This window comes from Rhinoderma darwinii, chromosome 4 (genome assembly GCF_050947455.1).
Source record: "Rhinoderma darwinii isolate aRhiDar2 chromosome 4, aRhiDar2.hap1, whole genome shotgun sequence".
NCBI lineage: Eukaryota > Metazoa > Chordata > Amphibia > Anura > Rhinodermatidae > Rhinoderma > Rhinoderma darwinii.
Genome location: NC_134690.1, coordinates 276,277,010 through 276,349,098, shown reverse-complemented (window position 1 = coordinate 276,349,098; position 72,089 = coordinate 276,277,010).

The window sequence follows — 72,089 nt, the reverse complement described above, 5'->3', positions numbered from 1 at the left end:
TCCTGGGTTCAGCGCCGGAGCCACAATGTCAGCGAGCTACGCTGTTTCCGTAACTTCAGGAGTTATAGGGGGCGTTAACACTAAAAGTACCTAGGGCAGCATCAACTCTAAATACGACCCAGCTTTCATCTTTAATCTCCCCCTGCCCCCCTACTTAACCTCTACATCCTTCTATGCCCCTCTCCCCCTCCTCCCACAGAGCATCTGCCACCATCTGTCCCCCCACCAAAAATAAAAGTTCAAAATTCTCTTCAGTGTCCCCTGCACCACATGAGACCCCCTGCCACTTTCTGTTCCCCATAGTTCCCCTACCACTTGCTGCCTGGAATTTTACCGGACACAATAGAGCAGCATGCTGCACTATTTTTGTCACAATTTTTTTACCTGCAGCGGAAGCTTCTAAAGCGTCTTTCGCACCACGGTATTTCTTTCAGTTTACTGTATGTGGCGGGAAAGCTCCTGACGCCTATGATAAATGGATTGATGGACCCCGATACACCCAACTGAGGGGAAAAAAGCTTTGTTTTGCTGTGTGGAATAGCTTTGAAGAATGCGCTATTCCATGCATACAAATGCCCTTTTTTTTAACATGGGCACCTATGGAGGACGTATAGCCAAGACATCCATTTTTTAAACTGTTTAATGCATCTCCTGGGAGTTTTATCAGCACATACATTATATAGTTAGAAATACTGTGGTGTGAAAGCCGCCTAAGGGTATGTGCACACACACTAATTACGTCCGTAATTGGCGGACGTATTTCGGCCGCAAGTACCGGACCGAACACAGTGCAGGGAGCCGGGCTCCTAGCATCATACTCATGTACGACGCTAGGAGTCCCTGCCTCGCTGCAGGACAACTGTCACGTACTAAAAACATGATTACAGTACGGGACAGTTGTCCTGCAGCGAGGCAGGGACTCCTAGCGTCGTACATGAGTATGATGCTAGGAGCCCGGCTCCTTGCACTGTGTTCGGTCCGGGACTTGCGGCCGAAATACGTCCGCCAATTACGGACGTAATTAGTGTGTGTGCACATACCCTAAGAGCGCCCTATGCAGATGTGAATACAGCCCAATGCTGACAATAATAATAAGGCTGCATTATTACATCTATCACCAATGTGGCTACAGCTAATGGTTTGCTGACTCTGCCTACTTGTGCTGGCCCCACCAACAACATGGGGCCACATTTAGATATTTTTTCAGGGCCACTTTAAGACCTCTCTATCCTTCCTCCAGTCTTCTCTATCCTCCCTCCAAACCACTCTGTCCTCCCTCCAGACCCCTCTGTCCTCCCTCCAGACTCCTTTTTCCCCATTCAGACCCCTCTTTTCTCCCTCCATACCCCCCTGTCCTCCCATTTAGACCCATCTGTCCTTCCTCCAGACTCCACTATCACCCCTCCAGACCCCTCTGACCTCTCTCCAGACTCCTCTGTCCTCCCTCCAGACTCCTCTGTCCTCCCTCCAGACTCCTCTGTCCTACTTCCAGACACCTCTGTCCTCCCTCAAGTCCCCTCTGTCCTGCCTCGAGACTCCTTTGATCTCCCTCCAGACCTCTCGGTACTCCTTCCAGACCCCTCTATCCTCCATCAAGACTTCTCTGTCCCCCTCCAGACTCCTCTGTCCCGCCTCCAGACACTTTGATCACCTTCCAGACTCCTCTGTCCTCCCTCCAGACCCTACTGTCCCCCCTCTAGACCCCCAGTCCTCCCTTCAGACACTTCTGTCCCCCATCCGGAACCCTCTGTCCTCACTTCAGACTTCTCTACCTCCTTCCCAAACCCTCTGTCCACCCTCCAGTCCCATCTGTCCTCCCACAAGACTCCTTTGTCCACCCTCCAGACCCCTCTGTCCTCCCTCCAGACCCCTCTGTCCTCCCTCCAGACTCCCCTGTCCTCCCTCAAGTCCCCTCTGTCCTGCCTCGAGACTCCTTTGATCTCCCTCCAGACCTCTCGGTACTCCTTCCTGACCCCTCTATCCTCCATCAAGACTTCTCTGTCCCCCTCCAGACTCCTCTGTCCCTCCTCCAGACTCCTCTGTCTCCCCTCCAGACACTTTGATCACCTTCCAGACTCCTCTGTCCTCCCTCCAGACCCTACTGTCCCACCTCTAGACCCCCAGTCCTCCCTTCAGACACTTCTGTCCCCCATCCGGAACCCTCTGTCCTCGCTTCAGACTCCTCTACCTCCTTCCCAAACCCTCTGTCCACCCTCCAGTCCCATCTGTCCTCCCACAAGACTCCTTTGTCCACCCTCCAGACCCCTCTGTCCACCCTCCAGACCCCTCTGTCCTCCCTCCAGACCCCTCTGTCCTCCCTCCAGACTCCCCTGTCCTCCCTCCAGACTCCCCTGTCCTCCCTCAAGTCCCCTCTGTCCTGCCTCGAGACTCCTTTGATCTCCCTCCAGACCCCTCTATCTATCTATATTATATAAAATAATTAGTGACATAAAGAAGCAAAACAATTATTAATCTTACCTTTCCTGGGTCCAGCGCTAGAGCCGCAATGTCAGCGAGCTGGGCCCTATATCTAATCCAATCATGTGTGATACTGTCTGCTGGGCCCTATATCTAATCCAATCATGTGTGATACTGTCTGTTGGGCCTTTTATCTAATCCTATCATGTGTGATACTGTCTGCTGGGCCCTGTATCTAATCCAATCATGTGTGATACTGCCTGCTGAGCTGTGTATCTAATTCCATCATGTGTGATACTGTCTGCTGATCCAATGTATCTAATCCTATCCATAGTTTATAGGGTCGTAGTGCTATAGATATGCTATGCTGTCTCCTATACATACACACATTTTTTTGGGGGGGACACATATGTATTGGGGCTATTTCCTCTGACATTTTAAGTCCTTAGTGACGCCCCCGGCTGCTAGTGCTGCATTGTTGGGTCACTTAGGAGACCCAGCGATGCAGCTGAAAGCTGCGGACCGTCGGCCATGAGAAGTTTGCGGGGGCCCAATAAGAACTTTTGCATCGGGGCCCATGAGCCTTTAGCTACGCCCCTGGGAGTGTGTACCAAAAGGGGGATAAGAAAGGACATTATGTATCAGAGCGACACTGGCCTGTGCAGAAAGGATTGCATCACAGCGTAACACACATCTATTGATTATTTTATTGCTTTTTTTTTTACACCATTACAGACGCACTTCGGGACTCTGTCTGTATTGTGGCCTCGGAGGCCATTTTGTGCATTTGTGTCCCCAAAAGCCCCAAAATCTCCAGCGCATAGGATTGGTTGGAGACAGGGCTGCCATCAGGAATTTCTGGGCCCCATACTGCCAATGAGTCTGGGCCCCCGCCCCCCTCGTTATTAGGAGGTGGGGTGAAATGTAAAGGGGCGGGAGGTAGGGCACATTAAAAAGAAAACTCTTTGGAGGAGCAGGGCAGAGACAGGAGGTGGGTGTCGGAGGGCAAAGGGGAGAGACTAAGTGCCAGGGCTGGGAGAACTGAAGGTAGCAGTGGTAGCCAGGGGGGAGACGCAACCTCACAGGTGCTCTGTGGAGTGACAGGGAAGAGACAAGAGACAGCGGCTCTGTGGGGGGCAAAAAGGGAAAGTGAGTGTGTGTGTGTGTGTGTGTGTGTGTGTAGGAGGGCAATATAAACAAAAATCATTGCACTGAAGCCCTATACACAGCAGAGTCACTCACCAAAATGTAGTCCCTAAGATCTCCCACCGCCACGGGCATGCCTGGATGATGCTTTTGCATTCTCTTCACACGCTGCACACGCGTTATCTGTGTAAAAACCACACAACAAAATTAATTCAGACACCAAACCAGAAAAAAATTCAGATCCTAGACCAGACCTGTTAGGTAATTCAGACACCTTTCCACCAGACCCCTACCTGTGGCCAAAGTTTAGCATTTAGACTTTTATCTACAGGGGAGTGTGTGTGGCGCTATCTACAGGGGGCAGTGTGTGTAGCTATTTACAGGGGGGCTGTGTGTGGAGCTATTTACAGGGGGGCTGTGTGTGGAGCTATTTACAGGGGGTTGTGTGTGGCACTATCTACAGGGGGGGGTGTGGCACTATCTACAGGGGGGGTGTGTGGCACTATATACAGAGGGGGGGGTGTGGCACTATCTACAGGGGGGTGTGTGTGGCACTATCTACAGGGGGGTGTGTGTGGCACTATCTATAGGGGGTGTGGGGCACTATCTACAGGGGGTGTGTGGCGCTATCTACAGGGGGGTGTGTGTGGCGCTATCTACAGGGGGAGTGTGGGGCAATATCTACAGGGGGTGTGTGTGGCGCTATCTACAGGGGTGTGTGTGTGGCGCTATCTACAGGGGGTGTGGAGCGCTATTTACAGGGGTTGTGTGTGGCGCTATCTACAGGGGGCTGTGTGTGGCGCTATCTACAGGGGAGGTGTGTGGCACTATCTACAGGGGGGTGTGTGGCACTATCTACAGGGGTGTGTGTGGCACTATGTACTGGGGTGTGTGTGGCGCTATGTACAGGCGGGTGTGTGTGGCGCTATGTACAGGGCTGTGTGTGGCGCTATCTGCAGGGGGCTGTGTGTGGCGCTATCTACAGGGGGCTGTGTGTGGTGCTATCTGCAGGGGTGGGCGTGGCGCTATCTACAGGGGGGGTGTGTGGTGCTATCTACAGGGTGGGTGTGGCGCTATCTACATGGGATTGTGTGCCACTATCTACATGGGATTGTGTGGTGCTATCTACAGGGGGCAGTGTGTTGCACTATCTACAGGGGAGTGTGTGTGTGGCGCTATCTACAGGGGGTATGTTCGGCACTAACTACAGGGGAGTGTGTGGCACTCTCTACAGGGGATTCCAGTCCAGGAGGAGACCCTGACCTCACTGTCCATATATGGACAGTGACCTCAGGGGCTACCTCTAGGAGAGGAATCCCCGGCCAGAGTGTCGGAAACTCTCTGGCTGGGGATTCCGCTCCTGGATGGGTGAATGGCAGAGCAGGAAGCTGATACTTTCCTGCTCTGCCATAGTATTCAATTGTATCCGCATCCTGTGGACGCAGATACAATTGAATATGGCAGTGGCTGAGACACGTCTGGGACAGTAATTTGCCGGGACTGCCTCTGTAGATACAGGACAGTAACAGAAAAAATGGGACATAGATATCATCAAAACCACAAAAAAGGCCATACTTACTAGGTAGGTGGGTGGGTGAAAACCCGTTCCCAACAGGACGCAGACGGGTCAAAGAATGCTGCAGAAGGAGTGTGCATTAAATAGTGATAGCCCCTCCCACTAGTCTTGAGGGGAGTGGCGAACTAAGTGCTCAAAGGTGTGCGATAAATGAGTGTCAGTGTAGTGCTAGAGTGTGAATGGATGGTAAAAAATAAATATGTATGTATGAAAGTGTCAGAACTGTGTAATGTAATAAAAATAAATAAATGTGATGAATAGGGGTCAGTGCTGTGAATAGTACATGGGGTGTCAGTACTATGTGTAATACGTGGAGGGATAATGTGCTGGTCGTCAGGCATGGCGTATCTTGCCGAATAACAGCCTATTTGTAACGCCGCTAGTGTTAGCTAAAGCGGGCTGCTCTGCATTCCAAACCAAACGCCAGCACATCATGCCCTCCCAGCATATAAGACCCGGCTGCGTCCTGAAAAAAAGTGTAGTATACGTAGTAAGAAATATCCATGAAACATGGGGTATTAGTTGTTATTTTGGCCAAAATACGCAAAGCTCGCAACCCAACGTCAAGGGTCCCCAGTGCCTTGCAAGTCCCTAACCAGAACTTTTCGTTCCTAATTTAAAAACACAAACAGAAAAAATGGGACATAGATATCATCAAAACCACAAAAAAGGCCATACTTACTAGGTAGGTGGGTGGGTGAAAACCCGTTCCCATCAGGACGCAGACGGGTCAAAGAATGCTGCAGAAGGAGTGTGCATTAAATAGTGATAGCCCCTCCCACTAGTCTTGAGGGGAGTGGCGAACTAAGTGCTCAAAGGTGCGCGATAAATGAGTGTCAGTGTAGTGCTAGGGTGTGAATGGATAGTAAAAAATAAATATGTATGTATGAAAGTGTCAGAACTGTGTAATGTAATAAAAATAAATAAATAAATGTGATGAATAGGGGTCAGTGCTGTGAATAGTACATGGGGTGTCAGTACTATGTGTAATACGTGGAGGGATAATGTGCTGGTCGTCAGGCATGGCGTATCTTGCCGAATAACAGCCTATTTGTAACGCCGCTAGTGTTAGCTAAAGCGGGCTGCTCTGCATTCCAAACCAAACGCCAGCACATCATGCCCTCCCAGCATATAAGACCCGGCTGCGTCCTGAAAAAAAGTTTAGTATACGTAGTAAGAAATATCCATGAAACATGGGGTATTAGTTGTTATTTTGGCCAAAATACGCAAAGCTCGCAACCCAACGTCAAGGGTCCCCAGTGCCTTGCAAGTCCCTAACCAGAACTTTTCGTTCCTAATTTAAAAACACAAACAGAAAAAATGGGACATAGATATCATCAAAACCACAAAAAAGGCCATACTTACTAGGTAGGTGGGTGGGTGAAAACCCGTTCCCATCAGGATACAGGACAGTCCCTGCAAATTCAGGACTGTTGCTAACTATGCCTCCGGTATAAGCTTTCTCCCCCTACCCAGGTATACTCTCTCCTTCCTCTACCCCTCCCCATGTATAATTTCTCCCCTCCCTTCAGATATCATCACTTTTCACCCAATTATTACCCCCCCCCCCCCCCATTGTATAATGCCTCCTCCTGTGGAGGGATGTCGCGATACCAGAATTTGGACTTCGGTACCGATGCTTTGTGTAGTATTGCAATTTCGATAACAAAGCGATACTTTGCCAACAGTAATAAAAAAACAAAACAGTTCTTCCATTTCTTATGTGAGGCGTGTGGTGTGATGGTAAATTTAACCTCCATGTGCCTCACATTAATAGTAATTAACCCCATCATGTTCCTCAATTATAATGGGTTAATGTGTAAGGTACATGATGGGGTTAATTACTATTAATGTGAGGCACATGGAGGTTAAATTCATCACACCTCGTGCCCCACATTATTAAGTGAAAGAAGTTTTTATTTTATTTTTTACAGCGTACACATCATAAATGACGCAAAAAAATTGTTGTGCAGGTTATTACGGCCGCGCCAATACTGAATGTGTATATTTTATGTATTGAGACTTATTTTAATGTGTTTTGTAAAAAAGGTGTATGTGTATTTTTATTTTATTTAACATTACTTTATGTTTTTACTTTATTTTTTAAACTTTAATGTACTGGTATATATCTATATACGGATAGTACACAGGCAGTTGTTAGGACAGACCTGAGTATGCCCTAACAGGAAATATGGTAAGACAGCCCTGGGGTCCTTCATTGGACCCTGGGCTGTCTGCCCATATATGGTATGTCCCTCAATCGCGTCACAGGGATTCCTGTGACGTGATCCAAGGGGCATCCCCCGTTCGTATTTTCCCCTGAATGCTGCAGTCAGCTTTGATCGCAGCATTCAGGGGAATAGCGGTGGAGATGAGAGGTTTCTTTGATCTCTGCCTTTATAGAGTGGGACTGCGGCTGTGTAATACAACCATTGCCCCGCCCCGTACGCGGTCAGCACGAGGTTATGCGGGCGGCGCTGCACTAATGAGCGGCGGTTAAGGCACTGAAGACAGAACATGTGGGGGTGTTTTGTAGTGCGCCCGCCATGTTCTGTTTTCAGTGCCGTCGCTCATTAGTGCAGCGCTGCCAGCATCGCATCATCCTGGCGGCGCGCACATGTGAGGACTCCGGAGCAGGGCCGTGACTGTATTACACAGCCGCAGCTCCGCTCTCATACATTCATGTATTACAATATTGAGCTGTGCGGCCGCACAGCTTAGTATCAAAATACATGAAATAACGGCATCGAACCGTTTGGGGGTGCACGGTATCGAAACAGTATCGAAGTTTTGATGCATCGTGCATCCCTACTCAAGTGCCATCCTCCCTCCATTATTATCTCCTTCCCACTCTAGCATCATTTCCCTCCTTACCCAATGCCATCTCCCTGCCCCATTATCATCTCCCTGCCCCATTATCATCTCCCTGCCCCCATTATCATCTCCCTGCCCCCATTATCATCTCCCTGCCCCCATTATCATCTCCCTGCCCCCATTATCCTCTCCCCTGCCCCCATTATCCTCTCCCTGCCCCCATTATCATCTCCCTGCCCCCATTATCATCTCCCTGCCCCCATTATCATCTCCCTGCCCCCATTATCTTCTCCCTGCCCCCATTATCATCTCCCTGCCCCCATTATTATCTCCCTGCCCCCATTATCATCTCCCTGCCCCCATTATCATCTAACTCTACCCCCTCCCCATAGAAAGCAAAAATCTTACCCACGTCTGTATTAGTTTACACTGCAGCATAGGATTGTATCACTCAGCTCCACGACGGCTCTTATCTCCTGTCCTGTGTAAACAGAGGGAGAAGACAGGTTTATTGTCACATGTTACACAGGACGGGAGATAAGAGCCGCAGAGCTGATACAATCCTATGCTGCAGTGTTAACATAATACAGACGTGGGTAAAATATTTACTTTCTATGGGGGCAGGAGGAGATTTTTTCAGGAGTCTCCGGGCAGCAGCAGCCGGACACAGATATTAGTACTCACTGAAGGCGACGACTGCTGCTGCTGCTGCTGCTGCTGCTGGACGTATCCTCCGAGGCTGAGCTCATAACTCCCGCTGCTGTGATGTCTCCTCCCCACACGCTGTCACGCTGTTGTGGAGGAGGAGGGGCGGGCACATCTCACTCTCCAGCGGGCCCTTACGGTTTTATTCTGATGTAATGAACGGGCCCCTGCTTCGTGATGGGACCTGTTCCTTTCACCGAAATGAAATCGTAAGAGCCACACTGCCGTGAGTATATTAATTCCAGCGGCAGAGTGCGGGCCCCTTTTTTTAAAATTTATGCCCGGGCCCCTCACTGCAGTACCCCCAGTACCCCCCTGATGGCGGCCCTGGTTGGAGAGACAACCCTAGGTAGAAAAGGAGAAAATAGTAAACTCTCTCCCAAATTGTCCATTCCCATGACCATAGTGTCCGGTGATAAGACGCACCGGGTCTCTGCCTACCTAGACTCCGGGTCCGCGGCAAACTTTATTCAATAGGACCTAGTGGATCAGCTCCAGTTGCTGACGGTTCCCTTGGAGACACCCCTGGCTATTGCCTCAGTGAATTGACTTCCTTTGCCTATTGTGTCTGAGACTATGCCACTGAGACTGTATGCATATAGCAAAAATGTAACCCCCTGGTAGTCTACTTAAATAAACTCAAATAAATTGAATGTGGGGTTGACCCAGGGGTCGGCCACAGCTTTATTAAACATTTAACAAAATATAAACTCTAAATGACCTTAACAAAGGTCAATAAACAACCCGTATGCCTGCCTATACTTAGGACATGTAGGTACCGCCAGCAGTGACAGAAAACAACAATATACCAATTACACAAAGCAAGACACCACCGTCTCACAAGAAAAGCATTATCATCAGCAATTTTTTTTGTGTGTGTGTTGTAAATCCCAGAACTTTTCCTTTGACATTGTTAGTTTGTGTTTGTTTTTGTTTTTTTTGTTTTTTTTACTTGTTTAGATAATTTATTTATTTATTTTTTAAATAATTCCAAAACGTTTTCGTATATATATATATATATATATATATATATATATATATATATATATATATATACACTACCGTTTAAAAGTTTAGGGTCACTTAGAAATTTCCTTATTTTTGAAAGAAAAGCACAGTTTTTTTCAATGAAGATAACATTAAATTAATCAGAAATACACTCTATACATTGTTAATGTGCTAAATGACTATTCTAGCTGCCAACGTCTGGTTTTTAATGCAATATCTACATAGGTGTATAGAGGCCCATTTCCAGCAACCATCACTCCAGTGTTCTAATGGTATATTGTGTTTGATAACTGTGTTAGAAGGCTAATGGATGATTAGAAAACACTTGAAAACCCTTGTACAATTATGATAGCACCGCTGTAAACAGTTTTTCTGTTTAGAGGAGCTATAAAACTGTCCTTCCTTTGAGCTAGTTGAGAATCTGGAGCATTACATTTGTGGGTTCGATTAAACTCTCAAAATGGCTAGAAAAAGAGAGCTTTCATGTGAAACTCGACAGTCTATTCTTGTTCTTAGAAATTAAGGCTATTCCATGCGAGAAATTGCCAAGAAACTGAAGACTTCCTACAACGCTGTGTACTACTCCCTTCAGAGGACAGCACAAACAGGCTCTAACCAGAGTAGAAAGAGAAGTGGGAGGCCCCGCTGCACAACTGAGCAACAAGACAAGTACATTAGAGTCTCTAGTTTGAGAAATAGACGCCTCACAGGTCCTCAACTGGCAGCTTCATTAAATAGTACCCGCAAAACGCCAGTGTCAACGTCTACAGTGAAGGGGCGACTCCGGGATGCTGGCCTTCAGGGCAGAGTGGCAAAGAAAAAGCCATATCTGAGACGGACTAAAAAAAGGAAAAGATTAATATGGGCAAAAGCGCACAGACATTGGACAGAGGAAGATTGGGAAAAAATGTTATGGACAGATGAATTGAAGTTTGAGGTGTTTGGATCACACAGAAGAACATTTGTGAGACGCAGAACAACTGAAAAGATGCTGGAAGAGTGCCTGACGCCATCTGTCAAGCATGGTGGAGGTAATGTGATGGTCTGGGGTTGCTTTGGTGCTGGTAAAGTGGGAGATTTGTACAAGGTAAAAGGGATTTTGAATAAGGAAGGCTATCACTCCATTTTGCAACGCCATGCCATACCCTGTGGACAGCGCTTGATTGGAGCCAATTTCATCCTACAACAGGACAATGACCCAAAGCATACCTCCAAATTATGCAAGAACTATTTAGGGAAGAAGCAGGCAGCTGGTATTCTATCTGTAATGGAGTGGCCAGCGTAGTCACCAGATCTCAACCACATAGAGCTGTTGTGGGAGCAGCTTGACCGTATGGTACGCAAGAAGTGCCCATCAAGCCAATCCAACTTGTGGGAGGGGCTTCTGGAAGCATGGGGTGAAATTTCTCCCGATTACCTCAGCAAATTAACAGCTAGAATGCCAAAGGTCTGCAATGCTGTAATTGCTGCAAATGGAGCATTCTTTGACGAAAGCAAAGTTTGAAGGAGAAAATTATTATTTCAAATAAAAATCATTATTTCTAACCTTGTCAATGTCTTGACTATATTTTCTAGTCATTTTGCAACTCATTTGATAAATATAAGTGTGAGTTTTCATGAAAAACACAAAATTGTCTGGGTGACCCCAAACTTTTGAACAGTAGTGTATATTTATGTGTTTTTTTTTTAAACAGCAAAGAAACCAGAAAACAAAATGATACACACGTAAACAGAAAATTACCACAGCAAAAAACTCCACCACCAGTATGCCACAAGGGAGGGAGGGAGGGAAATTCAGCCAAAAGAGGCCGACCACCGAGGTAAGTGACCCTATATACTCTACTCCATCAGCCTAAACACACGCCCTTCCCCACACTAACGCCCCTACACCTACATCCTGACTCACTCAAAAAGGGGAGGGGGGGAGACTACTTCGCACTGAGCCCTTCGCACTAAGCAAATTGTATTCCTCATCTTGCCCAAAGTCGTCAATCCTGTGTTGCTGGGTCTGCCTTGGCTCCGGCTTCATGCCCAGGTCCTAGACTGGAATTCGAGAGAAGTTCTTCAATGGGGCTTCAAATGTCTCGACCGCTGCCTGTTACAGATCCATCCTATCCTGCCTCCTATGTCTCAGTCGTTAACAGGATTACCCACTCATTTTGTACAGTTTGCAGACGTCTTCCAAAAGAAGGAGGCTGAGATGCTTCCCCCACACCGGACATACGATTGAACTGGTTCCTAATGCTTCACCTGCCCGTGGACGGGTATGCCCCCTCTCCTTGCCAGAGACTCAGTCCATGTTGGCCTATATCAAGGAGAATCTGGAGAGGGGTTTTATAAGTATATCTTCCTCCCCGGCTGGTGCCGGGTTCGTTTTTTGTAAAGAAAAAAGACGGATCTCTTCGACCCTGCATTGACTACTGTGGTCTCAACCAGATCCCGGTCAAAAACAAATACCCTTTGCCACTGATTTCGGAACTATTTGATCGCATACGAGGAGCCAAGATCTTCTGTAAACTAGACTTGTTTGGGTCCTACAACTTAATCGGAATCCATCAAGTTGATTGGCATTTAACACCAGGGAGGGGACACTACGAATACCTGGTGATGCCCTTCGGCCTGTGTTACGCTCCTGTGGTCTTCCAAGAATATGTGAATGATAAACAGATCACGGTCAAAAATAAATACCCTTTGCCACTGATGTTTGAATTATTTGATCGTATATGAGGAGCCGAGATCTTCTCTAAACTAGACTTGCGTGGGGCCTACAACTTAATCCGAATCCGTCAAGGTGACGAGTGAAAGATGGCATCTAACACTAGAGACTTTTTTCCTCCGCAGAGCGCAATTACTCTATTTGGGATCGGGAGTTACTGACCATCAAATTGGCTCTGGAGGAGTGGAGACATCTGCTTGAGGGCTCAGCTCACCCCATCCTGATATACACCGACCACAAGAACCTTACCTATCTCCAGTCGGCTACACGGCTAAACCCCCGTCAAGCTAGGTGGTCGCTGTTCTTCACCCGTTTCCAATTTGTGCTCCACTACCATCCCGCTGACAAAAATATGACGGCCCGTGCCCTGTCCAAGTCATTTAAAAAAAGAGGACACTGTGGAGACCCCTCGAACTGTCTGGACACGCAGGTGTTTGTAAGACTGGAGACCTGATAGCTCGTCGTTTCTGGTGGCCCACGCAAAGATATTGTGGACTTTGTCTCTTCCTATACTGTGTGTGCTTCTAACAAGGTTACTCACTCCAAGCCTGCTGGTCTGCTCCAACCTCTGCATGTACCCAATGCCCCCTGGCAGCACATTGCGATGGACTTTGTCACAGACCTTTCTCCCTCAGCAGGATGCAATACTGTCTAGGTGGTGGTGGAACGGTTCTTGAAGAAGGCACATTTTATCCCGCTGACGGGCCTACCTTCTGCTCCTTGACTGGCAATTCTCTTCATTCAGCACATCTTCCACTTGCATGGCTTGCCCCTTCATATCGTGTCTGATCGGGAGGTTCAGTTCACCTCAAAATTCTGGAGAGGTCTCTGTAAACTCCTGGATGTGAAATTGGACATTTCCTCAACCTACCACCCCCAGTCCAATAATCAAGTCGAGAGGATTAACCAGATCATAGAGAATTATCTTCGTCATTTCATTTCCATGCAGCATGATGACTGGGTACAGCTTCTTCCATGGGCCGAGTTCTCATATAACAATCACACAAGTGAGTCCACTACTTCCACACCATTCTGCATTGTCTACAGTCAACATCCACGAATCCCTCTTCCTGTTTCGGCTACATCTCAGGTACCCGCAGCTGACTCTGCATTTGGGGACTTTCTACAAATCTGGCAGCAGACTCGGTCCTATATTCTGCTGGCAGTCGATTGTATGAAGCAAAAAGTGGATAAAAGAAGAAGAGAGCCGCCTCAGTTTCTTCCGGGTACCAAAGTCTGGCTATCCTCAAGAAATATTCGCCTGAAGGTTCCTTCGTACAAATTTGCTCCCAGGTTCCTTGGTCCTTTTGAGATCCTACAACAGATTAATCCTGTCTCCTATTAGGTTCGGCTGCCACCTACTGTAAAGGATCTGCCAGGCACAACTTCTGTGTATACGCCCATGGGTAATCAGTCTGCACCTGGTTCTATGTCTCTGAGACTGACTCCATCTTCCACCACTCAGGATGGCAGGCTTAGGAGTGGGAGAGCCTATCGCAGCCTGGCCAGACGGAGCTAGCTCCCGCCCTCTGTCTATTTATACCTGCCTTTCCTGTTCCTCCTTTGCTTGTGATTCTTCTCGTGTGGTTTCCTGGCCTTGCTGCAGCTCCTAGCTATTTGACCTTGCTTCATACTAACCCCGGCTTACTGACTACTCTCCTGCTCTGCGTTTGGTACCTCGTACATTCCTGGTTTGACTCGGCTTGTTCACCTCTCTTGTTGCTCACGGTGTTGCCGTGGGCAACTGCCCCATTTCCCTTTGCTTGTGTCCCCTTGTCTGTCGTGCACCTACTGAGGGTAGGGACCGTCGCCCAGTTGTACCCCGTCGCCTAGGGCGGGTCGTTGCAAGTAGGCAGGGACTGAGTGGTGGGTAGATTAGGGCTCACTGTCTGTTTCCCTACCCCCCTGCCATTACATAGGGCTTGTGATTATGTAATTGCCGTGGGCAACTGCCCCATTTCCCTTAGCTTGTGTCCCCTTGTCTGTTTGTCTGTCGTGCACCTACTGACCGTAGGGACTGTCGCCCAGTTGTACCTCATCGCCTAGGGCGGGTCGTTGCAAGTAGGCAGGGACTGAGTGGTGGGTAGATTAGGGCTCACTGTCTGTTTCCCTACCCCCTGCCATTACATAATCACAAGCCCTATGTAATGGCAGGGGGGTAGGGAAACAGACAGTGAGCCCTAATCTACCCACCACTCAGTCCCTGCCTACTTGCAACGACCCGCCCTAGGCGACGGGGTACAACTGGGCGACGGTCCCTACCCTCAGTAGGTGCACGACAGACAAGGGGACACAAGCAAAGGGAAATGGGGCAGTTGCCCACGGCAACACCGTGAGCAACAAGAGAGGTGAACAAGCCGAGTCAAACCAGGAATGTACGAGGTACCAAACGCAGAGCAGGAGAGTAGTCAGTAAGCCAGGGTTAGTATGAAGCAAGGTCAAATAGCTAGGAGCTGCAGCAAGGCCAGGAAACCACACGAGAAGAATCACAAGCAAAGGAGGAACAGGAAAGGCAGGTATAAATAGACAGAGGGCGGGAGCTAGCTCCGTCTGGCCAGGCTGCGATAGGCTCTCCCACTCCTAAGCCTGCCATCCTGAGTGGTGGAAGATGGAGTCAGTCTCAGAGACATAGAACCAGGTGCAGACTGATTACCCATGGGCGTATACACAGAAGTTGTGCCTGGAAGATCCTTTACACCTACCCTCAAAAATCCCCAACTCCTTTCATGTGTCCCTCCTGAAACCTGTGGTGCTGAACCGCAACAGTAAGACTCCTAGTCCTGCGGTTGCTCCCAGCGGTTCTTCCGATGTGTTCAAGGTAAAGGAGATCCTGGACTGCAAGAGGGTAGGAGGAAGGACTTTCTATTTAGTGCATTGGAGAGGGAATGGTCATGAGGAGAGGTCCTGGGAGCCAAAAGAAAATCTTAATGCCCCTACCCTCATTAAGAAATTCCTCTCTCGCTCTGGACCCTAGAAGAGGGGGCGTAAGGGGGGGTACTGTAACGGCTGCAGTCGCGGACCACAGACCCCTCTCATCCTGTCGACGTCTACCTTCCCGGAGACGCCAGCACATGCCGCCGTCCTGCCCTGCAGTGATCACTAGGGTTTGCGAGAGCTCATTCCTGGCCTTAAAGGGCCAGGAAACTCTAGCACCTGGGTTTGATTGGAGAGATTAACATAGGTGAATCACTCTCTACCACTGAATTCTCTCCCAAATTGTGATTTCCTGTGCCTATTGTCACCAGTGACGGATCGCACTGTGTCACTGCATACTTGGATTTCGGAGCTGCTGCAAATTGAATCCAACAGGACATAGTTGATCATCTCTATTTGACCACAGTTCCTCTTGAGAAACCCTTGGCGGTCGCCTCTGTAGATGCACAACCTCTGCCTGACCCGATTTTGTCTATCATCAAACCACTGAGGCTGCAGATAGGAGTCCTTCATTCTGAGCTGATTGCTTTCTACGTCCTATCCAAAGCCATCAACCACATACTATTGGGATTATCATGGCTTCGTCAACATGCTCCAGTCCTAGATTGGAATTCCGGAGAGGTCCTCCAGTGGGGACCCCAATGTCTGCACCGCTGCCTGACTCAGGTTCGTCCTGTTCTGTCTACACTGCCTCTGTCTCTCTCTGGATTATCCCCACAATATGCCAGCTATGCGGATGTCTTTAGCAAGAAGGAGGCAGAGGTCATTCCTCCTCATCGTCCATATGACTGTCCTATAGATTTGCTTCCTGAAGCCTCTCTCCCTCGTGGACGAGTCTACCTGCTTTCCTTGCCTGAAACCCAGGCCATGTCACAGTATGTCAACGAGAACCTGGTCAAGGGGTTCATCAGAAAGTCTTCTGGATTCTTCTTTGTGGAGAAAAGGGATGGGTCACTCCGACCGCGCTTCGGCTACTGTGGATTGAACCAATTCACTGTAAAAAATAAGTACTCCCTGCCGCTTATCTCTGAGCTCTTCGACAGGATTTGTGGAGCTAATGTGTTCACGAAGCTGGATTTACGCGGGGCCTATAACTTGATTCATATATGCAAGGGTGACGAATGGAAAACCGCATTTAACACCCAGGACAGTCATTACGAGTATCTTCTCACGCCCTTCGGACTGTGTAATGCTCCTGCGGTGTTCCAGGAGTTTGTGAACTACATCTTTGTGATCTTCTGTATATCTTTGTGGTGGTATATCTGGACGACATCTTGATCTACTCACCTGATCTGACGACGCATTGTAAGCATGTACGCCAAGACTTTTTGTAGCTAAGGGGGAATAAATTGTATGCAAATCTGGAGAAGTGTATACTTGAAAAGAGCTCCTCGCCCTTCCAGGGCTATATTCTGTACAATCTTAGACGTCAAATGGACCCGGAGAAGGTGAAGGCCGTCTTGGAGTGGCCACGTCGTCAGGGTCTCCGAGCTATACAGAGATTTCTAGGACTCACTAATTTCTATCGCCAGGTCATTCCAAATTTTTCGTCCCTTACTGCTTCCATCTCAGCTCTCACCAAAAATGGAGTAAATGCTAAGGACTGGACTCCTGAGGCAGAGTCGGCATTCTCCAACCTCAAGAACGCCTTCACGTCTGCTTCTGTTCTTCATCATCCTGATGTTACTCAGCAGTTTTCCGTGGAGGTTGATGCCTCTTCCATTGGTGCTGGAGCTTACATATCTGCAGTCTGCACAGCCACTAAATCCTCGACAAGCAAGGTGGTCGCTGTTCTTTGCCAGGTTTCATTTTCTTCTTAATTTCCGCCCTGCAGACAAAAACATTAAGGCCGATGCCTTGACTCGATCATTTGAGACTGACGACTCAGAAGAGAAACCTCAACACATTATTGATCCTTCTAGGATTATTGCCGTAAACCCTCTGCAGATTAAGGACATTCCTCCTGGAAAGATCTTTGTCCGTCCTGCTGACAGGAAAATAATTATTTGCTGGGGACATAGTTCCAAACTGGCCGGACATTCTGGTGTTCGGAAGACTCGGGACTTTATTGCTCGTCATTATTGGTGACCCTTGCTACCTAGGGATGTCTTGGACTTTGTTTGCTCCTGTGCTAACTGTGCTCTAAAGAAGTCCCCTCATTCTAAACCTCTTGGACCCGCACCTATCTCTAGAACTGGGCCCCCTAAACCCCGTCATTCTGCTCTGTGTTGCGGCTGAAGCGTATGATCTCCGACCATGAAGGGGAAAACAGCGTAGCTCGCTGAGATACGTTGTCTCCGTAATTCCCATAGTAGTGAATGTCAGTTACGGAAGTAGCGTAGCATGCGAGCTACGCTGTTTCCATAACGACCATTCAATACCTCTTAAATCACAGTAAAATAATACCACAAGCAAATCAAAAACTCCCCTATTTGAGGGCAATTTTTCTAATTAAAATATTTCAGGTAAAATTATTGTAAGGCCGTATTTACACGAGCGTGTGCGTTTTGCGGGCGCAAAAAACGTGGCGTTTTGCGCACGCAAAAGCCACTTAACTGCTCCGCGTGTCAGCAGCGTATGATGCGTGGCTGTGTGATTTTCGCGCAGCCGCCATCATTATGACACTCTGTTTGTATGTTTGTAAACAGAAAAGCACGTGGTGCTTTTCTGTTTTCATTCATACTTTTTACTGCTGTTGCGCGAATCACGCGCGTTACACGGAAGTGCTTCCGTGTGCTGCGCGTGATTTTCACGCACCCATTGACTTCAATGGGTTCGTGATCCGCGAACAACGCACACATAACGGACATGTCGTGAGTTTTACGCAGCGGACACACACTGCGTGAAACTCACGGACAGTCTGTACGGCCCCACAGACTAACATAGGTCCGTGCGAGGCGCGTGAAAATAACGCGCGTTGCACGGACGTATTACACGTTTGTCTAAATAAGCCCTAAGGGTGGAGTTATTTACATTGAACACTTAGGGTATGTTCACACGCATAGGGTATGGTCAAAAAAAAACGGCTGTAAAATACGGAGCTGTTTTCAAGGGAAAACAGTCTCTGATTTTCAGACGTTTTTTAAGCATCAAGCGTTTTTTGATGCGTTTTTTTACAGGCGTTTTTGGAGCTGCCTTTCTATTAACCCAATGAAAAACGGCTCCAGATATTCTACGTGGGGCGTGGCTTAGGCATGGCGGTGTGAGGACGCGTGCAACTGCAGCTCCGGACTCACCCCGCCGAATATCGCCCGACAGGGCTTACTCACCAGCCACCTGAACCAGCATGACAAGGGGTAAACACCGTCGGCACCTCCCGGACACATCGGGCACTCCGACCATCGGCCGGTTACTCCGGTCCACACAAGAAAGCACCCCGCAGCGGTCCTCCTCGTCCCCTCCAGTAGGCCGCAACCAGCCTTCCCCGTCGCCGCGGAGATACACCCCTCCTTCCTCCCCTCCGGCCAGCTACAGCTCGGCGCCTGCACCAGAGGCCTTGGAGGAGAGATGCAGCTGGCAGAGGTCAGTGTGGGGCAGGAAGCACAGGGCCACCTCCACCGGCCCAGACAGAGGCGATCCCCCTCCTGCATATTCACCACCAGCCTGTTACCGGACATGGGGCCCCTAACATGGCACCGACAGGCAGGGCACTCGAGGCGCCACTACCACCACCGGCCCAGAGGCCGCTAACCGTGCCAAACAGCCAACAGAGCCAGGGGCTGCCGGTCATCTTCCGGGAGACCCCCTCCCTCACCCCGCCAATGCACACAGGGGACCACCACACAGGCCTGTCCTCGGGCCCCCCGCACTCCATGGAACGGACCCTGGCAGAACTTTGGGAGATGGTCAAGGTATTGCCCACTAAAACTGACTTGGACCTCCACCTCGCATGACTAGAGGTAAAACACGACAGGGCCATCGGTGAGGTCACCCAAGAAGTACGTGCACTGGCCGTGAGAGTTGACACCTTAGAGCGCCAGCACTCAGTCGACTCCCTGGACATATCGGTCCTTTCCCAGTCCTTGGCTACCCAAGCTACGCAACTCCGAGACCTCTCCCTACACTTGGATGATGTCGACAGTTCACAGACTGGCAGGTCCCCGGAATGGAGACAGCAACAGACCAAGGGATGTTATATGTAGAGTGCATTTCTACAAGCAGAAAGAGGAGATTGCCAGAAGAGCCTGGGAAAAAGGGGCTGTCCCATACAATGGTACCAATATCACCGTCCTGCCAGATGTATCCAGATTGACACTTTCCATGCGCAGAATTGTCCGCCCATTATTGGAAGCACCAAAGGCAGCAGGCGCAACATACAGGTGGGGACACTCTTTCCTCATCATCCTCCGCAAGCAGGAAATGTCATTTGCAGTCCGCTCCCCTGACGATCTGGAGGAAGCATTCCGGTTCTTGGAGACCTCACCGGTGCGGTTACCAGACTGGACCGAACCGCCGACACCATTCGCTCCCAGAGGAGGCCCGTATCCGGATTATGGGTCCCGTCAGCCAATCCGACCTGGAGCAGAGCCACCCGACCTCCGAACCTTGGAACGTCGACCTCCATGCAGCGACCGAGGGTCAGGGCCCATTGACCTCCATCCCCCTGGACGACACTCGCCGCGGAGGGATTGAATGTTCACGGACGCCTTTTATGTGGATGTTTTCATGTACTACACTTCGCCTTTTCCTTCTCTCTTTTTCCCATAGGGTTCCTGGAGGATTGTCAGGAACGCATTGCTGGAACTGCCTTATAGTTGGTTGAGTTACTGTGGGTCGGAGGGGCGGGCAGGTCCACACCTGTTGGGGGAGGTTTTAAATAGTTCACCTGCTCTAACTGTTTCTCTTGCCTAATCTGTGTCATCACGTAGGGGAAGGTGGATACTGGGAATGTTAACTGTTAATAGGGTGAGTCCGGGGCTCCAAAGCACTTTAGTTAATTGAATTTTCTAGTTGACACTTTGACTGTTGACACGCTGTTACTGCACTCCGGTCTTTCCTCGTTTCCCTTTTAGGGTTCCGTGTAGCTGTGTCGTGTTTGAAGGCTTCCTGCGGGCGACACAGCTCGCGTTGAGTAGTGGAGAGGTATTGTACTCCGACTTTAGAGAGCTTGCTCTGAATACATTCGTTCTTTTTCTTCTTTCTCTTTTTCTTCTCCTTTCCCTCCCCTTCCCCCCCTGTCCACTCCGGAAATCTCCGCTACCATGTCTGACATTACCATTGTCTCCCTAAATGCACAGGGTCTGAATGTTCCGGAAAAGAGGTCCTCCATTCTCCGTCTCCTGTGGAAAAGAAAAGCGCACGTGGCCTTTCTGCAGGAAACTCATTTCCGGGCAGACGGCATTCCGAAGCTTACAGACGCCAACTACCCCGATGGGTATCATAGTGCATCCCCTGACTCCAAGACCAAGGGAGTCTCCATCCTGGTCTCTCGTTCCCTTCACTGGGAACACGTGGATACCTGCGCAGATGAAGCGGGAGGGTACCTTTTCGTAAAGGGTAAGTTGGATAATGCACTGTACACACTGGCCTCATACTATCTCCCTAACTCTGGGCAGGTGGCCTACCTGGACAGAGTTTTGAGGGCTCTGGATGGCTTTCTGGAAGGCACCTTAGTCATGGGGGGGGATTTAAATGTCACCCTAGACCCCGTCTTAGACACATCACGAGGGCACTCCTCCCTACCCAGGGCAGCGCATCGTCGTATACGGCGATTGCTGCACGAACATCAACTTGTTGACGCGTGGCGGGTTATGCATCCTTCAGTCAAGGACTACACGTACTACTCGGCACCACACAACTCCTACTCCAGGTTGGATTACTTTTTCCTGCGTCATGCACATCTCCCTAGCCTTACATCATCCTCAATAAATGACATAACGATATCTGACCATGCCCTTATTACCCTCACCTTAGCTCGCCCATTGGCTCTTCCTCACTCCTGGCAGTGGCGACTGAACGAGTCGCTCCTGCAGGATACGACGGTGGTCTCTGAAGTACGCCGAGACCTGGTGGAATACTTCGATAAAAACGACACACCGGAGATGGACCCGTTTTGTATATGGGAGGCGCATAAATGGGAGCCAAACTCAAGAAGGAGCGGACGGCCCATCTCAGAGACCTACTGTCCCTCATACATAGACTGGAGCAGTCCCATAAGGTATCACAGGACCGGTTATTAGGGGCAGAATTAGGGCAATTGAGGGAGCAGGTGCGTTCACTCTGTCTTGCCAAGGCGAAGGCCACCCTAGTTAAATGTAGAAGACATTTTTATGAATTCAGTAATAAACCCAGTAGGACCTTGGCTCGTGCCCTCCGGAAAACCTGCTCGCGTACATACGTTCTGCACATCCTAGGCACTCATAATAAACGACTGCAACTCCCACATGACATCTCAGAGACCTTCCATGCCTATTACCACTCTCTCTATAACCTTCCAAAGGCACCCTCCTCACAGGACAGCGGTAGCCAACTGGAGAGGATCGAGGAGTACCTTCGATCCTCTGGGATGAAATCCATCCCACTGGACGATCTTGCGGCCTTAGAGGCCCCCATCTCTCCAGAGGAGTTGTCATGGGCACTGAAAGACTCACCCACGGGGAAGGCCCCGGGACCGGATGGCCTGTCTCTGCCGTACTATAAGACCTATTCAGATGTGCTCACACCTCACTTCATCCGGGCCTTTAATTCGCTTACCGAGGGGGGCTCCATTCCCAGGGATACGCTGAGGGCTCATATCACGGTTATAACCAAGGAAGGGAAGGACCCATCCCTATGCCAGAGTTATCATCCTATTTCTCTATTGGATTTAGATTTGAAACTCTTTGCAAAGATTCTGGCATATCGGTTGTCTCCGCTCCTTCAAACCGTGATACATAATGAGCAAGTGGGTTTTATGCCCTTACGGGAAGCGAGAGATAACACCACACGGGCAATTAATTTAATGTACCAGGCGGCAGTCTCGTCACTCCCCACTTGTTTTTTGTCAACGGACGCGGAAAAGGCTTTCGACAGGGTCAGTTGGGACTTTATGTTGGCCACTTTACGACATATAGGAATAGGGACTCATATGATGTCCTGGATCTCTGGTCTCTACTCCTCCCCGTCAGCTCAGGTCAAGGTCAATGGGCACCTCTCATCCTCCTTTACGATTACCAACGGTACACGACAAGGCTGCCCCCTATCACCACTGATTTTTATTCTATGCCTGGAGCCCTTGTTGTGTCATATCCGCTCCAACCCAGACATTACAGGCTTAGACCTGGGAGGCAGATCCCATAATGTTGCCGCATACGTGGATGATCTGCTGTTCTTCCTCACAGCCCCTAGAATTTCCTTGCCCAACCTGATGGTGGAGTTGAGTAGATACTCGAGATTATCCAACTTCAAAATAAACTACCAGAAGTCAGAGGCCCTTAACATCTCGTTACCACAGAATCTGGTCACTGACCTGTCGGAGTCTTTTTCTTTCAAGTGGGCAAGGGACTCGCTTAAATACCTGTGAGTCCGTCTTCCCAGTGATCTATCTCGCCTTTATGCGGTGAACTTTCCCTTGCTTCTTCAACGTATAAAGGCGGACCTGGACTCTTGGACGTCGGGCACTTTCACCTGGTTTGGTACCACGGATTCTGTATCTCCTACAGGCCCTACCAATACATATCCCACGCCCGTTCTTTCAGTCCCTGCTGTCCCTGGTGCACAAATTCATATGGGCAGGGAAACCAGCACATATCGCCCGATCTTTGCTTTTTCGTGTAAAAAGGGAGGGGGGCATTGGTCTCCCGGACTTTGTCTCCTATCATCACGCCTCCCACTTGGTACGAATTTTGGATTGGTTCCGGCACAGCGGGATGAAAGAATGGGCATCTATGGAACAGGCTTTTATGTCAATCCCTTTGCAGGCACTGCCGTGGTTGGGCAGACATGTTCCCCAAGTCGCGCGGTCACACCCGACAATAGGCCCAACCCTTGCAGTCGCAGCGCGGGTGTTTCCTCGGGCAGAGTTCTCGCCGCCCCCCTCCCCGCTATTTCCGATCTTAGGCAATCCTGCCTTTCCACCGGGACTGGATAGTGGCCCATTTCAAGTATGGTTGCGGGCGGGTAAGGGACAGGCTATACAATTTCAGCAGGAGGGGAGGTGGATGACGAGCGATCAAATACGATCTCTATCCGAGGTGTGGCGCATTTCCTCAAAATTTACGGATTTTCCCCTCCCGCGATCCCCTGGCCTCTTCCTGCTTCATTTGTGTGAGGTCCCCCTGTCCTCGTATAGACGCTCGGTAGTTCGACACCTGGTGAACGCAGCCAGGGCATGTGTTCCTGCACTGTGGAGACAGTCCTGTCCTCCAACGGTGGGCATGTGGTTTGGCAAGATCCAGGAGATTATGAGAAAGGAGGACCTCACGGCATCAATGAAGGGGACCCATGCCTCCTTCCTAAAAACATGGCGTGAATGGATCCGATTTCAAACAACCGAGGAATATAAGACCATCATGGCCTCGTGAATTCCCACCTAGATCCGGTATGTCAGGTCAGCTCTCCCCCCCCCCCTCCATTTCCCCCCCCCCGCCCTTTTTTATTTTCTTTCTTTCCTCACTATTTTTCCTCTCCTTCTTACTGTCTCTGCTTCTCTCTCCTCCTTTTAATGCTCTCATGCTCGCTTATGGCATACCATGCACGGCTGCGGGTTCAGGGTGCATATCGGAGATTCCCTAAACAATTGTTTTCAGCGACATGGTACTCTCTGGTGACCCCATGTACTTATGTGAGGCCGATAACTGACCTGTGATCCGTTGAATGTTTTGCACTGCCATTTTAGCATTATGTTGTGTATACTTTGAACGTTTTGTGATATAAAATAACAAAATGAAAATAAAAGAATTTATTAAAAAAAACAAACAAAAAAAAACAGCTCCAAAATCGGCTCAAGAAGTGACAACTCCTCACCGCACTTCTTTTTACGGGGTGTTTTTTTACGCATCGTTTTTTCGAACGGCCGCGTAAAAAATCGCCCCGTTGGAACGAAACGCCGTTTTGTCCATTGAAACCAATGTTTGGAGGCGTTCAGCTTCAGTTTTTTCAGCCGCTTTTCGGGGCGTTTACGGCCCGAAAAACAGCTGAAAATAAGCAGTGTGAACATACCCTTATCCTGACGAACATCTTCCAAGCATCACTTCTCCTATGTCTGACGTCACATAACATTGCATTGTCACTGACTGTAAGGAGGGCGCTGTGGATAAAAAATAAATCAGGTAAAAGTTACACATCACAGAAACGTCACTAAAAATGAAAGCATAGTATTTTTTGATGTTATCAAACAATAGATTGGTTGTGTTTTTCCCAATTGCGTCGATGGGGGAAGACCACAAAATTCCTGGAACAAATCAGAAGCTCTGATGGATAAGACAGGCTACCTTTTTCCATTTTAAATTTTCACAGATTTTTTTTCTGCAGCGTCAGAATGTGATTTTGACAAATCCTGTATACTTGAACTGAAGTCATGTTCAGTGAGGAGTAAATACTATTACAAGTTATTCATTAAATAAAAATATGACTTGTTAACGTGAAATTCAAAAAGTTCTATATTTGGTCATATGCCTATATTTTATCATGATCAATGATTCATACAAGCAGAACTAAGTAGATTTATAATAAAAATTCTATCAAACTTAGGGCTAGTTCAGTGTTTTGGCACTGATTTTGAAGTGAAAGACATGGAATCAGCACAAAAAAGGAGTTTTTTTACCTTTCGCGGAAGAAAAACAGTGTCATGCCGTATCTTGGTGTGTTTCCGCGTCTAAGTCTCCATTAAAAACAATGAGGAGCGTTTTTTACGTGTTTTTTGACCAAAAAAAGACCAAGGTTTTTGCATTTGACTAATTAAAATGTAAAAATAAAAACCGCCTGAAAGAAATGTGTCAAAAAAATAAAAAAAAGTCTCAAGATAAGGCCTCATGCACACGACTGTAGCCATGTGCACGGCCGTGATTTTCGGGTCGGCCGGCCGCGGAGTGTCACCCGCGAGCCGCCCGCAAATCACGGGCCGTGCACATGGCCGCGTCAATTATTTTCTATGAGCCTGGACCTCAGAACACGGCCATAATAAGACATGTCCGTTCTTTCTGCGGTGTAGGCTCCTGGGCCATGCACGGACCGTGAAAACCACGGTCGTGTGCATGGGCCCATAGAAATTAATGGGGCCGCAATTCTACCGTGGATTTTCGGGGGAATTGCGGCCGCAAAAACACGTTTGTGTGCATGGGGCATAAGAGTAAAAAAACGCCTAATAAAATACTCTGTGCAAAATAGGCCTTATTTATAGAATTTAATATATATATATATATATATATATATATATATATATATATATATATATATATATATATTACATTAAAAAAAATTAAACCAATTTTATTTAAAAGAAAAACCCTGCTACTATATATTTAGTCGTTTTTTTTCTGGGTCATTCGTACTAGGTCACGAATAAATTATTTGTATTTCAAAAGCAACTATCAAATATGTTTGGGTGAAAGACAATCACGCCACCTCGTGGCAGTACTGTATAACTATAAGAGACAAACATGTCTAGCTAGAAGGAGATTTGTTTTCCATTCCATCAGATAAAGTTCAGCCTGCAGTGTGCCATCAAAAAATATACTAGTGTAAAAACTGTTATGTTCAAATGCCATTTGACAAGTTTAGTTACATACTATACTTACCAACTTACAAGTATTATAAAAATGGATAACTCCTGTGGCACGCAGCAAATGTTTTTAATGTTAAACCACGCCTCTAACCCTGCCCAATCCCTGCCTATACACACCCATGTTCAGCCCACACAGTATAGTGCCTCCCCGCACCTAGTATAATGCACCCAGAGTACCTCCCCACACACATTATAATGCCACCAGAGTGCCCCCTCACACAGCATTATGCCCAATAGTGCTCCCCACACAGTATAATACCCAATAGTATAATCCCTCTATAGTGGCCCGTACACAGCATATTGTCCAAAAATGGCCCCCACACAGTATAATTTCCCCATAGTGACCCAGCACACAGTATCATGCCCCTATAGTGCTTACTTATACAGTGTAATGCCCCTATAGTGTCTCCCCATATACAGTATAATCAGTGCGGGCTTTGGGTGTGCGGCCTGTGCCATCGCACACGGCGCATCACTCCAGCAGGTGGAAGGGGGCGCTGAACTGGCTCCCTTCCCCTGCTTGTGAAGTGCCTGTGAAGTGACCCTGCAGCTGCCTTTCCGCCTGGGCGCTCCTTCTTTGCTCAGTGGCGTAACTACCACTGCTGCAGCAATAGCGGCTGCTAGCGGTGCCACCGGGCATGAGGGTGCCGTGCCACCCGCCAGGACGGGGGCTCCCCCATGCCCTGTTGCGCCGCTAGCAACCACTATGTCTGCTACAGTGGTAGCGATGCTACACTCAATAGTATCTGTGTCCTTAGGATGCAGATACCATTGAATCCTATCAGCTTATCAGGTGCAGGGACAGGATCCCTGTGCAGGCTGGCGTGACGACTCCACTGCATCACGCCGGCCTATGCAAGGATCCTGTCGGCGTTATGCAGCAGCTCCGTTCGTCTCAGGAACGGGGCCTAGGTGAGTACAATTTTTTTTTTTATTTGTTTGGGGGGCACTGTTTACAAGGAGGAGGTGGGGAGCTGTATGGCACTGTTTACAAGGGGAGGTGGGGAGCTGTATGGCACTGTTTACAAGGGGGAGGTGGGCAGCTGTATGGCACTGTTTACAAGGGGTGGTAGGGAGCTTTATGGCACTGTTTACAAGGGGGAGGTAGGGGCTGCATGGCACTGTTTAGAAGGGAGAGGTAGGGGGATGTATGGCACTATCTACAGTTGGGAGGTGGGGGGCTGTATGGCGGAGTCTACAGGGGGCTGCATGGCACAATCTACAGGGGGGCACTATCTACAAGGAGCGGTTGTGTGTGGCACGGAGGAGAGGGGGGACATTATACTGGGGCCACTAAGGGGACATTATACTGTGTAGGGGCACTTAGGGGACATTATACTGTGTGAGGGGCACTAAAGGGGGTTTTATACTGTGTGGGGGCACTATAAAGCGCATTATACTGTGGGGAGGGCATTATACTTTTTTATGGGGCATTTTTTTAATGATGGAGTGGGGCACTGAAAGAAAATTTTGCACGGGGTGCCGTCTATCCTAAGGCCGGCGCTGAGTATAATTCCCATAGTGACCCCTATACAGTATATAATGCCCTCATGGTGCCTAATACAAATAATAAAATAAATACTCACCAAGTCCCGTTCCCATAACGAGTGGAGGAATTCACTTCGTAGGTCTCCTCCAGTCTGTAGTCGTGTGGCTCGGTGCAGACAGGTGCGATGACGTAACTGCATTGCGCCTGTCTGTGCCAAGCAGCTCACAGCTGGCGTGCTATATTAAATGGTGTAGCAGAAAGATTTTTCTCATTTGCGATTTTTGCGGCGGAATCACAGCATTTCCACCCCAAAACATAGATCTTTGTTGCAGGTTTTACCTCCCCATGGGGAAAACCCGCAACAGAAGAAGAGCAATTCCGCAGCATAAATTGACATGCTGCAGCTTAAAAAATAATATGAATGGTTTTTTTCGGCTACCTTTTTCCGCTGTGTGTGGATGAGACTTGTTCAAATCCCACCCACACTGCTGCTACTGTATTACGCTGCAGATTTTCCGCAATGTGGGCTAGTTCACACAGAGATTTTTGGCACTGTTTTTGACGCTGAAACCGCATCAGAAACCGCAGCAAAAAATGGCCAAAATCGCCTCCCTTTGATTTTAATTGGAGGCGGAGGTGGTTTTTTTCCCGCGAGCAGAAAAAAAGGCTCGTGGGAAAAAAAAGCGACATGCTCTTTTTTCCCGCGGTTTAATCTCTGACCTCCCATTTAAATCAATGGAAGGCAGAGAAAGCAATTTTCGCTGTGGCTGAAAAACGCTGCAAACAACGCAGCATAGAAAGTACAGGCAGGAAAAATCTGCCTGCAGTGTCAGGGTATGTGCACACGTAGTGACCAAAAACGTCTGAAAATACAGAGCTGTTTTCAAGGGAAAACAGCCCCTGCATTTCAGACGTTTTTTGAGCAACCCGCGTTTTTCGCTGCATTTTTCGCGGCGTTTTCGCTGCGTTTTTTACGTCCGTTTTTGGAGCTGTTTTCATTGGAGTCTATGAGAAAACAGCTCCAAAAACGTCCAAAGAAGTGTCCTGCACTTCTTTTGACGAGGCTGTATTTTTACGCGTCGTCGTTTGACAGCTGTCAAACGACGACACGTAAATGACAGGTCATCTGCTCAGTATGTCGGCAAACCCATTCAAATGAATGGGCAGATGTTTGCCGACGTATTGTAGCCTTAGGCTGGGTTCACACAACCTATTTTCAGACGTAAACGATGCGTATTATGCCTCGTTTTACGTCTGAAAATAGGGCTGCAATACGTTGGCAAACATCTGCCCATTCATTTGAATGGGTTTGCCGACGTACTGTGCAGACAACCTGTAATTTACGTGTCGTCGTTTGACAGCTGTCAAACGACGACGCGTAAATGGACTGCTTCGGCAAAGAAGTGCAGGGCACTTCTTTGCCACGTAATTTGAGCTGTTCTTCATTGAACTCAATGAAGAGCAGCTCAAGATTTACGAGCGTCTCAGAGCGTCTCAGACGCCTCGTAAATTACGAGGAGGAGCATTTACGTGTGAAACGAGGCAGCTGCAAACAGTCTGTCTTTTCACACGTAAATGCCTCTCATCGTGTGAACATACCCTTATTTTCAGACATAAAACGAGGCATAATACGCCTCGTTTATGTCTGAAAATAGGTCGTGTGAACCCAGCCTCAGGGTATGTTCACACGAGGGCGTCCGTTACGGCTGAAATTACGGGGATGTTTCAGCCTGAAAACATCCCCGTAATTTCAGCCGTACCGGCATGTGCAGGCGCTTGAACGCCGCGTCCATTACGGCCGTATTTAGCACTGCTATTCATTGGAGTCAATGAATAACGGCTCCAATTACGGCCAAAGAAGTGACAGGTCACTTCTTTGACGCGGGCGTCTATTTACGCGCCGTCATTTGACAGCGGCGCGTAAATATACGCCTCGTGTGAACAGACAAACGTCTGCCCATTGCTTTCAATGGGCAGATGTTTGTCAGCGCTATTGAGGCGCTATTTTCGGACGTAATTCGGGGCAAAAACGCCCGAATTACGTCCGTAAATAGGCCGTGTGAACATACCCTCAATGGAAAATCAGCTCCTAAAATGCTCCTAGAATTCAGCAGTGTAAAAATACACCTCATGTGAACAGCACAGTGTAGATTGCATTGAATTCAATGAGAAGCTATTTGTAGGCGATTTCCTAGTGTTTTTCCAAGCGCATTTCAAAGCGTTTACCCTCAGAAATACACCTAAAAAACTGTGTGAACACACCGTAAGTGAGAAGTTTTAGTGTAGGACCACAGCATGTTGAGTGCGGATACGCTGCGTCAAGCTGCACAGCGTATCCGCCCTGAACACCGCAGGGAATGCCGTCCGAAAAACTGCACCACAGTATGGTGAGTTTTTTCAGGCGGAAGTTCCACTGCAGAAAGCAGCCGGAAAAAAACAACTTTCAGGCTTTATTCAGACGAACGGGAAAAACGTCCGTGCAACGCGCGTGATTTGCACGCGCGTTGCACGGACCTATATTAGTCTAGTGAGTCCGCTGAAAAAAGTCACGACATGTCCGTTCTTTGGGCGTTTTGAGTGAATCACGCACCCATTGAAGTTAATGGGTGCGTGAAAACCACGCATGTCGCACGGAAGCACTTCCGTGCGAACAGCGTGATTCGCGCATTAGCTGTCAAAAGGATGAATGAATGAATGAAGCACCACGTGCTTTTCTGTCTACAAACATCCAAATGGAGTGTCGTAATGATGGCGGCTGCGCGAAAAGCACGCTGCCGCGCATCATACGCTGCTGCCCAACGGAGCTGTTAAGTGTTTTTTGCGCACGCAAAACGCCCCGTTTTTGCGTGCGCAAAAACGCCACGATCGTGTGAGTGAGGCCTCATACCCGCTCCTTCTGTGCGTAGTCCGGCCTCCTGGCCTGACGTTGCTGGCCATGTGACCGCTGCAGCCTGTGATTGGCTGAAACAGTCACATGTGATGAAATGTCATCCCAGGAGGCCGAATTGGAAAAGAAGCAGGGAACTCTGGGTAAGTATAACTTTCTTTTTTCTTTTCTTACTTGCGCTTTTTGCTGTGATTCCGCCGCAAATGTTGCACCACTTTGTTGCGGGCTTAAGCGCACCATTGAATTCAATGGTGAAAACCGACAACACAAGAGCAGCGATTCCGCAGCATTAATTGACATGCTGCGGTTAAAATTACTGCACCGCAAGTCAATATATGTATTTTTTTTTCGGCTGATTTTTTTCTCCTGTGTGGGGATGAGATTTGTTGAACTCTAACCCACACAGCAGCTACTGTATAACATTGTGGATTTTCCGCAATGAAATCCGCAGTGTGTTCCTACTCTTAAGATGCAAGTAATTTACCTCTTAAGGGTATGTTCACAGACACTAATTACGGACGTCATTCGGGCGTTTTTGCCCCGAATTACGTCCGAAAAATACGGCTTGAAAGCGTTGACAAACATCTGCCCATTGAAAGCAATGGGCTGACGTTTGTCTGTTCACACGAGGCGTCTATTTACGCGCCGCTGTCAAATGACGGCGCGTAAATAGACGCCCGCGTCAAAGAAGTGACCTGTAACTTCTTGGGGCGTAATTGGAGCCGTTATTCATTGACTCCAATGAAAAGCAATGCCAATTACGTCCGTAATGGACGCGGCGTTCAAGCGCCTGCACATGCCGTTACGGCTGAAATTACGGGGATGTTTTCTCCTGAAAAATGCTGTCGTGTGAACATACCCTTAAGGCTCTATTCAAACGACAAGGCCTGAGTGTCGGCTGATAAAAACTGCCATTTTGGACCGTTTTTCCCGGCTGTTTTGCATCCGTTCCGATTTGGCCGTGTTGCCGTTTTTAACGGCCGATTTTGACCCGTTTTGCTTCTCTGTCCGTTTTAAAATCGGATGAATTTCATGTGTCAATTTTTTGCCACACTGTAAAGGATCTGCCAGGCACTACGTCTGTGGATACTCCCAGGATTAATCAGTCGACACCTGAGGCCAGACCTCTTAGACTGACACCGGCTCCCACCAATCAGGGTGGCAGGCTCAGGAGTGGGAGAGCCTATCGCGGCCTGGTCAGTCGGAGTTAGCTCCGTCCCCTGTGCATTTATACCTGCCGTTTTCTCTTCCTCATTGCTTGTTATTCTTCTTGGATTCCTGGCCCCACTGCTGCCTTGCTCCAGCCTGCTTCTGCCGTGCTTCTGCCTTGCTTCAGTTCCCGCTTATCCTGCTTCGCTCTGCCCCTGGCTTGCTTCCTGCTCCGTGCTCTGCGTTTGTATACTCCACTACATCCTGATCCTGACTGGCTCGTTCAACACTCCGTTTCCTCACGGTGTACCGTGGGCTACTGCCCCTTCCCTTGCTTGTTCCCTGTTTGTATCCCCTTGCACTTAGTCAGCGTAGGGACCGCCGCCAAGTTGTACCCCGTCGCCTAGGGCGGGTCATTGCAAGTAGGCAGGGACAGGGCGGTGGGTAGATTAGGGCTCACTTGTTCCCTTCACCTCCTTCCTGCCACAAACATAATAACAAGCCCATACCTAGTCTACCATTTCTCCTACGCTGACGCTATCATGGACCCCCTTGAGACCCTGACCCAGCAGATGCAGGGCCTCTCCCTACAGGTCCAGGCCCTGGCTCAGAGGGTCAACCAGTCTGACGCTGCCATAGTAGTACCCCTCACCTCACCTCTAGAACCCGACCTCAAGTTACCTGACCGGTTCTCAGGGGACCATAAGACTTTTCTCTCCTTCCGGGAGAGTTGCAGACTTTACTTCCGTTTAAAACCTCACTCCTCAGGTTCCGAGAACCAGCGGGTGGGTATCATTATATCCCGACTCCAGGAAGGGCCCCAAGAGTGGGCCTTCTCGTTGGCTCCTGACGCCCCTGAACTTTCCTCCGTCGATCGATTTTTCTCTGCCCTCGGACTCATTTACGACGAGACTGACAGGACTGCCTTAGCCGAGAGTCAGCTTGTGACCTTACGTCAGGGTAGGAGACCTGTTGAGGAATACTGTTCTGATTTTAGAAAGTGGTGCGTAGCTTCTCGGTGGAACGACCCGGCCCTAAGGTGCCAGTTTAGGTTAGGATTATCTGACGCCCTGAAGGATCTGCTTGTTAGCTACCCCTCTTCTGACTCCCTAGACCAGGTTATGGCCCTAGTAGTATGACTTGACCGACGTCTCAGGGAACGTCAGCTTGAACGTTTCAATGTTTTCCCCTCTGACTTCCCTGCGATTCCCCCCAAGGTCCCGTCTCCTCGCTCTTCCACGGAAGACTCGGAGGTACCTATGCAACTCGGGGCCTGCATGTCCCCTCGACAACGTAGAGAGTTCCGCAGGAAGAATGGTCTCTGCTTCTATTGTGGGGGTGACAAGCATCTACTGAACACCTGTCCCAGGCGCAAGAATAAGCAGCCGGAAAACTTCCGCGCCTAAGTGATCATCGGGGAGGTCACTTGGGCGCACAGGTATTTCCCGTTAATATGAAACGCAATAAAATTTTGCTTCCCTTTCAGGTCTCGTTTGCTGGCCGGTCTGCCACTGGCAGTGCCTTCATGGATTCTGGCTCATCTGCTAATATCATGTCTGTGGAATTTGCTATGTCTCTAAAAAGGCCTTTTATTGATTTGCCTTATCCTGTCCCGGTAGTGGGTATCGACTCCACTCCTCTTGCTAATGGTTATTTTACTCAGCATACTCCTGTTTTTGAACTCCTTGTTGGCTCCATGCATTTGGAGCAGTGCTCTGTACTGGTGATGCAGGGATTATCGTCCGATCTGGTATTAGGTCTTCCCTGGTTGCAGCTGCATAATCCCACGTTTGATTGGAATACTGGGGATCTCACCAAATGGGGTAGTGAATGCCTGACGTCATGTCTTTCTGTTAACTCTATTTCTCCCCGTGAGGAGGTAAACACGCTACCTGAGTTTGTTCAGGACTTCGCTGATGTGTTTTCTAAGGAGGCCTCCGAGGTGTTGCCCCCTCATAGAGATTACGATTGCGCCATCGATTTGGTACCTGGTGCTAAGCTTCCTAAGGGTAGGATATTTAATCTTTCATGTCCTGAATGTGAAGCTATGAGGGAGTATATCCAAGAATGCCTGGCCAAGGGTTTCATTCGCCCCTCGACTTCTCCTGTAGGTGCTGGCTTCTTCTTCGTGGGGAAGAAGGATGGTGGTCTTAGGACGTGCATTGACTATCGGAACTTGAATAAGGTCACCGTAAGGAACCAGTATCCCCTTCCTTTGATTCCGGATCTTTTTAATCAGGTTCAGGGGGCCCAATGGTTCTCTAAGTTCGATCTACGGGGGGCATATAACCTTATCCGCATCAAAGAGGGGGATGAGTGGAAGACTGCGTTCAACACGCCCGAAGGTCATTTCGAATACCTGGTCATGCCCTTTGGGTTGTGTAATGCCCCTGCCGTCTTCCAGAATTTTATTAATGAAATTCTGAGAGATTACCTGGGAAATTTTCTTGTAGTGTACCTTGATGACATACTGGTGTTTTCCAAGGACTGGTCCTCCCACGTGGAGCATGTCAGGAAGGTCCTCCAGGTCCTCCGGGAAAATAATCTGTTTGCGAAAACCGAAAAATGTGTGTTTGGGGTACAGGAGATACCATTTTTAGGTCAAATCCTCATGAATTCCGCATGGACCCTGCCAAGGTTCAGGCTGTGGCGGAATGGGTCCAACCTGCCTCCCTGAAGGCGCTACAGTGTTTTTTGGGGTTCGCTAACTATTACAGGAGATTTATTGCCAACTTCTCGGTCGTCGCTAAGCCTCTTACGGACCTCACTCGCAAGGGTGCTGATGTCCTCCACTGGCCTCCTGAGGCCGTCCAGGCTTTTGAGACCCTCAAGAAGTGCTTTATCTCGGCCCCCGTGCTGGTTCAGCCCAACCAAAGGGAGCCATTTATTGTGGAGGTTGACGCGTCCGAGGTGGGAGTGGGGGCTGTCTTGTCCCAGGGTACCAGCTCCCTCACCCATCTCCGCCCCTGTGCTTACTTCTCTAGGAAGTTTTCGCCCACGGAGAGTAACTATGATATTGGCAACCGCGAACTTTTAGCCATTAAATGGGCTTTTGAAGAGTGGCGTCACTTCCTGGAGGGGGCCAGACACCAGGTAACGGTCCTTACTGACCACAAGAATCTGGTTTTCCTAGAATCTGCCCGGAGGCTTAATCCTAGACAAGCTCGATGGGCGCTATTCTTTACCAGATTTAACTTCTTGGTTACCTATAGGGCTGGGTCCAAAAATATTAAGGCTGATGCACTGTCACGTAGTTTCATGGCCAATTCTCCTTCTGAGGAGGATCCTGCTTGTATTTTACCCCCTGGTATAATCGTTTCTGCCACTGATTCTGATTTAGCCTCTGACATTGCGGCTGATCATGGTTCAGCTCCCGGGAACCTCCCTGGGGACAAGCTGTTTGTCCCCCTGCAATACCGGCTAAGGGTACTCAGGGAAAACCATGACTCCGCACGTCTGAAACGCGTAGGCTTCTCATTCATCACTACCAAAACTTTTTTCCTTACACTACCAGGATGTCACGCTGTGCATCTCCTTGATTTTAATCAGCCAAAAGCATTGGCCCATTAAACTTGGAAATATTTTTTCCGTTTTATTCAATCTTCTGTGCTGGATCCAATCTTGCTTCTTCTAAGTCTCATGACTCCGCACTATCTGGTCATCCTGGCATCTTGGGTACCAAACACCTCATTACCAGAAACTATTGGTGGCCTGGGTTGCCTAAAGACGTTAGGGCTTACGTCGCCGCTTGTGAGGTTTGTGCTAGGTCCAAGACCCCTAGGTCCCGACCTGCGGGCTTACTACGTTCTTTGCCCATTCCCCAGAGACCTTGGACCCATATCTCCATGGATTTTATCACCGATTTGCCTCCATCTCAGGGCAAGTCGGTGGTGTGGGTGGTAGTAGAACGCTTCAGCAAGATGTGCCACTTTGTGCCCCTTAAGAAACTACCTAACGCCAAGACGTTAGCTTCTTTGTTTGTTAAACACATTTTGCGTCTCCATGGGGCCCCAGTCAATATCGTTTCTGACAGAGGGGTACAATTTGTTTCCTTATTTTGGAGAGCTTTATGTAAAAAGTTGGAGATTGATCTGTCCTTCTCCTCCGCCTTCCATCCCGAAACTAATGGCCAAACGGAAAGGACTAATCAATCCCTGGAACAATATTTAAGGTGTTTCATCTCTGACTGTCAATTTGATTGGGTCTCATTCCTTCCCCTCGCCGAATTTTCACTGAATAACCGGGTCAGTAACTCGTCAGGGGTCTCCCCGTTTTTCTGTAATTTCGGGTTTAACCCAAGGTTCTCCTCCGTTTCTCCTGGTTGTTCCAATAATCCCGAGGTAGAGGACGTTCATCGGGAACTGTGCACAGTCTGGGCCCAGGTTCAGAAGAACCTAGAGGCGTCCCAGAGCGTACAAAAGATTCAGGCTGATAGAAGACGTTCTGCTAACCCCCGGTTTGTCGTCGGGGATCTGGTGTGGTTGTCGTCTAGGAACTTGCGCCTTAAGGTCCCGTTCAGGAAGTTTGCTCCCCGATTTATTGGGCCTTATAAGGTCATTGAAGTCCTCAACCCTGTATCCTTCCATCTGGAGCTGCCCCCATCCTTTCGCATACACGTCTTTCATGCCTCCCTCCTTAAACGCTGCTCCCCGTCCTGGTCCCCCTCGAGGAAACCTCCTGTTCCCGTTCTCACCCCTGAGGGGGTGGAATTCGAGGTGGCCAAGATTGTGGACAGTAGGATGATCCAGGGCTCCCTCCAGTACCTGGTCCATTGGAGAGGATACGGGCCGGAGGAGAGGACTTGGGTACCTGCTCGAAATGTTCACGCTGGGGTATTGGTCAGGAGGTTCCACCTTCTCTTCCCCACTAAACCGGGTCCTCTTAGTAAGGGTCCGGTGGCCCCTCATAAAAGGGGGAGTACTGTAAAGGATCTGCCAGGCACTACGTCTGTGGATACTCCCAGGATTAATCAGTCGACACCTGAGGCCAGACCTCTTAGACTGACACCGGCTCCCACCAATCAGGGTGGCAGGCTCAGGAGTGGGAGAGCCTATCGCGGCCTGGTCAGTCGGAGTTAGCTCCGTCCCCTGTCCATTTATACCTGCCGTTTTCTCTTCCTCATTGCTTGTTATTCTTCTTGGATTCCTGGCCCCACTGCTGCCTTGCTCCAGCCTGCTTCTGCCGTGCTTCTGCCTTGCTTCAGTTCCCGCTTATCCTGCTTCGCTCTGCCCCTGGCTTGCTTCCTGCTCCGTGCTCTGCGTTTGTATACTCCACTACATCCTGATCCTGACTGGCTCGTTCAACACTCCGTTTCCTCACGGTGTTCCGTGGGCTACTGCCCCTTCCCTTGCTTGTTCCCTGTTTGTATCCCCTTGCACTTAGTCAGCGTAGGGACCGCCGCCAAGTTGTACCCCGTCGCCTAGGGCGGGTCGTTGCAAGTAGGCAGGGACAGGGCGGTGGGTAGATTAGGGCTCACTTGTTCCCTTCACCTCCTTCCTGCCACAACACACACACTTCCCTCTCTAGATAATGCCACACACTGCCCTCTGTAGATACTGCCACAGCCCCTCTGTAGGTAGTGCCACACAGCCCCCTGTATGTAGTGCCACACAGCCCCATGTAGGTAGTGGCACACTAACCCCTGTAGGTAATGCCACACAGCCCCCTGTAGGTAATGCCACACAGCCCCCTGTAGGTAATGCCACACAACCCCCCGTAGGTAATACCACACAGCCCCCCATAGGTAATGCCACACAGACCCCTGTAGGTAGTTTTACACAGCACCCCCCCCCCCCCCCCATAGATGGCACCTCCCCTACCTGTCTGTAGATAGCGCTGCCGTTCCAGGAGAAGTCCCTGACTTCTCCTGAAGCGCAGACACCGGGCACAGGGTCGGGGATTCCGCTTCAGAAGTGCTTGACGTCACTGTGTCCAAATATGGACGGAGTGAAATCGGGGACTTCTCCTGGAGCGGAAACACCAGCCACAGGGTCGGGGATTCCGCTTCAGAAGTGCTTGACGTCACTGTGTCCATATGGACACAGTAACGTCAGGCACTTCTGAAGCGGAATCCCCGACCCTGTGGCCGGTGTCTCCGCTCCAGGAGAAGTCCCTGACTTCACTGAGTCCATATATGGTAGATAGGTACAGAGTACACACACACGGGTATGTATATGGCAAAAAAGTCTATAGACACTGAAGATATGATAAAGCATCTAAATTTATTGACAAAAAGTACTCCACAAAAACATGATAAAAACACTTAAAAAAGCAGATGGCTGCTATGACTGGTTCAACTGGGGGATGCCACCCTGATAAACAGCCCTATACAAATACCCCCAGAAAAGAACCTACCTAGATACCCATTAAATAATGATGACAAAGGTATGGACACAAGTAAAGAGAATATTACATCAGACCATATAAATGACCTAAAGCGTAATTGAGTGTCCATAAGGAGGGGTAATAAAGGTATGAAGCGCCCCGCGCGTACCGCCACAACGTGGCTTCCTCAGGGGTACTGCTATAGTGAAAATGCAGAGTATAATATAGAATAGTGTTTTAATTTCAATAAAAGAAAGCTGTGTGGATGAACGGGCGACCGCCAGAGCGTCGTGCGCATACGCCGGAGACCGGCGCCATGTTGTATGACGCGGGACTCCGCACACGCCCAGAGCTGGACGAGATCTCCTCTCCGCCCGTGCACAGTGCGCACGCGCCAGGGCCGTGTAATCCCGGCCCCCCGCGCTTGTCCAATGCGACGGCCGGGGGCAGGACCAAGCACCGCAGCAACTGTGCTGGTGCCGACACCAGGTGAAATACAGCGCGGTTCCCTGCACATGCGCAGTAAGACGGGTGCAGGGTGAACCAAGTCCAGAGACTGAAGAATTATATGGCCCTAGGGAGAATGAATGTGTGTGGTGGTGTGTACGATAGCCACTGCATGTATACCACTAATAATAAGTAGTGATAATAAATAGTGCATGAAAAGTATGTATAATGTAATAAAATAAAATATAACAATATTGTTAATAAAGAAGATAATGATGGGTATCCATAACTATAATATTGTGTTTAAATATGTGGAAAAAAAAATGCAGTGAAATAAAATAAATATAAGTAAATGTGAATATGCAGATAGAAATAAATATAAAAATAAAATTAATAAGATAAATATTAATGAAAATATGAATAAATATAGTGTAAGAAAAATGAAGATACCCATAAATATACATATAAAGATATATGTATATACATAAAAAAGTGTAAAAATAAATATGGATAAATATATATATATATATATATATATATATATATAGTCATGAATATAGATATAAATATAAAAACTGCAATTAATGGTGTAAAAACGTGACATACCAAAATGTGTATGGCCAGAGGCCACGTGTTCTTTCATACTCAGGCATACCATGCATACAACATTCATGCAATAATACACTATTGTGAAAATATGAGAAAAATATTTCTATAAACTATTAGGGCATAGGTACATGTGCGCCAAGTTCTGTATAGGGACAAAACGTCTCGCATGAGAGAGAGTAAGAGGCAAGCATAATGACATGGCTTGTGAACAGGAGACAAGTAAACTATATACAGGGTGGGCCATTTATATGGATACACCTAAATAAAATGGGAATGGTTGGTGATATTAACTTCCTGTTTGTGGCACATTAGTATATGGGAGGGGGGAAACTTTTCAAGCTGGGTGTTGACCATGGCGGCCATTTTGAAGTCGGCCATTTTGTATCCAACTTTAGTTTTTTCAATGGGAAGAGGGTCATGTGACACATCAACACCCAGCTTGAAAAGTTTCCCCCCTCCCATATACTAATGTGCCACAAACAGGAAGTTAATATCACCAACGATTCCCATTTTATTTAGGTGTATCCATATAAATGGCCCACTCTGTGTATATATATATATATATATATATATATATATATATATGAAGGAATATATTTAATTAAATACAGGTATACATGCACAAGATGTGCTAACAGAGGAGAGACAAAAAATGAATACATTCGTATGGAAGCTGTCCTACTGTTTCTTCTATTTGCGCGTATCGTAGGTTCAGAGTTAAACCGAAGGTTTTCTTTGTGTGTATGTCGATATATAGGACCCAGAATTTGAGTAAAAAATGTATAATAAAGCTTGAAGGCATCTACGTACAATTGAATGAAAGAACGAACTCTGGATTTAGGATACAGGGGGATAATTAACTGGATTTTAAAGACAGATTTGTTTTATTAAGTGAGTAGATGAAAATATGTTAAAACAAAATATGTGACGACTAAATAATAAGTGAATAGAAGTGAGTGTAATAAAAAGGAAGATAGGGAAAAGACTAATATTTGCGTAAAGTGATACATGGTGTGTGTATGTATGCTAATTTAAGTTATAATATGGAAAATAGCATAATAGGACTAGTGTGTGGTGAAACTAAACAAAGGTGGAAGAAATATATATATGGGGGTGTGAATTTACGCAGAAAAAAGAAATAACTGTGAAAACCAATAATATTTTACTTTTTATAAAATCCTGTGTTTCCGCTCCAGGAGATGTCCCTGACTTCACTGTGTCCATATATGGACACAGTGACGTCAGGCACTTCTGAAGCAGAATCCCTGATCCCCGTCCACAGAGTTGCCGAAGCTGTGGCCGGGGATTGGGGATTCCGCTCCTACATGGAGCAAAACAATACCCCCCTACTCCTCCTCACATGCACTGTGAGGAGAAGGAGAGCGAGCGACGGAAGACACGGCCGTCACTCGGGACACATTCCAGTGATGGCCGTGTATTACCCGGTCCCATAGACTTCTATGGGAGCCGGGCAGCCGGGAGAACGGCCGAAAATAGGGCATGTCCCATTTTTTGACAGCCGGGTTTCCCGGGCCATCAAAAAATCAGTCGTGTGAATAGCCCCATTAGTGGTCTATTGTTCCTACTGCGGCCGTGTGACGGCCGTTTTATGAACGGACATCACACGGCCGGGAAAGCCTGTCATGTGAATAAGGTTACATAGTTACATAGTTTGTACGGTTGAAAAAAGACACATGTCCATCAAGTTCAACCAAGGGATGGGAAAGGGGAAGTAAAAAATTTCTACACATAGGAGCTAATATTTTTTTGTTCTAGGAAATTATCTAAGCCTTTTTTAAAGCTATCTACTGTCCCTGCTGTGACCAGCTCCTGCGGTAGACTATTCCATAAATTCACCGTTCTCACAGTAAAGAAGGCTTGTTGCCTCCGCAGGTTGAACCTTTCTTTTTCCAGACGGAGGGAGTGTCCCCTTGATTTTTGAGGGGGTTTTACATGGAACAGGATTTCACCATATTGTTTGTATGTGCCATTAATATATTTCTATAAGTTAATCATGTCCCTCCTTAGTCATCTTTTTTCAAGGCTAAATAGGTTTAGTTCTTTTAATCTTTCCTCATAACTTAGATTCTCCATGCCCCTTATTAGTTTTGTTGATCTTCTTTGTATTTTTTCTAACTCCAGGGCATCCTTTCTATGAACTGGAGCCCAGAACTGAACTGCATATTCTAGATGAGACCTCACTAATGCTTTGTAAAGTGGTAAAATTATATCCCTGTCCCGCGAGTCCATGCCTCTTTTAATACACGACAATATCCTGCTGGCCCTTGAAGCAGCTGATTGACATTGTATGCTGTTATTTAGTTTATGATTTACAAGTACACCCAGATCCTTCTCAACAAGTGACTCACCAGTGTAGCTCCCCCTAGGACATATGATGCATGCAGGTTGTTCATACCCAGGTGCATAACCTTACATTTATCTACATTAAACTTAATTTGCCAAGTGGACGCCCAAACACTCAGTTTGTTTAAACCCACTTGCAATTCACGAACATCTTCCATAGACTGAATATTACTACATAGCTTAGTGTCATCTGCAAAAATAGAAATAGTGCTATTAATCCCATCCTCTATATCATTAATAAATAAGTTGAATAATAGTGGTCCCAGCACTGAACCCTGGGGTACACCACTTATAATTGTGGACCATTCAGAGTAGAAATCATTTACCACAACTCCCTGGATACGGTCCTTGAGCCAATTCTCAATCCAATTACAAACTATACTTTCTAAACCTATAATCCTTAATTTACCCATTAGACGTCTATTAGGGACAGTGTCAAATGCCTGTGCAAAGTCCAAAAACACTATATCCACAGTGGCCCCTTTGTCTAGGCTTCTGCTCACCTCTTCATAAAAACAAATCAAGTTGGTTTCACAGCTTCTGTCCTTAATAAAATACTATTTATTGTCACATAATTCTGTATATAGTCCCTCAATAGCCCCTCAAATATTTTCCCCCCAATGGATGTTAAGCTTACCGGTCTATAATTACCCGGAGAAGACCTAGAGCCTTTTTTGAAAATAGGCACCACAGTCCCTTGGCACTAAACCAGTCACTAGAGAATCTCTAAATATTATGAAGAGGGGGACAGAAATAACTGAACTAAGCTCCTTAAGAACTCTAGGTCCCAGGGCCTTGTGTACATTTATTTTATTTAATTTAGCTTGCACCATATCTACATTCATCCAATTCAGTATATCAACTGATATATTAATAGCACTGGCACCAGCTACATCAGCTGCTCTTTCTTCTGTTGTATATACAGAGCTGAAGAACCAATTTAGTAACTCTGCCTTCTCTTGACCAACTCCCCATTACCACTATCTAGAGGTCCTACATGTTCAGACCTTGCCTTTTTTGCATTTATATACTTGAAGAATTTTTGGGGATTTGTTTTACTATCCTTGGCCACCTGCCTTTCATTTTGTATTTTTGCTGATTTTATTACCTTTTTACAGATTTTATTAAGCTCTACCCCCAGATTTGTGTTTTTCAAATGCCCTTTTCTTGTCATATATTGCCCTTTTTACAGAAGGTGTAAGCCATGTGGGGTTTGATTTTAGTCGTTTATACTTGTTACCTATAGGAATACATTTTACACTATAATTACCCAAAGTAGATTTGAAAATCTCCCATTTATCATTTGTACCATTATTTGACATTAGTTCTTCCCAGTCTATATTCGGAATTGCAGCCCTCATCCTGGGGAAATTGGACTTCTTAAAATTAAGTGTTTTTTCCCTCCCAGCTTGTGTTTGTTTTTTACAGTATATGTATATTATGATCACTGTTACCGAGGTTTTCACGAACATTGACGTTCCCAACAAGCTCTGCATTATTAGAAATGACCAGATCCAACAGAGCTTCACCCCTAGTCGGGTCTTCCACAAACTGGGCCATAAAATTTTCCTGCAACAGGTTGAGGAAATGTCTCCCCTTTGCAGTTGAAGCCGAACCATGACACCAATTAATAGCCCGTTAATTAAAATCTCCCATTATCACTACTGTACCCGCCTGTGCAGCCTGCTCCATCTGTTTATATAGCTGAACTTCCATCTACTCAGTTATATTGGGGGGTCTATAGATTACACCAAAAGTAATTTTTTCAGTGTTTACCTCCCTTTGTAATTCCACCCACAAGGTTTCAACCTCCTCACAGTCTTCACCCTCTGTCTCTTTCACACTCACCATCATATCACTTCTCACATACAGACATACACCACTGCCTTTCCTGTTCGCCCTGTCTTTCCGAAACAGTGTAAAACCCTGTAGATTTACAGCCCAGTCATGTGAAGAGTCCAGCCATGTTTCAGCAACACCAACTATATTTTTTTCCAGTACCAAGGCCTCCAGCTACCCCATTTTGCTTGCTAGACTTCTGCCATTTGTGAACATACACTTTAACTTGCCTTTAAATGTTTCACTTTCAGTATCAAAAATGTGATTATTTTACATTATTTGGGCATTTTTATTTTCATTTTCACTGCTGTCTTGTAATGAAAGGGTCTCCTTATCTTGTTGCCTAGTCCTCTCCCCACAGTCTGTTTCTCCCCCCACCAATTTAGTCTGACCCCTCTCTAACCTAACTACCCCTTTATTTTCTACATTGACCTCCCTCCTCAGCCCTAGTTTAAATACTCTGCCACCCCAGCTAGAATTCTCTCCCCCAGCACAGCGGACCCCCTTCCCTTTAGGTGCAAATCATCTGCAGAATACAGTTTGTACACCAATGAAAAGTCAGCCCAGTGTTCTAGGAACCCAAAGCCTTCTCCTCTACACCAAGACTTAACTCCCATGCATTTAACTCCCTGAGCTCCCGCTGTCTTTCTTGTGATGCGCATGGCACAGGCAGTATTCCTGAGAATACTTCTTTGGAGGTCCTTCCCTTCAGATTGTAGCCTAGTTCTTTAAAATTATTCTTAAGGCTCCTCCACCTACCATTTATTCTGTCGTTTGGTACCCACATGGACCACAACAGCTGGATCATCACCAGCCCCTCCAGCAATTTGTCCACCCGTTCCACCACATGCCAAACCCTGGCACCAGTGAGACAGCAAACCATTTGGTTGAGGCGGTCTTGGCGACAAATTATTCTATCCGTCTTCCTGATTATAGAATCCCCTACAACTATCAATTGTCTTGCCTTACCTGCATTACCATCCCGCCGACTACTAGCTGGGCTGTTCTCCCGGCTGTTAGGGAGATCAGTATCCACTAGGGCTGCCATTTCTGAGACCGACACCCTCGCATCATTACCCAACTTGGCAGTTTTGCTTGGAATATCAGAAACAGGTTTGGCCTTCCTTTTCTTGGACTCATTTCTACTGCCCCTAACTACATTAACCCAGCTACTTGCCTGATCCTGCTGACCCATGCCTTCACCCTCCAGATCTACCCCACTGTGTGATCCGTGAGCAGCAAGCTCCACTCAAGATTGTCTATCGTCCTCAGTGTTGCATTCTGCTCCTCCAGATCTCTAATGCAAGCTTCCAGGTGAACAACATGCTCACATCTGCCACAGAGGTATTCACCCTGGAACTCCGGCTCCAGTCATACATACATATGGCAGACTGTGCACTGAAGAAAACCTCCAATCTTGCTGTCCATTATCCCAGTTACAAAAAAAACTGTGAACTATTGTTAAAGTAAAAGACCAGTATCACACACACACTGTTTTGATGCAGTTTTTGTGGAAGGTTTTTGAGCCAAACACAGGAGTGGGACACAAAAGAAAGGAGATGCATCAGTCTTTTCTTCATTTTGGATCCACTTCTGGCTTTGGCTCAAAAAAACTGAACTAAAATCTTCCCCAAAAACTGCAGCAAAAATGTGTGTGTGATCCTGGCCTAACAGATCAGCCTCATCTTGTGCTGTTCGTGTGTTTGAAAGTGAAATTTATGGCAGCTCAAAGGTGCCCTAGATTTGCATTATAGTTTACGCCAGTTTCTGGCATAAATTATAATAAATCAGGCTGCAGTGGCACTACCCCCTTTTGCTAAGCCAAACCCCCTTTTTGAAACATGCACAACACATTGTAACACTGAAAAAAGTAGAAAATTTAAGTAAGGGTCATAGTGCCGGCTCAGGCAAAGGTGTCTACTCGACAGCTTCCACAAATATGGAGTTACCTGTGAATCAAGCTAAGATGGGGCAGGGAGAAGTCATAGGAAAACCTCCCATCGGACGCTTCTTCCAAAGCTCGGTACTCTGTTTAGGAGTCTGGTCTGAGGTATGATTAATTTAGGGGTCTGGTCCAAGGTCTGAATATATTTATTGGTTTGGTCTGGGGTCAGAATATATTTTGGGTCTGCACTCAGGTCTGAATTAATTTAGGGTTAAGGTCTGGGTTTGATTAATATAACGGTCTAAATTAATTTAGGGGTCTGGTCTGGGTTTGATTAATGTAGGGGTCTGGTCTGGAGTCTCATTTATTTAGGGGGTCAGATGAATTTAGGGGTCTGGTGTCAGTATATATTTTGGGGTCTGCGCTCGAGTCTGAATTAATTTAAAGAGGTTTTCCACTTTCTGAAAACTAATGACCTATGTACCGAATAGGTGATCAGTATATGATCGGTACATATCTGACACTGGGACCCCGCACCTATCCGGCACAACGGCTGCCTCTGGACGCCGGACGATTTTGCTGGAAGCAGATGGCTCCGGTCAAAGAATAACGGCTGAGCTGCAGTATTGCAGCTCTGCTCCTATTCAAGTGAATAGGAGCAGAGCTGCAGTTCTGCCGAACACCGCTATCCAGTGGTGGGAGCCACCTACTTCCGGCTCCAACTACTGCATCCCGTTCCAAACATCCAGTGCACGGAGGCAGCCGGAGTTGCGGATCGGTGCAGGGTCCAGCTGTCGGACACGCACCGATCATATACTGATGACCTATCCGGTGGATAGGTCATCAGTTTTCAGAAAGTGGACAACCCCTTTAAGATTCTGATCTGGAGTTTAAAGAAGATCTGTCACTAGTATAGTAATGCCCAATATCTTAGTTAATCCAATAGGCGCTGTCACACTGATAATGCTAGTGAAAATTGTGTCCCAAAAATCTTATTTTAAAAGTTATGAGTTATTTTCTAAATATGCAAATGAGGCTATAGTAGACAAGTGGGTGTCAACACCAGCGATTCTCCTGAGGTGGAGCTACCTCACAGTCTCTGATGCTGTCCTATCAGCATGAAGCTGCTTCACACAGTGTGAGAGACTGAGGCTGGAGGGAAGGGGGATCACTTCAAATAGCTATATCTTTGGCTGCGGACCACCTAGAACAGTTCTGGTGGCATATGAAAGAGGAGATTCAAATCTTTCATATGGCACCAGAATCACAGTCCTAGCTGAAAACACAGTCAGGAATGGAAGCTGTATACTAAATGATCAGGCTGTGTTGCTGGGCAGGGAAGGAGAAGGAGCTGTATGCTTATTGGACAGCATCATACAGAAAACATTACACCGCCAAGCGTGAAAAGAAAGAGTTACCTCCCATTTGGCAAGTATAGCCAAATTAGCATATTTAGAAAAATGGTCATAACTTTGCAAATAATAAACGTTTTTGAAAAAAAATTACCCTGTAGTTATCAGCATCACAGTGCCTATTAGATTAGTTAGGAGATAGGGAATTAATAAACTACTGACAGATCCTTGCCGCACCAGGACGCACCGGTATGTCCTGCATTGCAGTGCTTTAAGGCACCAGGACGTACCGGTGTGTCCTGGCTAACAACAGTAACCCTGCCAAAGGACAGGGAGACAGAACTGTGCCATCAACTGGTTATGACTGTTGATCGGCACAGTAATACGGCAGGGGACCAATCACTGCGGGCCCCTGCCGGCGATCGCTATGATTGGTCAGTTACAGCAGACTGACCAATCACAGCTACTTGAGAATGTGCATGTGATGGAGCTGGCTCAGAAGCTGAGCCAGCGCCATCACCGCCGGGTGTCGGCTGTATATTACAGCCGACACCTCGTTGTAACAGCCCGGACCGGAGCTAGGCTCAGATCCAGCCGATTAACCCTTTAGATGCAGTGATAAAAAGCGATCACTGCATCTAGGTGGCTTCTGGCCTGTCGGCACCCGTGATGGTTGCCATGGCCACGGGTGTCAGCTGAATGTCACAGCTGACATCCTGCTCTAACGGCCAGGACTGGAGCTAGGCTCTGATCTGGCCGATTAACCCCTTAGATGCAGTGATAAATAGCGATTGCTGCATCTAGGTGGTTAGATCGCAACCTATGGTTGATAATGGCAACCATCGGCACTCACGGGGGTGCTGATGGTTGCTATGGCAACCGGAGGCCTAACAATGACCTCCTACTATGGAAGTCTATTAGGCCCCGCCGGGAGACAAAGCCTAATAAGCTTGCTGTCAGTGAATAGCTGACAGCTTTAATACACTGCACTATGTAGGTAGTGCAGTGATTTAGAATAGCGATCAGGGCTTCATGTCTTCAAGTGCTCTAGTGGGACAAAAAAGAAGTTAATAAAAATGTTGTAAAAAAGTAAAAAAAATATGTTTCATGTTAAAAAAACAGTAACAGCCTTTTTTCCCATAATAAGTCTTTTAGTACAGGAAAAAACGGAAAACATAAAAAAACGACACATATGTGGTATCACCGCGTCTGTAACGACACGAACTATACAAATATCATGCTATTTTACCTGCATGGTGAACACCGTAAAAAAACAAATAAAAAACTATTACAGAGACTCTGATTTTTAGTCCCTACCCCTCCCAAAGCAGAATAAAAAAAGGGATCTAAAAGCTGCATGTACCCCAAAAGTATAGCATTAAAAACTACAGCCCGTCCCACAAAAAACAAGCCCTCCCACAGTAAAAAAGTTATGGCTTTTTAAACAAAAGTGATTTTATTGATTGTGCAGACGCTGCAAAGCATAAAAAACCTCTATACATTTGGTATCGGCATAATCGGATCGACCCGCAGAATAAAGCAAAATTGTCATTCATAGCGCATGGTGAACGCCGTAAAAAAAAATAATAAAAAACATCAGAACTGCTGTTTTTTGGTCACCTTGCTTGCCAATAAAATGAAATAAAAAGTGATCAAAAAAAATCGCATGTACCTCAAAATTGTACCAATGAATTCTACAGATTGTCCAGCAACAAATAAGCCCTCACACAGCTCCGGTGCAGAAAAAATAACAAAGTTCTGGCTCTCAGAATATGGCGATGCAAAATGTACAGAGCCATACCCGGGAGAACCCGCTTAACAGTTTGAGGTATTTGTCTTCAGTGGCACGAACTGGGCACAACATATTGTGCACTAAAATGACATATACCTGTGGAAAATTGCAATTTTCACTTTGCACCATCCACTGAGCGTTCATTTCTAATAAAAAAACAAACAAAGCTTTGGCGTCAAAATGATCACTACACCCCTTAAAGTTGAGTTTCCAAAATGGGGGTCAGTATTTGGAGGTTTGTTTTACTATTTGACCCCGGAGCCCTGCAATTGTGGGCAAATGCTGCGAAAATCACCTAAATAGGCCTCACGTGCGCATTTGCTCTTTCACTCCTAATCCCTGTCATATGTCCAGGCAAATGATAAATGCCTTGAGGGGTGAAGTTTACAAAATGGGGTAACTTCTCAGGAGTTTACACTCTACTCTGGTACCTAAGGGCTCTTTGCAAATGCGACATGGCACCCGTATACCAGCAAAATCTGCGCTCTAAAAGCCAAATGGCGCTCCTTCCATTTTGAGCTCTGCCATGTGCCCAAACAGCAGTTTAGGTCCAGTCATACTAGGGAAAAATTGGGTAACAAATGTGTGTTGTTTTTTTCTCCTATTACCCCTTGTGAAAATAAAACATTGGTGTGCAAAACTAAAAAAGATTTTTCATTTTCACTGCCTCATTCTAATACAATCTATGAAACACCTGTGGGGTCAAAATGCTCACTACATCCCTAGATGATTACCCTGAGGGGTATAGTGTCCAAAATAGAGTCACTTCTCAGGGGTTTCTACTGTACTGGTACCTCAGGGGCTCTGCAAATGCGGCATGGCGCCCAAAAAACAATCAAGCAAAATCTGCATGCCAAGTAACACTCCTGCCATCCTGAGCCCTGCCGTGTGTCGAAACAGCAGTTTATTACCACATATGGGGTATTGCCGTACTCAGAAGAAATTGCTTTACAATTGTTGGGATGCTTTTTCTCCTTTATTCCTTGTAAAAATTAACATTTTAGTGGAATGTAGAATTTCATTTTCACTGCCTAATTCCAATACATTCAGTAAAAAAACAGAGAGGTCAAAATGCTCACTATAACGCTAGATAAACTCCATGAGGGGTGCAGTTTCCCAAATGGGGTCACTTTTGCGGGGTTTGCACTGTTTTGCCCCCTCAGGGGCTTAGCAAATGTGACATGGCGCCCCAAACCATTCCAGCAAAACTTGAGCTCCAAAAGTCAAATGGTGTTCTGTCCATTCTAAGCCCTGCCATGTGTCCAAACAGCAGTTTATTACCACGTATGGGGTATTGCTATGCTCAGAAGAGTTTCCTTTACAAATGTTGAGGTGCTTCTCCTTTATCTACTGTGAAAATGAAAAAATATGAGCTAAAGCGACATTTTATTAGAAAAAAAATAAAATTCGATTTCACTGCATAATTCCAATAAATTCTGCAAAAACCGTGTGGGGTCAAAATGCTAGCTATACACCTAGAAATATTCCTTGAGGGGTGTATTTTCCAAAATGGGGTCACGTTTGGGGGGTTTCTAGTTTTTTGGTCCTTCCAGGGCATTGCAAACATAACATGGCACTGAAAACTATTCCAGCAAAATCTGCTCTCCAGAAAGCAAAATCCAAATGACACTACTTAAATTCTGAGCCCTGCCATGGGTCGAAACAGCAGTTTATTACCACAAATGGAGCATTGCAGTAATCGGGAGAAGATGCTTTACAACTGTTGGGGTGCTTTTTCTCATTCTCATTTTCTCATAAAGTGAAGAAGCACTCCACTTTATTTTTTATTGCACCCTCCATTTGTACATTGGTGTTTCAGTGGGGTGCTGTGTGTAAAAATACTTAACGATCCCTGAGTTTTTCGGGTCTAGTGCCGCTCACGTGATCTTCATTCTGACCAGAAAACCAGAAGTAAGGCTTTCAATGCATTCCTATGGAGCCCATAGGCATGCATTGAGAGCTTGAGTTCCGGTTTATTCAAAAGCACAGCGACTCCGGACAAGTCAGAGGGAAGATCACGTGAGCGGTGCTGGACCCAAAAAATACAAGATGCGGGGATTGGTAAGTATTTTTGCACAAAGCATCCCACTGAAACACCAATGTACAAATGGACATTACATAGTGACAAAACTAATTCAAACAAGAGGAGTAAGGACCCTGCTCGCAAGATCTTACAATCTATGAGGAAATAGGGGACACACAAAATTTAAAAAGTGCTTGTTAAGTACAATGGTCCAGCCATCTACAATGGTCCAGCCAGTCTACAGTGTGAAATGCAGCAGAAAGATCCAGAAGAATCAGTAGAGAGTATTTGCCATTAGATTTAGCCATCAGATCGTTTGAGACTTTAGTAAGGGCAGTTTCTGTGGAGTGTAGAGTGTGGAAACCAGATTGTAAGCGGTCATGAATGGAGCTAGCAGTGTGATAACGGATAAGGTGAGAGTAGACCAAGCGTTCCAGGAGTTTGGAGATGAAGGGCAGATAAGAGACCAGTGAGTAGTTAGCACTGCAGGACGGGTCAAGAGTTGTTTTTTTTCCTGTAATGGGGTTATAACAGCATGTTTAAAATAGGAGGGAAAGATCTAGGAAGAAAAAAAGAGTTTAATTATTTTAGCTAAGTGCCTAGTGGCAGCTGGGGAGAGAGACTGGGCGAGGTGTGATGAGGAGGAGAAGAGAGGAGCCTAGAGACTTCTTCTTCTGTTATTGGGTCAAATGCTGAAAGTGAAGAAGAGGGAGTGCGGGAGGAAAGGGGTTCGATGTTACTCGGGGACTGTGAGGTAATATCATGACGGATGTTGTCAATTTTAACTTTCAAATAAGTGGCCAGGTCTTCAGCACTGAGATCTGTGATTGGCGTCTGCACTTTAGGACTAAGGAGGGAGGGAAAAGTATCAAAGAGGCGTTTTGGATTATTAGAAAGTGTGGAGATGAGAGAAGTGAAATAGACTTGTTTGGCGCGGTGAAGGGCAGAGTTGTAAGTTTTGAGCATAAATTTGTAATGGAGGAAATCTGCTGACAAATGCAATTTCCTCTACAGACGTTCGGCGCATCTTGAGCACCGCTGAAGAAAGTAAGATTGAGGCGTGTGCCAAGGTTGTCATTGTCTGTGTCAGGAGGCTCAGAGTGTAGGTAGACTGTATCAGTTGCTGAGTGTTGATGACATGTACATTTCTAGGCATGTCTTGAGGAGGTAGAGAAATTTTGATAGAAAAGAAAAAAAGGTTGTGATAAGAGAAGAGAGCGGGAGAGGAGAATTAATAAAGTGAGATACTGAGCAGAGTCGGAAGAAGACCAGGTCAAGTAAATGTGTAGGAGAATTAGTAAGTTGTGAGAGGCCTTGGGTGGAGTTTAAAGATACAAACTAGGATGCAGATGAGGAGATTGGGTTATCAATGGGGAAGTTAAAGTCACCCATGAAATGAAGAGAATGAGTGTTTCAGAGGAGAGGAATTGTAGAAGCCAGGCAGCAAAATGATCCAGGAACTGACGAGGTAAGCCGGGGGGGGGGGGTTTAATTTAAAAAAACGCCACTCCAAGGGAGAATGGGCTAGTCTGATGGTGTGGACTTCAGAGAAGGGAAATATGAGTGAGGGTACCGGGGGAGTAACTAGAAAGTGCAGTGTGGGGAAAGTGGTTTGCCTACTCCTCCACTCTGCCTGTTCTCCGGTCTGTGGGCATGATGGAATTGGAGACCACCATAAGATAGAGCAGCAGGAGAAGCAGTGTCAGACAGGTGTAGCCATGTTTCTGTAAGAGCCAGGAGGTTGAGAAAGTAAGAAAGGAATAAGTCATGAAGAGAGGTGAGTTTGTTGCACACAGACCGAGAGTTCCAGAACAACTCACAGTTAAAAAAAAGAGACGGGGGGCGTGGCCAGCTATGGGAGAGTGAAGACGTGCTCTCTCCAGCTCCTCACCCAGCGTTTGCTAAAAATCGGCTGACATCCGCTCTCAGACATGGGGAAGACAACTAAAAAAAACAAGGCAGCAGCCCCTACCTGCCTCTCATCACCCCAGCGTGATATTGGGGAATACTTCGGGCGACAACCCCAGATGCAGCTCCGGGCCTCGATCCGGGCAGAGGCCGGGGGTCAAGATGGCCGCCCGACCTCTCCATCTCCACTGTCTCAGTGCCCTGGGCTGACAGAGACGGCAACAGACGTCGCTCACTTACCCTTCCGGGTCCAGAATCTGGAGGCCTCCGATTCCGCATCTCTTCTCCGGGCTGTGGAGGATCCTGCGGCCCGGCTGACCTCGCCTGCCTTCATCCAAGATGGCCGCCAGGACTCTGTGGTGCTCGGATATGGGCCTGCTCTGGGGAATACGGCCCCCTTCACAATCTCTCCGGATGGGAGAGCCCCGGTGCAGAAGGTATCGGACCCTCGGTCTAATTGTGAGGCATCTGGGGCTCCCTCCGCGGCAGGTGCCGCTTTTCTGCCATCAGGCCACGTGGCCTATCAAGATGGCCACCGGCGCTCTCCGGCTGGCCTGCAGACGTCGGGACTCCATCCACCTACGCCATTGCTTTCATGGCCTGCGGGCCAGCTACCTCCTGGACCTGACTGCGGCCTGCTACCACCTGATCCGGCCTCCAGGGGCGCGAGAGACGCCACAGCTGCCCCGACTACAGCTCCACAGCAGGACGATTCATATGAAAGGCGCAGTGAGTACCGAGGCTCTGAACCTCCTACCCCCAGTGTCACTTTACAGCCTGTAGGGCCATTAGTTCCAGACCTCCCCACCCCTCTCAGGGGCTCTGGGCTGGTGGGGGCCTCCCCATCTTGGTCCTCCAGCTCCTCGAGGAGCAGCGCCCCAAAAATCCCCTCAACCATCGCCCCGGCCGGGCCTGTGGGATTTCCCCTTCAATCCGGGACTTTGCCTGCATTACATACCAGTGGCCAGGGTCCTCAATTCCACCCACTTCCTTCTCCTGACCTGGAGTATGCCCGTGCTCCGACGGATATACCAGCAGACCTTGCATTAAGTCTCACAGACCCGTCGTCTGGATCTATGTGTGAAAACAGGCCGGCGACTCTTTCAGACATCCGCCAGCTTGTCCAACTGTTGCCCACCAGGGCTGATATGTCTTCCTTTGCCAGACAGATCGTGGAAGAATGTAAGCTGGAGTTTACTCAGTTTTGGGCTGAACTTTCCTCACTTTCTACAAGGGTGGACACTCTTACGCAGGAGCGGGCTGCTGATAATGCCACTATTGCAAATATCCAATCTACTATCCAGCAGCACTCAGCTCAGCTGTTCACTTTGCAACAACACCTCGATGATATCGAAAATCGTAACAGGAGGAACAACCTACGTGTGAGAGGATTGCCCGAATCTATTCCTGCGTCCGATCTGTTTTCGACTCTCTCCACCATCTTCAATACTTTACTAGGCCGTCCGCCAAATACCCATATAGAGATCGACCGGGCACATAGAGCTCTCCGCCCTGTAAGTGCTGATTATCCTTGGCCGAGGGATGTCATCTGCCGAATCCATTTTTACGCAATCAAGGACTCTATCCTGCAAAAAATCCGACGGCAGCCCATCATTCTCCACCAAGGCACGCAGTTACGTATTTTGCCGGATTTATCTCGACACACGCTGGCGCAAAGAGCTGCTCTCAAGCCCCTGCTGGAGGTGCTCCGAAACCGGGACATCATCTACAGGTGGGGCTTCCCATTTGCCCTGATGGTCAGACAGGATGGCCGTACCTATACCGTGCGATCCCCGACCGACATGCCTAGTTTCTTGCGGGACTTGAACCTTCCTCATGTTGCGTTACCAGAGTGGCCCTCGTTGTTATCCTCTGCTGGCGGAGGATCGAGGGGGAGACGCCCGCTCCCTGAGCCTCTATCTGTGGCAGAGGGTCGTCCTCCACGTGGACCCCGCAGAAGATCTAGACGCCGACAAGAACGTGACCCTACTCCCCCCATGGAGACCGCCCGTTCGGCGTGATGACCCGGATTTCACACCCCTGGAATCCTTCCTTTTACTTACTTGCTGTCGGATTTCAAGAATGCCTGTGGTTCTGAGTATTACCTTCAGATGCCTTCCAATGTCTTCCTCTCTCTCATTATTTACAGTGTGCAAATGATGTTAAGCTGTCAATTAATAATATGGTACGCTGGGGAGTGCGGATAACTCTTATGCGTAGTTGTCACCTTCCCCCTGTAGGTTTTGGACCGAATTTTTGGTCTACCGCAATTGTGCGCTTAGCTTGTGCGGCAGTTGTTTTCTTACTGCCTTTTTTGTTTGACTTTATGTCTGTGTTTTTCTCTAATGCTCTGTTTTTTACTCCTAGCTTGTTTCCCTCCTCTGCCTCCCTCCTGGCGATCCTGGACTCCGATCCCTCGTGCGTTAGCCGGTATACTTCAGCGAGCCGCTTAGTCTGCATCCATGGCTGACCTTACTATTGCCTCCTTCAATGTGAAGGGGCTGAATGTTCCTGAAAAGCGGGCGCAAATCCTACACCATCTACACAAGCGTAAGGTACACATTGCATGCTTCCAGGAAACACACTTTAAGGAGGGACATACCCCTACTATCAAGCACAAACACTACACTACGTGGCATTTCAGTAATAATCCCCTCTCCAGATCGTGTGGAGTTGCCATAGCCCTCCACAAGTCCCTCCCCCATCAGGTTGTCAATCTTGTTGTCGATCCCGACGCAAGATACATCATCTTAGTGCTTAATATTGGTGGGAGGGAATTCACGGTGATTAACGCTTATGCTCCTAATCAGGGTCAGGTGCCCTTCATTCTCCAACTTATAGAAACCGCCCTTCCGGTGGTCCGGGGGACTGTGGTGCCGTGTGGAGACTTTAACCTTACTTTGGATCCGACGGTGGATAATTCTACTGGTCGCTCTACTGTTGCATACGGTGCTATTAGGCGGGCGAGGCGTGCTCTCCTACAGCTTCAACTTTGTGATGCATGGCGCCTACAACATCCCACTGATAAGGATTATAGTTTTTACTCCCATCCGCATGGCACCTACAGTCGCTTGGATTACATTTTCATCCAGCAACATGCTCTCCCCTGGGTAGCCTCTACGTCCATTGGCAGTATCCTGTGGTCTGACCATGCCCCGGTATATTGTACCTTACATCTCCCCTTCATCACTAAAGGCTCCTGGACTTGGAGACTGAATGAGTCCCTGCTGCTGGATGGTGTGTGCCCATGCTGATTTGCTTCAAACGGTGGAATATTTCACACTTGATCACGCTCAGGATAACACGTCCCCCTTGGTTCGTTGGGAAGCCCTTAAATGTGTTCTCAGGGGGGTCCTCATAAAACACGGGGCGCGCCTTAAAAGAGAAAGGGCCCACTCCCTTAAAATTGCTCTCCAAAAAATTAGCGCTCTTGAACTGGCCCACAAGCGTGCGTTGTCTCTTCCGATTTTACAGGAGTTACAGGTTGCCCGACAGGACGCCAGGCGGATGTTGGACTCTGCCCAGCAGCGCGCTCTCCAAGTCTGTCGCAGTAAATTCTACGAGTTTGGCAATAAGAGCGGACGCATGTTGGCCAGAGCTTTAAAAACTAAGATTGCCCAATCACACATCCCAAATACTAAAGCTCCTTCTGGCCAGGTGGTTCACACGACCCCAGAGATAGCGGATTGCTTCCATACCTTTTTCTCTGATCTTTACAACCTTGACTCTCCCACCCCTACCCCCTCTCATCCGCCGGACGGGGATTCTTTCTCTTCTCCCTTCACACCGTTGTCTAGGGAGATAGCTGAGGAACTTGATACGGACTTCACCTCCCCGGAGCTCCTTGCGGTTATAACCGATCTTCCTGGGGAAAAGAGTCCTGGCCCGGATGGCTACACTGCCAAGTTTTACAAGGTGTTGGCTGACCGGTTGTTACCGTTTTTACTGCCAGCTTTTTTATCTCCCCGGAGGTCCTGTTTCCTCCTAGCTCCACCTTGGCTCATGTCACGGTTATCCCTAAGCCGGGTAAGGATCCTCAACTCTGCTCCAGTTACCGTCCCATCTCCTTGCTCAATGTAGACCTGAAAATTTACGCCAAATTGCTCTCCAATAGACTGAATAACTACCTGCCTGATCTAATCCACCCGGACCAGGTGGGGTTTGTGCCTGGTCGGGAGGCCCGTGACAACACCCTTAAAACTTTAGATATTATTCACCACGCCCAGACTAACCACATCCCGCTCATGATCCTGTCCCTAGATGCTGAAAAGGCGTTTGACAGAATATCATGGCCTGCCCTTTACCAAACCCTTCGGCATGTGGGAATAGGACCCTCTCTCCTGGCAAAAATCATGGCATTGTATCGTACGCCTTCGGCCCAAATAAAAATAAATGGCTCCCTCTCGGCACCTTTCCCTATTTACAATGGCACGAGACAGGGCTGTCCCCTATCCCCCCTGTTGTATGTACTGGTTATGGAACACCTCATGGCCTCCATTCGGAGCAACACGGATATTAAGGGTATTAATATTGGAGGGATGGAATACAAGTGCTCGGCATTTGCTGATGACCTATTGGTCTATCTCACAGATCCTCATGTCTCTCTTCCTTCATTGATGTCCGAGTTGTCCCGTTTTGGAACATGGTCTAATTTCAAAATCAATTTCTCTAAGTCGGAAGCGCTAAATGTTTCTCTCCCGGGCCCGTTAGTGTCGCTTCTCCAAAGTAATTTCCCCTTTTCCTGGCCATCCAGAGGTATTACATATTTGGGTGCCCGTATAAGTGGTGACCTTACACAACTGTTTACAAATAATTTTATCCCCCTACTGGCCAAGTTTCGCACTGATCTTAATTCCTGGCATAAGACTGAATTTTCCTGGTTTGGCCGTATCAATATTATTAAGATGTCTCTCCTCCCCCGCTTACTTTATCTCCTGCAGACGATCCCCATCTCTATCCCATCCTTCTATTGGTTGCGGCTTCAGCGATGCTTCGGCTCCTTCATTTGGCCGACTGGTCGTCCACGTCTGAGCCGGGCTCTTCTGACTCGCTCCAGGGGTACGGGTGGGGTTGGTCTGCCGGATTGTAGGCTCTACTATCTAGAATCAACTCACGCACGTGTTTTAGATTTTTTTCATAACCGTGAATCAAAACTATGGGTCCGTTTGGCTCAACAACTATGTCCCAGAACCCTATCATCCCTGCCGTGGACCCTGCCCGGGAACAGACCGACTCAAGCCTCCTTTGTGGTTCATCATACCCTCCTGGCGTTGAGGTCCTTAGGACCTGGAAGTACGCTTATAGACCCCCTGGGTCCTTTAACTCCTATCACAGATAATCCAGCCTTTCCTGCTGGTAAGGCTGATCGCTCCTTCCTAGGCAGGCCGTCCACCGGCCCCTTGTATTTTGCCCAGGTCCTCTCCGCTTCCTCTCTTCTCTGTTAGGGATCTGCCAGGTACTTCATCTAGGTATACTCCTGGGATTAATCAATCCACACCTGAGGTCAGACCTGTTCGACTGACACCATCTCCCACCAACCAGGGTGGCAGGCTCAGGAGTGGGAGAGCCTATCGCGGCCTGGTCTGTCGGAGTTAGCTCCGCCCCCTGTCCTTTATTACCTGCCCTGTTCTCTCCCTCAGTGCTTGTAATTCTTTTGGATTCCTGGCCCCACTGCTGCTTGCTTCAGCCTGCTTCTGCCGTGCTTCTGCCTTGCTGCAGTTCTGCTTGACCTGCTTTGCTTTGCCCCTGGCTTGCTTCTGTCTCCGTGCCCGCTCGGGTGTACTCACTTCGTCCTGGTCCTGACTGTTCGTTCGCCGCTCCGTTTCCTCGTGGCGTTCCGTGGCTACTGCCCCTTCCCTTGCGTGTTCCCTGTTTGTTTTCCCGTGCACTTAGACAGCGTAGGGACCGCCGCCCAGTTGTACCTCGTCGCCTAGGGCGGGTCGTTGCAAGTAGGCAGGGACAGGGCGGTGGGTAGATTAGGGCTCACTTTCCCTTCACCTCCTTCCTGCCATTACATAATTACAAGCCCTTACCTAGTCTACCATTTCTCCTACGCTGACGCTATCATGGACCCCCTTGAGACCCTGACCCAGCAGATGCAGGGCCTCTCCCTACAGGTCCAGGCCCTGGCCCAAAGGGTCAATCAGGGTGACGCTGCTTTAGTAGTACCCCTCACCTCACCTCTAGAACCCGACCTCAAGTTACCTGACCGGTTCTCAGGGGACCGTAAGACGTTTCTCTCCTTCCGGGAGAGTTGCAGACTGTATTTCCGCCTAAAGCCCCACTCCTCAGGTTCCGAGAACCAGCGGGTGGGTATCATCATATCCCGACTCCAGGAAGGGCCCCAAGAGTGGGCCTTCTCCTTGGCTCCTGACGCCCCTGAACTTTCCTCTGTTGATCGTTTTTTCTCTGCCCTCGGACTCATTTACGACGAGACTGACAGGACTGCTTTAGCCGAGAGTCAGCTGGTGACCTTACGTCAGGGTAGGAGACCGGTTGAGGAATACTGTTCTGATTTTAGGAAGTGGTGCGTAGCTTCTCAGTGGAACGATCCGGCCCTAAGGTGCCAGTTTAGGTTAGGATTATCTGACGCCCTGAAGGATCTGCTGGTTAGCTACCCCTCGTCTGACTCCCTTGACCAGGTTATGGCCCTAGCAGTACGACTTGACCGACGTCTCAGGGAACGTCAGCTAGAACGCTTCAGTGTGCTCCCCTCTGACTTTTCTGCGATCCCCCCCGAGGTCCCGTCTCCTCGCCCCTCTACGGAGGACTCGGAGGTACCTATGCAACTCGGGGCCTCCATGTCCCCTCGACAACGTAGGGAGTTTCGCAGAATGAATGGTCTCTGCTTCTACTGTGGGGACGACAAGCATCTACTGAACACCTGTCCCAGGCGCAAGAATAAGAAGCCGGAAAACTTCCGCGCCTAAGTGATCATCGGGGAGGTCACTTGGGCGCACAGGTATTTCCCGTTAATGTGAAAGGCAATAAAATTTTGCTTCCCTTTCAGGTCTCGTTTGCTGGCCGGTCTGCCACGGGCAGTGCTTTCGTGGATTCTGGCTCATCTGCTAATATCATGTCTGTGGAATTTGCTATGTCTCTAAAGATGCCTTGTATTGATTTACCTTATCCTATCCCTGTAGTAGGAATCGACTCAACTCCCCTTGCTAATGGTTATTTTACTCAGCATACTCCTGTTTTTGAACTACTGGTTGGCTCCATGCATTTGGAGCAGTGCTCTGTACTGGTGATGCAGGGATTATCGTCTGATCTGGTATTAGGTCTTCCCTGGTTGCAGTTGCATAATCCCACGTTTGATTGGAATACTGGGGATCTCACCAAATGGGGTAATGAATGTCTTATGTCATGTCTTTCTGTTAACTCTATTTCTCCCCGGGAGGAGGTAAACACGCTTCCTGAGTTTGTTCAGGACTTCGCCGATGTGTTTTCTAAGGAGGCCTCCGAGGTGTTGCCCCCCCATAGAGATTACGATTGCGCTATCGATTTGGTGCCTGGTGCCAAGCTTCCTAAGGGTAGGATATTTAATCTTTCATGTCCTGAACGTGAAGCTATGAGGGTGTATATCCAAGAATGCCTGGCCAAGGGTTTCATTCGCCCCTCGACTTCTCCTGTAGGTGCTGGCTTCTTCTTCGTGGGGAAGAAGGATGGTGGTCTTAGGCCGTGCATTGATTATCGTAACCTGAATAAGGTCACCGTAAGGAACCAGTACCCACTTCCTTTGATTCCGGATCTTTTTAATCAGGTTCAGGGAGCCCAATGGTTTTCTAAGTTCGATCTACGGGGGGCATATAACCTTATCCGCATCAAAGAGGGGGATGAGTGGAAAACTGCGTTCAACACACCCGAGGGTCATTTCGAATACCTGGTCATGCCCTTTGGGTTGTGTAATGCCCCTGCTGTCTTCCAGAATTTTATTAATGAAATCCTGAGAGAGTACCTGGGTAATTTTCTTGTTGTGTACCTTGATGACATACTGGTGTTTTCCAAGGACTGGTCCTCCCACGTGGAGCATGTCAGGAAGGTGCTCCAGGTCCTTCGGGAGAATAATCTGTTTGCTAAGACTGAAAAATGTGTCTTTGGGGTACAGGAGATACCATTTTTAGGGCAAATCCTCACTCCTCATGAATTCCGCATGGACCCTGCCAAGGTTCAGGCTGTGGCGGAATGGGTCCAACCTGCCTCCCTTAAGGCGTTACAGTGTTTTTTAGGGTTCGCCAACTATTACAGGAGATTTATTGCCAACTTCTCGGTCGTCGCTAAGCCTCTTACGGACCTTACCTGCAAGGGTGCTGATGTCCTCCATTGGCCCCCTGAGGCCGTCCAGGCCTTTGAGACTCTCAAGAAGTGCTTTATCTCGGCCCCCGTGCTGATTCAGCCCAACCAAGAGGAGCCATTTATTGTGGAGGTTGACGCTTCCGAGGTGGGAGTGGGGGCCGTCTTGTCCCAGGGTACCAGCTCCCTCACCTATCTCCGCCCCTGTGCTTACTTCTCTAGGAAGTTTTCGCCCACGGAGAGTAACTATGATATTGGCAACCGCGAACTTCTAGCCATTAAATGGGCTTTTGAGGAGTGGCGGCACTTCCTGGAGGGGGCCAGACACCAGGTAACGGTCCTTACGGATCACAAGAATCTGGTTTTCCTAGAATCGGCCCGGAGGCTTAATCCTAGACAAGCTCGGTGGGCACTATTCTTTACCAGATTTAATTTCTTGGTTACCTATAGGGCTGGGTCCAAGAATATTAAGGCTGATGCTCTGTCACGTAGTTTCATGGCCAATCCTCCTTCCGAGAAGGATCCTGCTTGTATTTTACCCCCTGGTATAATCGTCTCTGCCACGGATTCTGATTTAGCTTCTGATATCGCGGCTGATCAGGGTGCAGCTCCCGGGAACGTCCCTGGGGACAAACTGTTTGTTCCCCTGCAATACCGGCTGAGGGTACTCAGGGAAAACCATGACTCCGCTCTATCTGGTCATCCTGGCATCTTGGGCACCAAACACCTCATTACCAGAAACTATTGGTGGCCTGGGTTGCCTAAAGACGTTAGGGCTTACGTCGCCGCTTGTGAGGTTTGCGCTAGGTCCAAAACCCCTAGGTCCCGACCTGCGGGCCTACTACGTTCCTTGCCCATTCCCCAGAGACCTTGGACCCATATCTCCATGGATTTTATCACCGATTTGCCTCCATCTCAGGGCAAGTCGGTGGTGTGGGTGGTAGTCGACCGCTTCAGCAAGATGTGCCACTTTGTGCCCCTTAAGAAGCTACCTAACGCCAAGACGTTAGCTTCTTTGTTTGTGAAACACATCCTGCGTCTCCATGGGGCCCCAGTCAATATCGTTTCTGACAGAGGGGTACAATTTGTTTCCTTATTTTGGAGAGCTTTTTGTAAAAAGTTGGAGATTGATCTGTCCTTCTCCTCCGCCTTCCATCCCGAAACTAATGGCCAAACGGAAAGGACCAACCAATCCCTGGAACAATATTTAAGGTGTTTCATCTCTGACTGTCAATTCGATTGGGTCTCATTCCTTCCCCTTGCTGAATTTTCCCTGAATAACCGGGTCAGTAACTCGTCAGGGGTCTCCCCGTTTTTCTGTAATTTCGGGTTTAACCCAAGGTTCTCCTCCGTCTCCCCTGGTTGTTCCAATAATCCTGAGGTAGAGGATGTTCATCGGGAACTGTGCACTGTCTGGGCCCAGGTTCAGAAGAACCTAGAGGCGTCCCAGAGCGCACAAAAGATTCAGGCGGATAGTAGACGTTCTGCTAACCCCCGGTTTGTCGTGGGGGATTTGGTCTGGTTGTCGTCCAGGAACTTGCGCCTTAAGGTCCCGTCCAGGAAGTTTGCTCCCCGATTTATTGGACCTTATAAGATCATTGAAGTCCTCAACCCTGTTTCCTTCCGTCTGGAGCTCCCCCCATCCTTTCGCATACATGACGTCTTCCATGCCTCCCTCCTTAAACGCTGCTCCCCGTCCTGGTCCCCCTCGAGGATACCTCCTGTTCCCGTTCTCACCCCTGAGGGGGTGGAATTCGAGGTGGCCAAGATTATGGACAGTAGAATGGTCCAGGGCTCCCTCCAGTACCTGGTCCATTGGAGAGGATACGGGCCGGAGGAGAGGACTTGGGTACCTGCCCGTGATGTTCACGCTGGGGTATTGATCAGGAGGTTCCACCTTCTCTTCCCCACTAAACCGGGTCCCCTTAGTAAGGGTCCGGTGGCCCCTCATAAAAGGGGGAGTACTGTTAGGGATCTGCCAGGTACTTCATCTAGGTATACTCCTGGGATTAATTAATCCACACCTGAGGTCAGACCTGTTCGACTGACACCATCTCCCACCAACCAGGGTGGCAGGCTCAGGAGTGGGAGAGCCTATCGCGGCCTGGTCTGTCGGAGTTAGCTCCGCCCCCTGTCCTTTATTACCTGCCCTGTTCTCTCCCTCAGTGCTTGTAATTGTTTTGGATTCCTGGCCCCACTGCTGCTTGCTTCAGCCTGCTTCTGCCGTGCTTCTGCCTTGCTGCAGTTCTGCTTGACCTGCTTTGCTTTGCCCCTGGCTTGCTTCTGTCTCCGTGCCCGCTCGGGTGTACTCACTTCGTCCTGGTCCTGACTGTTCGTTCGCCGCTCCGTTTCCTCGTGGCGTTCCGTGGCTACTGCCCCTTCCCTTGCGTGTTCCCTGTTTGTTTTCCCATGCACTTAGACAGCGTAGGGACCGCCGCCCAGTTGTACCTCGTCGCCTAGGGCGGGTCGTTGCAAGTAGGCAGGGACAGGGCGGTGGGTAGATTAGGGCTCACTTTCCCTTCACCTCCTTCCTGCCATTACATTCTCCCTCTAACCTCCATCTGCCCCGATGCCGTGCCCTCCACTCGCCGTATATATGAATATGCCCAGTTAAAGCACTTTTATGGAGCGGTTAAGCGACGCGCACATCTTCACCGGTTGTTGACGGACTTTGAGCGCCTATGTGTCTCCACCCAGCCCCCTACCCATATCATATCCACAATATATAAATTACTCCTTTCACAGCGTTCCCAACAACTCCCCTCCTTCTGCGGGGCCTGGGAGAGAGAATTGCATACTACATTTACTGACGCACAGTGGAAGCGATGTTTCTCCCTCTCACAAAAAGCCTCTATAGCCATTAGGGCCCAAGAAACTAGCTATAAAATAGTATCTAGATGGTACCGGGTCCCGGCTGCGCTTCATAAATGGTATCCATCTGTGCCTGACAATTGTTGGCGTTGTGGTGATGTAGGAGGTTGCATGTCTCATGTTTGGTGGAGTTGCCCCTTGTTGAGGAGTTTTTGGGATGCGGTACTTAAATTGATATTGGAGGTTACTGGAGTCTCTGTCCCCAACTCTCCGGAAGCAGCACTTTTATTCATGTTCCCGATGCCAATACAAGTTTATAAAAGCTCCCTAGTTAGACATCTCCTTCAGGCAGCAAAGTCAGTGATCCCGCGCAGGTGGAAAACGGCAATACCCCCAACATTAGATGAGTGGTTTCGGGAAGTTGCCGCGATACAGCGAATGGAACACCTGGTGGCTCACTCCCCGGCAGCTGTGGTAAAATACACATCCACGTGGTCTCCTTGGATAGTGTTTCTTTCTTCTCCTTCCTACCTCACGGCTGTAACCTGAGTTGGCCTATGCTCTTGTGAAGTGTACTGTGACGCTTGCTCGCTGATGTTCTCACCCAGAATACCCCAGAACCGGAGTCCAGGATCCCCTTGTCCTCTCCCCTCCGTCCTACTCCTCCCTCTCTTGGGGCCTTTTTCTATACTTTCTCTTCCCCTGTCTAGGGTAATGTGCCTCTCCCTCTCCGTTTGAATTAAGTGGCCTCACTGTGCCTCCTGATGTTTTGCTTCAATAATTCTCCATGCTACTGTTGTATACTGTCCAGTGTCCTTCTTATTGAGATGTAAGGCCTTCCCTCCACTATGTTTTGTAATTTTGTGTTCTGAAACTCAATAAAAATTTTGAATAAGAAAAAAAAGAGACGGGAGAAGACATACAACGAATGCTAATAGGATTAGCAGGGTTTCTATGTGTGACAGGTAAAGGGTTGAGCTTAGCAGTAGAAAACTGAGGACTAGGGTTAGGAGAGCTGTCCTTGCAGCTAAAAGCAGGAAAATATATTTGATTATATACCTGTATGAAGAGAAGAGAGATGAATGTTAGATATATGCCATATATAACTAACAGGACACTTTGACAATATGACACTAAGGCTTTATTCATACGAAGGTATAATACGTCCGCGTGATGGCCGTTAAAACAACAGACGTCTCACAAACCTATGTAATTGAATGGGGCCGTTCACAAGGCTGTTGTTTCAAAGGACCGTGTGAAGGGTCCGTTAAAAAATAGGACATGTCCTATTTTTTTGCGCTTCACACATCTTTCCATAGACTCTAGTCTATGGGGGATGCGTGATAAAGCGCCCCGCAGGGAACAGCACGGATGCACCTCGGACGTGAAAAACTGCAGATTTTAACACATCCAAGGTTTGCAACGCTCATGTGTATCCGGCCTTAGACAAAGGTGACTTCTGCCCTTGTGACACCCCTGATTAACTTATGGGTCTAGTCTGGGTTCTAATTGATTTAGGGGTCTGATTAATTTCAGGGTCCAATCTAGGCTCTGAATATATTTAAGGATCTGAATTAATCTGGGGGTTCTGGTCGGGGTTGGATTAAATGAGCACTGTAGGCACAGTAATAAGTAACATGGGGCAACAGAAGGCACAGAATTGGTGGTAGCAGCAGGATGGCCGGGTTAAAGGATAGTTTATTTTTGATATAGACAGTGGGGACGGTCTACAGGAGCGACGGGTGAAAGATGTCTGGGCAGACTTTGCAATTATTGGGAGGTGTCATGGCAGTCTGGGCTGGATGGAGAAGAAAATAAAATTAAACGACTCCAATCAGTGAAGACGTCACCAGAGTCACCCTGGATTTAATTGTTGTGTATTCGGCCTTTGACTGTTTTATCAGTCCTGTATTCTCTTGTAAATTCTACAGCGTGATTATACTCTGTAGACCGCCTGTGTAAAACGGACGTGTGGTAATTATATGGCGGTTTCTTTGTTTTCTGTATGTGGTATTAGGTGTTTCTAGGCCCCATTTTTTTCTTGCTGACAGTATGTTCCCACAGGCCAATACGCTGCAGTTTTTGGAACAGAATAAAATGTGGAAAATCTGCAGCGTTTACAGTAGCAGCAAAGTGGATGAGCTGCGGCTAAAATTTGCACATAATTAGTTCAGAAATTCAGTTACGGTGCTATGCTGCATTTTTTTTCTTATTGTCTGGGGAGCTTAAAACCCATTTTTTTATGGTGGAAAATCCAGTGCATCCAGCCTGTTGGAACCTACCCTTACTCATAAGAAAAAGTTTATTAACTTGTCAGTTGCTCTATGGAGCGTAGCAAGGTAAAGGCCCGTGCCACCCCACACCCCCACCCCTTCCATTAGACAGTTAAATAAAAAATAATTATACTCACTATATATGATGAGTACGTAGGTGATTTGTTTGTTTTTTTAGGGCCTAAGCGGGTGAATGTTTGGCGCGCCTGATCGAATGATGCAACACATTTATTAAGAGGCTTTTGCCTTTTAATAAACGTGTCAGAGTTTACTCCAACTTTTCAGTATATTAAGACTAGCATAAGAAGCGGCAGTCTTAATAAATTCCCAACTTGGTGTCTTTCTATGTACACCATTCTCGTTCAGTGTTTTTGTAATATTGGACACATGAACAGAGGTTATTACCGTTTATAGACACTTCAGTAGGTCTTTTGCTGTAACCCTTGGGGTCTTACCTCTTTCAGGTTTGCAAGTGTGCTCCTGGAGTAATGTTAAACGGGCCGCCCACTTCTATGGACAGTAGCAACAGTCCTGAATTTTCTCCATTTGTAGACAATGTGTATAACTGTGGATTGATGTACACATAGGTCTTTAGCAATGCTTTTAGAGCTTTTTCCAGCTTCATGCATCTCTAGAACACATCTTCTGAAAGTTGTTTGCCTCAAGGCATGGTTCAATCTGAACAGATTTGTCAGTTAGGGTGCATTTACACGAGACTGTACGGCTGCGCGGTTATAACCGTGTAAAACAAAGTTTTTTGCCTTTGCCAAAAACCCGTAAAACAAATGTGTTTCATCTGTAAAATGCACAGACTAAAACCGCTTCGCAATCCGCAGCAATTGTGGATGCATACTTCATGGGGAGACTTTAATAAGACTGGCGCTACATAAGCTAGTCTTAATCTAAAACATACTGGAGTAAAATGCACCTAATTTACTAAGAGTTGCACGCGCATCTCTGTCTATCCGTGCACCAGAAAGTCAAATAGACTCCAGCATTAACCTGGAGTAGATTTGCGCTATAATTATCAGCAATTATTGGCGGAAATTATCGTCAGTTTGTTCGGCTTCTCCCCCTTCCCTTCTTTGGAAATGTAGCAGAGCTGGCGTAAAAATACAAAAGTAGTTTAATTTTTGCACATATTGCTACTGCCATAATGTTTGATAAATTCCCACCAATGTGCTCAATAAAAGACTTGTCTATAATTGTGACTTAGATAACAGTCAGACGAACATTTTATTAGTAATCAAGGCAGAAATCCAGGTAATTCCAAATGGTTCACTTTTCTTGCAACTATACAAGTGTTTCTACCGGTATTTGTTGAGGGTATGTTCACATGGCCTATTTTCGGCCATTTTTTTGGGCCGTAAACGCCCGAAAAATCGGAAGCAGAATGCCTCCAAACATCTGCCCATTGATTTCAATGGGAAAATGACGTTGTTTCGACGGAGCATTTTTCGCAGCGTTTTTTTACGCGTAAAAAAACGGCCGCGAAAAAGAAGCGCAGGACACTTCTTGGGACATTTTTGGAGCCGTTTTCCATAGACTCTATTGAAAAAAGCTATCCAAAAACGGCTATAAAAAACGGTGGCACAAAAAACTTCTGAAAATCAGGAGCTGTTTACTCTTGAAAACAGCTCCGTATTTTGAGATGTTTTTGACTCTGCATGTGAACATACCCTCATTGAGCGACATTTTGTACATGTGTTTTTTTTCCTGTTGTTGTTTTTAAAGTTCTATTTAAAAGTCTATGGGGGGTGACAAAAAAAAAAAAAAAAACACCTTACCTTCGGCATGATGTGTTTTGATAAAAACACAACTGCCCTGAAAAACAGCACTAAAACACTACAAAGCAAACCATTTTTATATAAGCAGAGAAGTATTCGGCACACAGACAAATATGATTCAAAACTTCTTTCGTTTTATTTGTATTGTATTCAAATGCCATGGGCGGAGTGCAACGTTTCGGTCCAATAAGACCTTCGTCAGGCACTAAAGGTGTACAAAAATTTTTACACATAAATATCTAGGCATCATTTTGGTACAATATATGTATCATCTCTTATAACACAAAATAATAATGCTACATTGGAAAGAGAAAAATAGTAAATAGAAAAATAAAGATAAAATAAAGATAAATTTAAGACAAGAACAGAATATGCACAACACATACATGATTCATACTTCATCAATATCTATGCATATTAGGATTACATTTGATGTAGAAAAGATATAAACAATCAAAAGTATGTGCATGTGTATGCCAGACGGAAGACATCATATCCGTGGCACCATATCCAAGGCTCCAAATATAGTACAAGCAAAAATCGTATAAAGAAATACATCTGGGTATATTTGTAGTGTAACAGCAATAATCCAAACGATGTCCGCAACTTCTGTGGCTGGAAACAGAGTTGTGGAGTACATAGTGCACGAATATAGTGCAAAGATGCAAGTTTTCCTGTAGATGCTCCCTCAATCTGGTACCCATGCTCAGAAAAATAACTTAAAAAATCATTGCGTGAGAGATAATCAGTATAAACATGATGCACCACATAATATAAAGTAAATAGTTATGCTTGTTAATGTACTGGCCGTATTAACATACTATAGAGAGCCTGTACGGCTCGAGGAGACTGTCCCATTGATGCTATCTAGTCAGATGTTGTTTAACATAAACATTTCTTGTCCTAATTGCATAATGGCTGTCCTGTTCAGTGTGCACGTTGTATCTGATGCATGATGGTGGCAGGAGGCAGGTAGTAAAACATTGCAATGACCTTACCTGGAACCCTGTTGGCGTGGATGTATCCTGTTGATGAGCACTGCTGTTCGTATCGCGGCTTACCGCTCGTTTTTGGCGCTAACTGCAATGATTATTCTTGCAGTTTAAATGTCCTGTGTCTGGGGCGGGTCATGGGAGGTTCCCGCCTCTCCTAGGTGCCGGTATGTGTTCTATCACCTGGAATTGTAATTGCGAAACGTTATGTGATCTCAATAAAAAATGTGCGGGGATCGGTAGTAAGGTTTTATTGCAGCGTATAGTACTCTTATGCTGACCGATTCTGTCTCGTATGCGCTGTGTCGTTTCGCCAACATATGCTAGCCCACATGGGCATTTTATCATGTAAATGACAAAATTAGTGTTACAGGTGAAAAATTCCTTCACCGGTATACGTTCACCTGTCTGGGGGTGTTGTAGCGTATTACCCTTGATCACATTGGAGCATTGCATGCAAGATCGGCATGGGAAGGTCCCTTGTTTAGGGGTGTTCAGAAAGGTTTGCCTTAAAGGCATGGTGTCGCCCCAAAAACATGTTTTTTTTTTTAAATTTAAACATTTAGTGTGTGGGTGATTAAACATTGTTCAAATTTTTTTTATTTTTTTCGCGAGTCAGGAAATATTATACATTTTTTCAAATTTATAATACTACCCATTTTTGGTCACTAGATGGAGCTGTTTGGAGCTAGTTCCCAAAATTGCAGCATTGCAACATTGGGTTAAAAGCTATCGCTCTAGTGAGCTCTCAGCATCCCCCCCTCCTTTATCCTGGCTAGTGCCGGGATAAACGAGGGGTTTGAAAGGTTTAACCTCCTACACTGTGTGTCGCCATTTTTTGAGGTAACCCACAGTGTAGTAGGTTTACATGCAGTAGTAAACACACACAAACACTAACATACATTGAAATCGCTTACCTGCTCCTGCCGCCGCGGCCCGTCCGCTCCCTTTGCTGCCGCTGTTCCATGTGCACTTGTCCGGAAGCCGCGACCGGAAGTAGTAATATTACTGTCCAGCCGCGACTTCCGGTCCACAGGAAAATGGCGCCGGACGGCGCCAATTTCGAATAGGACTGTGTGGGAGCGGCGCATGCGCAGTTCCCACACAGACGCCGTACACGGCAGTCAATGGGACGGGAGCCGTTCGCAGTCCCTATGGGACTGTGGCTGCCGTATTCCATGTCTGTGTGTGTCGTTAATCGACACACACAGAAATGGAACAAAAAATGGCAGCCCCCATAGGGAAGAAAAAGTGTGAAAATAAGAAACAGTAAAACACAAACACACAAATGTAAATAAACGTTTATATTAAGGCACTAACATCTTTAACATATAAAAAAATTATTAGTGATGACACTGTTCCTTTAAGGGTCTTTTGGCTGAGCCAACATCTGCTTTGACTAACTTGTCCCTTAGGTTATGTGGTCTCTTTGAACATGGGAGAAATGGTGTTTTGAATTCTGTGACCTTAGGGTATGCTTCTTTGAGTAATGGCCAGTGCTTCCTAATTATATGGTGAACCCTATATGCACAAGGGTGGTATGTATGTACGAATGGTATACATTTGGGTCTGGTATTACTCCTAGTAGTGTCCATGTTTTGTTGTGCCTCCAATAATGTACACATGGGATAGCCTCTCTCCCTGAATTTTTGTGTCATATTGGTTGTTCTTATGGTTCTATTTTCGGTGTCGTCAACTATCCTCGCAACCCTTCTAAACTGGGATCTCGGTAGAGATTTTTTGGTCGCTATCGGGTGACAGCTGTCATAATGTAGTAGCCCATTCCTGTCTGTTTCCTTCGTAAATAGGTCTGTACTGAGGTGGCCCCTATTGTCCATAATGACCATGGTGTCCAGGAAGCTGATCCTAGACACATGATGGTTAAGTGTGAATTTACGTTCTGGCCAGATGCTGTTGAGATACTCCACAAATTCTATAAGTGACTCCTGTGTACCTTTCCATATGCAAAATATATCGTCGATATATCTTTTCCAAAGTAATATCCCTTCCCTGAATGTAGTAGTGGGATAGACATAATTCTCCTCAAAGTGGGCCATAAAACAATTGGCATATGGTGGTGCCACGTTAGACCCCATTGCCGTGCCCCTCTGTTGAATATAGTATATATCCTCAAAGAGGAAGTAGTTATCGGTTAAAATGATAGTAAGGAGATCCAGACAAAGGTCTATAATTCTACCATCTTTACCCTCTTTGGTGAGTATTTCTTCTACTGCTCTAAGTCCTTTTTCGTGTTTGATGGAGGTGTAAAGGCTACATACATCCAGGGTCACTAGGATCACATTCTGAGGTAGCTCATCCAGAGTACGGATGGTTTCTAGGAAGTTAGATGTGTCTAATAAGAAAGATCTCGTGTTTTTGACCAAGGGGGTGAGTACTTTCTCCACAAACTTGGACAATGGTGTAAAGATGGAGTCTGTGGAGGCCACTATGGGACGGCCTGGGGGGTTATCAAGCCCCTTATGTATCTTGGGCAGTGTGTAAAAAACGGGTGTGACTGGATATCTATTAGTCAGATAGGATACTGTATCCTGGTCAATTGTACCTAGGGTCATATGCTTTTTAAGGACCTCCTGGATCTTTATTGCAATCCTATTGGTGGGGTCCTGGTCAATAGGTAGATAGACAGAGGTGTCACTCAGTTGCCTGTGTATTTCCCTAAAGTAAGTGGACCTATCCATAATCACTATTGCTCCCCCCTTATCTGCTGGTTTGATAATCAAGTCTTTATCCCCAGTGAGTGAAGACAAGGCTTGTCTGTCCAGACTACTTAGATTGGCCTGGCATTTAAATTGGCCCAATCTGAAGTCGTGGTTAAATCTGTCCACATCTCTGTGGACCAGATTAATGAATGTCTCCAAGGCCGGTGAGTTTTTTGGAGGGTTGAAGAAACTCTTGTTTCTAAGTCCAAAGTCTCGGGAGGTCACAGTAGGACTCTCACTAGAATTAATTGTTGTCCCTTCGTTCCTTTGGGACTCCTCCATATTGGAGAAGTATACCCGAAGGCGTAGGGATCTAAAGAAACGATTGAGGTCCATATCGAGCTGGAACAAATCGTATCTATACGAGGGGCAGAAGGACAGGCCTTTTTGGAGGAGAAGTAACTGAGCTGGGCTCAGAGTCCTGGAGGAAATGTTAACTACTAGTGACTGTGTTGTTGAAGTCATACCTGCGATCTCGTCTCCATCGCCTGGTTGAAGTCTTCTTGGCTGTTTTCTGCCTCTCCTCGTCCTCTTCTTGGGCGTCTGCCCCGTCGTTGGCCTAAAAAACGACCCCCATATGGTCTTCTTTGTTGGTAGTCGTTCCCTTCGCCTCCTGATCCCGAATAGGAAGAACCTGAGGAGTTGTACGCTCCTCTACGCGCCGGTCTACCACCTGTATATCCCTCGTGCCACTTGTAGACCCTTTGATTATTATAGTCGTCCAGGTCCCTCTGGAATTTCTTCCTCTTCTGCTGTTCTATCTCAATTCTGTGAGCATTGAGAGTTGTTTTCAACTTGTCATCAAAGGTATTATATTCCGCCACGGACATGGTACTTTTCATCTGTTGTTCAGCCGTCATGGTTTGTTTCTTCAACTCTGTCACACTTTTCTGTAGGTGTGATATAGTCAGAGTCATCAGATCCAATGAGCATTTGTTCAATATCTGCTCGAACTGCGTGCAATATTCCTGGTCTTCATTGAACATGGTAGGTCTAATGGGCACTCTGAGGCCCCTTGGTATTAGTTGTACTCTTACATACTCAGCTAGCGTCGCGCTATGTAGTTCCTGATTTATCAGGCGTCTGGAGGTTCTTTCTAGATCACGAGTGCGGACCTCTGCTGGAGG